General features: G+C 40.5%; 3 protein-coding genes across 5 annotated transcripts in view; 2 read left to right on the forward strand and 1 right to left on the reverse strand.

Annotated features, from left to right (window-relative positions):
* SOX30 (SRY-box transcription factor 30) overlaps positions 1–3368 on the reverse strand; it is a 24248-nt gene extending 20880 nt beyond the window's left edge. For both annotated transcript variants that reach the window (XM_058544856.1, XM_058544864.1), the window contains exons 1-2: positions 2366–3368; positions 465–704 (exon numbers count right to left, since the gene is read on the reverse strand). In XM_058544856.1, the coding sequence (XP_058400839.1) occupies positions 465–704; positions 2366–3368 (1243 nt within the window). The remainder of the gene's footprint in view (positions 1–464; positions 705–2365) is intronic.
* Positions 3369–31506: 28138 nt separating this feature from the next.
* Positions 31507–37695, forward strand: THG1L (tRNA-histidine guanylyltransferase 1 like). 2 transcript variants are annotated; one of them, XM_058544888.1, is made up of 6 exons: positions 31507–31697; positions 32595–32771; positions 33525–33694; positions 34468–34556; positions 35762–35869; positions 37239–37695. In XM_058544888.1, exons 1-6 carry the CDS (start codon positions 31507–31509, stop codon positions 37398–37400), a joined length of 897 nt encoding a protein of 298 aa, XP_058400871.1. In that variant the 3' UTR covers positions 37401–37695. The 2 variants fall into 2 exon arrangements, with proteins under 2 accessions (XP_058400871.1, XP_058400881.1); XM_058544898.1 differs by lacking the exon at positions 31507–31697 and having other exon boundaries at positions 32705–32771; positions 33620–33694.
* A 3052-nt stretch (positions 37696–40747) lies between these two features.
* Positions 40748–49797, forward strand: LSM11 (LSM11, U7 small nuclear RNA associated). The gene is made up of 4 exons (XM_058544913.1): positions 40748–41195; positions 46628–46767; positions 48663–48746; positions 49202–49797. Exons 1-4 carry the CDS (start codon positions 40748–40750, stop codon positions 49610–49612), a joined length of 1083 nt encoding a protein of 360 aa, XP_058400896.1. The 3' UTR covers positions 49613–49797.
* Positions 49798–72089: the final 22292 nt, after the last annotated feature.

Consider the following 72089-nt stretch of genomic DNA (forward strand, 5'->3'; position numbering starts at 1 on the left):
TGGTCTGATAACCATATAATATTAAAATGGAGCATGGTGTTAATCCCTGCATTCTCATTGTCCTTACGTGTGCACTGCGTATTTTTTTCTGTTGCTGTGATTTTAATACTTCATTTTCTAGTATATTTGAAAAATTATAGCCTAGAACTCTCGAGCTTTACCTTCATTAAGTTTATATCTATATATTTAATCAAAACCACAGTGAAACTGTATGTCCCCTGATTTGTATTAGCTGACAAATATGAGACCAGATATCTCTCTACTTGGTTCTGTTTAAGGAAACTTATGCCCAGTATCAATTCAATCATTACTATAATATTAGCCATTATTCTCTTTATTGTATATATCAGATTAGAAAAAAATTACGCATTTTTGTCTTTCAATCTCAACCTAACCTAATCTTTACCTAAATAAATTAATTTAAAAGAAATTAGAAAGAGGCTTTGTTCATTTCATTTGATTACCAGGAAATTCCTCTCTGTGCTTTTCTTTAATCTTTTGTGCTTCATCATAATAGGGTTTCTTTTGTTCTTCACTAAGCTTGTTCCACTCTAACCCGAGCTGGACACTGATTTCTGCATTGTTGGCTGCTGGGTTAGCTTTGGCTAGCGCTGGCCGGTGGATCCTTGCCCAAACCATAAATGCATTCATGGGTCGCTTCACATGACCATTTCTGTCCTTACTGAAGGGAGTGTCTGGTATTCCTAGATGACAAAAATTAAGAGACTAAATTAACGTGCCACACACAAACAATTTTAAAGTGAAGTGTACCTCCATATATATTTATTTTTTAAACATCTGGAGAAAATATACACTTCAATATAGCCAAAGAACTGCCAGTATTCCAGAATTCCTCATAACCTCTCAACTCAGCATTCTAAACTGTAGCTTAGAATGACTCTTCTTTTCCTCAAAATGAATAATATCATTGAAGATATTGTGGAAATAATAATGCGGAAGACACAGTAAACTGCTGGCTTATTACTTCTTTGAGCTTTATTAATACCTCGAACAATAATTAACATTTAGCTTATTTCCCATTAAAAATATTCTATTACCGGGAGACAGGAACTATCATTTATTCATGACTATAATCCTAGCCCTAGGCAGCTTTTCCCTAAATGTTTAAAGGAACTCATTTAGATGCCACTGTAGTGGCCATTCAAGCAAAAATATTTATAATATTATAATAGTATATTAGTTGTTTTTCATTATGAAGGTGAAGTTCCTGCTGAGATGGGTCATCAACATTAGTCCCACGTCCAAGGAGAAAAATAATAAAAGTGACTTTTTGTGAGTCACAGAGCCAGCTGAAATTACAATAAAGGAAGGTGGCTAAATTCACATCTCTTACATAATTCATCAGAAACAACTGTCTGTAAACTTATATTGTTCTCTTTATTTTTCTGGTTACTTGATACGTAAAATTCTAAAAAAAGCACAAAGGGTGAAATAAGTATTATAAAGAAAGCTTTTCCTTTCTCTCCTTTAGAAATGAAAACAAAGTTTAAAAACTACTGAAGATAAAAGCAAGATGGTGGGGTGGGGAAGAAGAATCAGTAAAAAAAACCGATAAAAACAATAAATATAAAGTTAATAAAATCATGAAGATTAATATGACTTTCCATGACATTCATTGGCATAGTATTCTGTCTGAATTAAATCTTAAAATAAGAATTTTCTAACTATATATTTGGACATAATGGATAGAAATAAAATATCTACTTCTACTTGTTACTGCTGTAACTATAGTCCTTTCTTTTAAAACAATCTTTTTAGCTTATTCTACCACCGTATTTTCATTTTCTATATTTCTATAAGTCCTTAGCTTCTAGAATACTAAAGTGTTACATTTAATCATGTACTGTTTTCTCCCAGAAAAATGTTTACTGTTCATTTTTAAAGATAAATCACCTCTAACTTCAGTACAAACTTTCCTGTGTAATTATAACCATTTTTTCATTAAACATCATTTTTTTTTGTTTCTTGACACACATAAAAATATTGACCTACTATATACAATATTTTAAAATGTTGATTATCTGTAGCATATAAACTGAGGGCTTTATGTTACCTAACAAGAATATTTCTATTTTTGTGTATAAACATTAATCACATCTAAATCTCGTCGTTCACTGGGCCTTAAAATAGATTTTTTTTTAATGTTTAGGAATCTTGACCGTGTTAGTGTATTTTACTGGTCTATGTACAAGTCAATCAGAAGTGATACCTCTGCAGACTTTGCCCTGAAAAGAATCGGTTCCATGATGTTACTTTTCTAGCTTAGGCTTCTGAACCACTGATATGTCAGCTACGGGGCAACAAAGACGAAGTGTGAAAACCAGATTCCCCTGCCGTCTAATACCTGCATCTGAGGGAAGCACGGTGAGCGGGACATCTTTGGTTTCAATTTTTACAGAAGGCTCCAGTAAGGACTGCATTTTAATAGGCACTGGTGTCAAGGGGACCTTGGTCAATCGAATCAGCTCTGAAGGAGGAGGTCCCTGAAATTGAATCCGGGCCCCAGGGGCCACAGCGTGGAGAGTCAAAGGGATCCTGAGGTCTTGCTGGTGCGGACCAAAGGCGCTGGACGGCTGGGCCAGGATGACCTCCTCGCTGCCATGCACCAGCCCATTGGACGTGGGCTCTGCGCCGAGCCTGCAGTCCTCGCGGAGCCTCTCAGGCTGCTCCGTTTTGATGATTCCTTCTCTGATGGCCGCCAGGCTTTTGCCTTCCTCGCCTTTCGCCGCGTCCCTCATGATCTCCTCCACCTCCAACTTCCCCTTCTTCTTGTCCCCTCGGCGGCTGTCGAGGGCCAGCCCGGGGCCTTCCACCTTGGCCGCCCTGGAGGCCCTGGGGCCCGCCTCGACGGCCTTCCGAGGCCCCATCGACAGATCCAAGCTGGGACCCAGCTCCTGCTTCTCGGCCTTGACGTGCAGCTCCCGGGGCTGCACCGGGTGCAAATCAGGCCTGCAGGGGGCGCCCTCGGACGCGGGCAGCGGCGGCGGCGGCAGCAGCAGCTCGGGCCTCAGCTGCAGCAGCCGCGCCTGCGCGGCCGAGGCGGCGGCGGCTTCGTCCCGGGCCTGAGGCAGTGATGGCCCTGGCGGCAGCAGCAGCACTTGCTCCGGCTTCACCTGCAGCAGCCGCCGTGCCGCGGGCTGTACGCCCGACGCCGGGGCCTCCCTGCACGACGAGGCCATGGCGGCCGCGGACTGGGCGGGCGGCAACGGAAGGGGCTCGGCGGCCGCTGCCCGAAAGGAGGTGCCCTCGACTGGCAGCGGGGGCGGAGCGGGGCGCAGCGGGCGCGGCGGGGTCGCCCGCGGCAGTTGGCGCGGCTGAGGCGGCGGCTCCGGCCTGTCTCTCTTCATGGGGGGAGGGGGACGCCCCGGCCTGCTCCTGGCCGGGATTGTGAGCTCAGCCGTTTGTTGGCACCTTCCCCCTCCCCCTTTCGGTTAAGCCCCTTCCAAGGCCTTTACTACCCAGAACCCTACGCGGTTCAAAAAGCCGCTCTCCCTCTTGGCGGCCAATCACAAGCGTCCCCGTCCCCCCGGCCCGCCTTCCGCTCGCGCCTCGTGCGGAGCCCTCGAATCACCCGCGACGGCAGGGGCCGCGGCACGTGCTGCCCATTTTCCCCCTCTGACTTTCCCTCTCTCCCGGAGTTCTCTTCCAGCCGTTGTCCTTAGTTACCCCGCCCCCGGGAGCAGGACAATGGTGTTGCCCAGGAAACGGTGCAGTTCCACGCCACTGCCCTCCTGGGGATAAAATCTCCTAAGTGCCTTGCACTTACTGGGGAACCGGGTTTTGTACGCGCGGTTTGCGCCGCCAGAATACACGATCAGCCCTGAGCATCACGGGGGCCTTTGGATCTGTATCAAGGGGAAAAGGGGGACATTGTGCGTCTTCTGAATAACTCTATTAGCTCATCTTGCTGGGAAGAGTGTTCGACTTCGTGCGGTTAATGCCCTAGGTAAACTTTCAATTAATCACCAGTCCTGATAAACGCCAAATTCATCCACTTCTTTAGGTTTCCTCCGCCATTACTCTGTTCCAAGCTTCAATCGTCTTTCACCTGGGTACTGCCCTGTAAATAGTCTCGTTGCTTTTCACTCTTGTCCCACTACACTCCAGCTGCCAGGGATCTTTCAAAAGTACAGATCTAACCCTGTCACATCTCACTCTCCTAAATCTTGCAATGGCTCCCCACTGGCCACATGATAAAGGTCTGATATTCTTGGCAACGCTTATAAAACCCCAAATGGCCTGGGCCCTAAGTACTGCTCCCACTTCACCGTTCTAGCCCTGGTTCTGTGGGCTTCAGCCACACTGGCTTCTGGTCATTCTCTCTGCTACCTCAAGGGCCTTTGAATAGGCCCGCAATGCTATTCCTCCCTTGTGTCTCCTTAACTCTTCCTGCTCGTTTTTCAAATTGCAGCTCAACTGGCACTTCTTCAGAGCAGTCTTCTCCGACTCTGAAAATCAAGCCAAATCTGCTTTATGTACTCATACCTCTATCGGTTCGTTTAAAGCTCTTACCACAATTCGCAGTTATATATTTCTTTATGTCATTATTCTACTGCCTCCTCCATTTGGCTGTAAACTCCTTGAGGCCCACTGTTTGTATTTTGCTCATCGTTGCATCACCAATGCCAACCACAGAGCCTGGCATATAGTAGGCATTCAGTAAATACTTGTTGAATGAATAAGGTCTGCCATTGTCTAATAATAAAATAGTAATAATCACTACCATACTAAGGGCTTAGTGTTACACTTTGCACTGCTCCAAGTCCTTTCCATGCTTATGCCTCTTCTTTTAAGATTGTGTTTATTTCCATTAAATATCACCAAGAAAAAGAAAAAGAAGTCTTGTATTAACATTTGATATATTTCTGAATGATACCCTAACTAAAAGCTATAGATTTACCTTGAAGCAGATGGTTTTTGCAACCAAGACAAATTATCCCTCAAAGAAGGCCTGCCCCATTTCTGGTTCTAATCCCCTTTTGTCAAATGTGGCAAAAACGAGTTCTTGGACCAGGCAAGGAGAGAACAGCAGTGGTTCCCCAACTTTTTTTAAATCTCAGGAACCCTTTACGCCCACAAAAATGACTGAAGATTCCCAAGAGCTTTATTTATGTGGTTTTATCTATTAATACATTCCATATAAATAAAAACTGAGGACTTTTTAAAAAGTATTTAGTTATCAATTCATTGAAAATATCGATAATAAATCCGTTACATGTTAACATAACACATTTTCATGATAAAAGTATGTTTTTCCCAAAATTAGAAGAGTGGCATTGTGAATCTAATGTCTGGCTTAATAAAAAAAAAAAACAGTTGGATTCTCATGTCTGCTTCTGCATTCAATCTGTTGTGATTCCCACATCATGCAGGATCTGGAAAGCTTCACTCATGAGAGAATGAAATGGAAAAGGCAAATACTGCCTTAGAATTATTATGAAAATAGTTATTAACCTAGCAGACTCGCTGAAAGAGTCAGTCCCTGAACCACACTTTGAGAACCACTGGACTAGGGTTTAAATGAAAGAGCCAAATATGTGTGCAAAGGCTGATAAAAGAAGCAGACATATCAAGTTAGTATTGATTTGTTCAAGACTAGTTCATATTCCAACCTGATTTAGTAATTCAAAAAAAGTGATGTGACAGTCCTCTGTAACAGCAATGCAAATAGTATGTGGGGAGTATATTTTAAGCAGAAAGCAATCTTTTTTTTTTTTTTGCTACAAAAAACAGCTTTATTGAGGTTTGATTTATATATCATGTTTACAATCAAATGTACAATTCGATGAGTTTTAATAAATTTATAAAGTATTGTAACCACCACTACAATCCAGTTTCAGAACAATTCCATCCATCCCAAAAAATTGGGAAAGGGAACCCAAAAACTTCCTTTGTTCCCATTTGCAGTCAATCTCCACCCCCACCTCTAACCCCAGGTGATCACTTATATGCTTTGTGTCTCTATAATTTCGGCTTTTCTAGAAATTTCATATAAATAGAATCGTATAATATATAGGTTATATATCCGGCTTCTTTGACTTAGCATAAGGTTTTGAGGTTCATCCAAGTTGAATGCATTAGTAGCTCATTCTTTTTTATTGCAGAGTAATATTCCATTGTGTGGAAATACCAAATTGTACATGGATATTTTATTGTAAGGTGTTTCCCACTCATGTTGTTATCCATTCACTAGATGAGCATTTGGATTATTTCTAGGTTTTGGCTACTATGAATATGACATCCATTCAAATACAAATATTTTTGGGAATAGGTTTGTATCTCTCTTGGGTAGACACCTACAAGCAAAATTGCTAGGTTATATGGTTGTGTATGTATAACATTTTACAGAACTGTCAAACTGCTTTGCAAACTGCCTGTACCATTTTATGTTTCCACCTGCAACATATGAAAGCCACAGTTTCTCTACCTCTTCTCCAACATTAGTTATCATAAGTCTTAAATTTTAGCCATTCTAGCCGTATAGTAGTAAATAATTGTGGTTTAAAACTGCATTTTCAGAATGACTAATGACGTTGAGCATCTTTTTATGAGCTTAGTTGCTATTCATATAGCTTCATTGCATAGTGTCTATTAAAGTCTTTTTGCCCGTTTTTGAGATTGGGTTGTTGGTTTCTTATTGTTGATTTTTAAGAATTCTTAATATATTCTGGATACAATTCCTTTATTAGATGTATGTTTTTCAAATATTTTCTTCCAGTTTGTGTCTTGTCTTTTCATTCTTTTTTTGTTTTTCATTCTTAATGGTATCTTTTGAAGAGCAAAATTTTTAACTTTAATGAAGTCTAATTTGTCAATGTGCCTTTGATCATATCTAAGAAATCTTTGCCTAACCTAAGGTTACAAAGGTTTTTCTCTCATGTTTTTCTCTAGCAGTGTTATAGTTTTAGCTCTTGTGGTTAGCACTGTGATCCATTTCAAGTTAATTTTTATACAAAGAAAGAACGTAGACCCTTACCTCAACCATACTGTTGTTCCAATGCCATTTGTTGAAAAGACTATCCTTTGCCCATTGAATTACATTAGCACTTTTGTCAAAAATTAATTGACAATATATGTATGGGTTTATTTCTGAACTCTATTCTGTTTTCATCTCTATTCTTTGATCTATATGTCTATCTTGATGCCGTACCACACTGTCTTGATTAGTATGGCTTTATGGTAAATTTTGGAATTAGGTCATATAGGTCCTCAAACTTGGTTCTTTTTCAAAAGCATATTGGCTATTCTTGGTCCTTTGGATTTCCATATAAATTTTAGCATCAGCTTATCAATTTTCACCAAAAAAAAAAAAGCCTGCTGGTATTTAGATAAGAATTTCATTGAATCTATGGATCAATTTTGGAAAAATTGATGTTTTAACAATATTGAGTCTTCCAATTTGCAGACATAGGACATATCTCCATTAATTTCAGTCTTTAATTTCTCTTGACAATGTGTGTAATTTGCAGTACCCAGTTCTGCATTTCTTTTGTTAAATTTATTCCTGAATATTTTATTTTTTGATGCTGTTGTGAATGTAATTGTTTTCTTAATTTCATTTCTAGTTAGTTGTGTATTGATTTTATATTTGTATTTTCTTGCCTTATTGCACTGGATAGAAGCTCCAATCCAAAGTTGAATAGAAGTGGTGAGAGTGGACGTCATTGCTTTGTACCCAATGGCAGGGGGAAAGCATTGCCTTTGATCTTTAAGTGTGATATCAGTTGTAGGTTTTATGAAGCTGCCTTTTATCAAATTAAAGAAATTTCCTTCCATTCCTAGTTTGTTGAGAGCTTTATCATGAATGTTGAATTTTATCAAATGCTTTTTCTACACCTATTGAGATGATCATATGACTTTATCTTTATTCCAGGGGTCAGCAACATTTTCCAGAAAGGATCATATACTAAGTATTTTTGGTTTTGTGAGCCATATGATCTCTGTTGCAACCAATCAACTCTGCTGTTGTAGCATGAAAGCAATTATAGACAACGTGTAAATGAATGGACATGGTTGTGTTCCAATAAAACTTTATTTACAAAAACAAAAGGCATGCCAGATTTGGCCTAAGGGCTGTAGTTTGCTGACCCCTGTTTTACTCTATTAATAAATGCATCACATTAATTGATATTCAGATGTTAAGCTAACCTGCATTCCTGGATAAACCCCACTTGGTCATAATGTATAATCCTTTTTATGCATTACTGGATTCAGTTGCTGATCTTTTAAGAATTTGAGCATTGATATTCATGAAGGATATTGGTCTGTAGTTTTCTTGTGATAGCTTTGTCTGCAGCTGTGGTATCAGGGTAAAATGATCTGAAAAGTGTTCCCTTCACTTCTATTTTTGAAAAGGTTTGTGTTGGATCGGAATTATTAATTCAATAAATGTCTGTAGAATTCATTGACATCTATAGACTGGACTTTTCTTTGTAGGAAGATAGATTTTTTTGATAACTCAAATACTTTAATGTCTTTACTTGATATAGGTCTATTCAGATTTTATATTTCTTCTTAAGTCAACTTTCATCATTTCTGTCTACAGGTTTGCCCATTTCAACTAAGTTGTCAAATTGTTGGCATAAGGTTGTTCATAATATTCCTTTATCATCCTTTTAATTTCTGTGGGGTTCAGAATGTTTCCTCTATCATTCCTAATTTTGGTAATTCGTATCTTTTCTCTTTTTCTCTTGGTCATTTTACCAAACTTTTATCAACTTCATAGATCTTTTCAAAGAACCAACCATCAGTTTCACTAATATTCTCTACTGTTTTGCTGGCTTTTAAAAAATGTTTTCTGCTGTGGTCTTTATTATTTTTTTCCTTATTCCACTTACTTTGAGCTTGATTTGCTCTTCTATTTCTAATATCTTAAGGTAGAAGCTTAGTTAATTGATTTTTATATGTTATTGATTTTAAATCTTGTTTCCTTTCTAATATAAACATTTAAAGCTATAAATTTCCCTCTATGCCCTGCTTGACCTTTGTTCCATTAATTTTGATATGTCATGATTTTATGTTCATTCAGTATAAGATATATTCTAATTTCCTTGGTGATTTCTTCTTTGACCCATGAGTTATTTAGAAGCATGTTGTTTAATTTCCAACCATATGGAGGTTTTCCAGAATTCCTTCTGCCATTGATTTCTAATTTAATTCCACCATGGTTAGAAAACCTACTTTGAATGATTTCAATTCTTTTAAATGTTTTGTGACTTGTTCTGTTACCTTGCATATGGTCTATTCTGGAGAATATTTTGTGTATACTTGAAAAGAATATGTATTCTACTGTCATTGGGTGGAGTGTTCTAGCTGTTTAGTAGTATTGCTCAAGTATTCTATGTTCTTTCTGATTTGCTGACTAGCTGTAGTATCAATAGTGAGAGAGAAATATTGAAATATCCAACTATAATTACTGAATAGTCTATTTCTCCTTTCAATTTTGTCAATTTCTGCTTCACATATTTTGGGGCTCTCTTGTTAGGTGCAAGTATATTTGTAATTGCTGTCTCTTTTTGGTGTATTGACTCTTTTATCATTATGAAATATTCCTCTCTGTCTCTAGTGATATTTCTTGTATTAAAGTCTATTTTAATATACCCTCTCCAGCTTTCTTATGGTTACTGTTTGCTTGGTATATCTTTTCCCATCCTATTACTTTCAGTCTACGTATTTTAAATATAAAGTGTTTCTCCTGTAGACAGAATATGCTTTTTAATCCTGACTGTTCTAACTACTGATTGGAGTTTTTAGTCCAGTAAAATTTAATGCAATTATTGATATGCCTAGAATTGTGCCTATCATTTTAGAATTTGTTTTCTATCTGCTTTTTGTTCCTCTGTTTCTCCTGTGCTGCTTTCCTTTGGTTATACAAATATCTTTTAGTGTACCATTTCAATTCCTCTCTTGATTTTTTAAGGGGAGTTTATGAGTTGTAGTGTGTGCAAGTATGAGTATGTGTGTGTGTGCATGTTCTTTGGTTTACAACATTCATCTTTAACTTATCACAGTCTTTTTCAGGTTAATACTGACTGAATTCTGGTAAAATATAGCAGCATTTCACCAATAGAATTCCATTTCCTCTTCCTTCCTTTATGCTATTATTGTCATATATTTTATGCCTATGTATGTTACAAACCGAATAATATAGTAACATATTTATTGCTTTAAACAATCTTGTGTTTTTTAAAGAAATTAAGAAAAGAAAGAAAAATTATAGTCTTTTATATTTCCCCACATATTTACGATTTCTCATACTCTTCTTTCCTTCTTGTAGATCCAAGTGATTGTCTATTGTCATATCCTTTAGTATTTCTTGGAAGGCAGATCCACTAGCAACAATTCTCTCAATTTTTACCTGCAAATATCTTTATTTCACCTTCATCTTTGAAGGCTAGTTTTACTGGATATAGAATTCATGGTTGACTTACTTTTCTTTTTTTCTCTCAGCACCTTGAATATGTCATTCCTCTACCCTCTTTTGTTTCTGAGGAGAAGTCAACCAGTATTTATACCTTTATTTCCCCCATATGTAATGAGTCATTTTGCTTTTGCAGCTTTCAAAGTTTCCGCTTTGTTTTTGGCTTTCATGCCCTGCTTAGACAATTGTGAGTCTAAGTGTGCTTCTGTTTATGTTTATCCTCCTTGGGATTTGTTGAGATTCTCAGATCTGTAAGTTTTGTTTTGAATCAAATTTGAGAAGATTTCAGCCATTATTTCTTCAAATACTTTTTCTACCCATTCTTTCTCTTCTCATTTAAGGACTCCCATTAACATGTGTTGGGATCCTTACCATTATCCTGCAAATCTCAGATGTTCAGTTCATTTTTCTTCAATCCTTTTTATCTCTATTCTTTGGATTGTATAATTTCTATTGATCTGTCTTCAAGCTTGCTGATTCTTTCTTCTACCTTCTTAATTCTACTGTTGAGCCTATCTAGTGAAATTTTCATTTCCATTGTTGTATGTTTTAACTCTAGAATTTCCATTTTTAATAATTTCTATTTGTTAAGATTTCCTATTTGTTATTATCATACTTTTCTTTAATTCTTTGAACATATTTATAAAAGCTTCATGGAAGTTTTGTTTGCTAAATCTAACATCTGCACCCCACTCACAGTAAGCTTCCTTTTATAGCACAAGCAGTGTTGTCATGGACATTGCCCCCCAAACCTGTATGACATTTTCTCTGCAGATATACCTGGAGGGGGATTGCTGGGTCATAGGTATGCACATTCACCGCTTCACTAACAGATTGCTCTCCAAGGTGGCTATTCCACTTCAAACTCCACTACATGACAGTTTCCTTTTTCCCACTTCCTTACCAACACTTGGTTTTATTCAATAAATTTTGCCAATCTTATAGATGTACAGAAGTATCCGAAGTATTGTTGTTTTAATTTGCACTTCTCTAGCCTTTAGATAGGTTGAGCATTTCTTCATACACTTAGTAGTCTTTCTCCATCAATGATATGCATATTCAGATCACTTGCCATTTTATTATTGTTTCCTGTTTTTTTGGTGTTGATCTGCAGAAGCCCCTTGTTTATACAGATATTCAGACATTGCAAGTATCTTCTTCTTGTCTGTAACCTGTCTGTTCATTTGTCTCTGATATCCTCTGTTGAACAGAAATCCTGAATTTAATGCAGTTGCATCCATCATTTTTAAATCTTACATTTTGTACTTTTAGGGTCTTGTTTAAGAAATATTTTCCTATTCCAAGTTCCTCAAAGAAATTCTCTTATATTTTCTTCCATTAGTTCTGTAATTTTACCTTTTATATTTATGTCTTTAGTCTATATGGGATTTTCCTTCATATGTGATGTAAAATAGAGATCTACGTTCATTTCATATAGGAATTTAGTTATCCTAACACCATCTAATGATCCATGTGTTTTCTGCTACTTTAGCCTGCCTCTATGTATCAAGTCTTTGTATCTATGTATGTATGAAGAGGTCACATGGAGAGGACTGCAGCTGCCTGCCAACAGCTGTGTAAGTGAATCATGTTGGCAGCAGATCCTCTAGCCCCATTCAAGCCTTCAGATGGTTACAGACCCAGCTGACATCTTAATTACAACCCTGTGGAAGTCTCTGAGCCAAAACCACCCAGCTAAGCTACTCCTGAATTCCCAACTTAAAGAAACTATGTGAGACAATATATGTTTATTGTTGTTTTAAGCCACTAAGTTTTGGAATAATTTGTTACACGGCCAAGGATAATTAATACAGTTTTTTTTAATTGAAGTATAATTGACATACAATATACTAGTGTCGGGTATACATCATAGTGATTCGATGTTTATATACATTACTAAATGACCACCATGATAAGACTAGTTACCATCTGTCACCATACAAAGTTATTACAATAATATTGACTCTGTTCCCTATGCTGTACATTACATCCCCATGGCTTATTTATTTTATAACTGGAAGTTTGTACCTCTTAATCCGCTTCACCTATTTTGCCCACTCCCCAACCCCTTCCCACTCTGGTAACCATCAGTTTGTTTCCCATATGTATGAGTCTGTTTCTGTTTTGTTTTGTTCATTTGTTTTGTTTTTCAGATTTCACATATAAGTGAAATCATATGGTACTTGTCTTTCTCTATCTGACTTATTTCATTTGGCATAATACCCTCTAGGTCCATTCATGTTATCGCAAATGGCAAGATTTCATTCTTTTTTATGGCTGAGTAATATTCCGTTGTATATATACCACATCTTCCTTATCCATTCATCTGTTGATGGGCACTTAGATTGCCTCCATATCTTAGATATTGTAAACAGTGCTGCAATGAACATAAGGGTGCATATATCTCTTCAAATTAGTGCTTTTGTTTTCTTCGAATACATACCCAGAAGTGGAATTGCTGAATCATATGGTAGTTCTATTTTTAATTTTTTGAGGAACCTCCATACTGGCTATTCCATAGTGGCTGCACCAACTTACATTCCCACTAACAGTGCACAAGGGTTCCCTTTTCTCCACATCCTTGCCAACACTTGTTATTTTGTCTTTTTGATAATAGTCATTCTGACAGGTGTGAGGGGATATCTCATTGTGGTTTTGATTTGCATTTCCCTGATGATTAGAGATGTTGAGCATCTTTTCATGTGCCTGTTGGCCATCTGTATGTCTTCTTTGGAAAAATGTCTATTTGAGTCCTCTGCACATTTTTTAATCAGGTTTTTTTTTGATATCAAGTTCTGTAAGTTCTTTATATATTTGGATATAAACCCTTATCAGATGTATGATTTGCAAATATATTCACCCATTCAGTAGGTTGCCTTTTCATTTTGTTGATAGTGTCCTTTGCTCTGCAAAAGCTATTTAGTTTGATGTAATCCCATTTGTCTATTTTTGGTTTTGTTTCTTTCCTGAGGAAACTGGTCCAAAAAAATATTGCCAAGACCAATGTCAAAGAGCTGACTGCCTATGTTTTATTCTAGGAGTTTTACGGTTTCAGGTGATGCATTCAAGTCTTTAATCCATTTTGAATTTATTTTCTTGTGGTGTAAGATAGTAGTCCAGTTTCATTCTTTTGCATGTGGCTGTCCAGTATTCCTAACACCATTTATTGAAGAGACTGTCTTTTCACCATTGTATATTCTTGCCTCCTTTGTCATAGATTAATTGACCATAATGCATGGGTTAATTTCTGGGCTCTCTATTCTATTCCATTGGTCTTTGTGTCTGTTTTCGTGCTGGTACAATACTGTTTTGATTGCTATATCTTTGCAGTATAGCTTGAAATCAGGGAGTGTGTTACCTCCAACTTTGTTCTTCTTTCTCAAGATTGCTTTGGCTATTCGGGGTCTTTTGTGGTTCCATACAAATTTTGGGATCCTCTGCCTTAGTTCTGTGAAAAATATCATTGGTATTTTGATGGAGATTGCATTGAATCTGTAGATTGACTTGGGTAGTATGGACATTTTAACAATATAAATTCTTCCAATCCATGAGCATGGTATATCTTACCATTTATTTATGTTGTCCTCAATTTCTTTCATCAATGTCTTATAGTTTTCAGAGTACAGGTCTTTCACCTCTTTGGTTAAATTTATTCCTAGGTATTTTATTTCTTTTGATGCAACTGTAAATGGGATCATTTTCTTAATTTCTCTTTCTGATAGCTCATTATTAGTGTATAGAAACACAACTGATTTTTGTATTTTCATTTTGTATCCTCCAACTTTACTGAACTCATTTATTAGTTGGACTAGTTTTTTGGTGGAGTCTTTAGGGTTTTCTATATGTAGTGGCATGTCATCTGCAAATAGTGACAGTTTTACTTCTTTCTTTCCAATTTGGATGTCTTTTATTTCTTTCTCTTGCCTAATTGCTGTGGCTTGGACTTTGAATACTGTGTTGAATACAAGTGGCAAGAATGGGCTTCCCTGTCTTGTTCCTAATCTTAAAGGAAAAGCTTTCAGCTTTTCACCATTGAGTATGATGTTAGCTGTGGGTTTGTCATATATGGCCTTTATTATGTTGAGGTACATTCCTTCTATACCCACTTCATTGAGAGTTTTTATCACAAATGGATGTTGAATTTTGTCAAATGCTTTTTCTCTGACTATTGAGATGATCGTATGATTTTTATCCTTTGTTTTGTTAATCTGGTGTATCAAGTTGATTGACTTGTACATGTTTAACCATCCTTGCATCCCTGGAATAAATCCCACTTGATCGTGGTGTATGATCCTTTTAATGTATTGTTGAATTCAGTTTGCTAATATTTTGTTGAGGAATTTTGCATCTATGTTCATCAAGGATTAGCCTGTAATTTTCTTTTTTTGTGGTGTCTTTTTCTGATTTTGGTATCAAAGATAATCCTGGCCTCATAAAAATGAGTTTGGAAGCATTCTTTCCTCTTGAATTTTTTGGAATAAATTGAGAAGGATAGGTATTAACTCTTCCTTAAATGTTTGGTAGAATTCACTTGTGAAGCAATCTGGTCCTGGATTTTTGTTTTTTGGGAGTTTTTTAATTACTGCTTCAATTTCATTGTAATTGGTCTATTCAGATTTTCTATTTCTTCATGATTCAGTCTTGGAAAGTTGTGTGTTTCTAGGAATTTATTCATTTCTTCTAGGTTTTCCAATTTGTTGGTGTATAATTGTTTGCAGTAGTCTCCTATGATCCTTTGTATTTCTGTGATGTCAGTTGTGACTTCTCCTCTTTCATGTCTCATTTTATTTATTTGGGCCCTCTCTCTTTCTTTCTTTTTGATGAGTCTGGCTAAGGTTTATCTATTTCATTTATCTTTTCAAAGAACCAGCTTTGATTGATCTTAGTTTCATTGATCTTTTCTATTGTTTTTTTTAGTCTCTAATTCATTTATTTCCACTCTGATCTTTATTATTTCCTTCCTTCTACTAACTTTGGGCTTTCTTTGTTCTTCTTTTTCTAGTTCCTTTAGGTGTAAAGTTAGATGGTTTATTTGGGATTTTTCTTGTTTCTTAAAGAAGGCCTGTATTGCTATGAATTTCCCTCTTAGAATTGCTTTTGCCACATCCCATGGATTTTAGAATGTTGTGTTTCCATTTTTATTTGTCTCAAGGTATTTTTTTATTTCTTCTTTGATTTGTTTATTGACCTATTGGTTGTTAAGTAGCGTGTTGTTTAGTCTCCAGATGTTTTTGTTTTTTCCAGGTTTATTTTTGTAATTGATTTCTAGTTTCATACCATCATGTTTGGAAAAGATGCTTGATATGATTTCAGTCTTCTTAAAGTTATTGAGACTTGTTTTGTGGCCTAACACGTGATATATCCTGGAGAATGTTCCATGTGCACTTGAAAAGAACGTGTATTCTGCACTTTTTAGATGGGATGTTCTATATACATCTATTAAGTCTATCTGGTCTAGTGTGTCATTTAAAGCCAATGTTTCCTTATTGATTTTCCACCTGGATGATCTATCCATTGATGTAAGTGGGGTATTAAAGTCCCCTTCTATTATTGTATTACTGTCAATTTATCCCTTTATGTTTGTTAATATTTTCTTTATACACTTAGCTCCTACTACATTGGGTGCGTATATTATTTGTGAATGGTATATACTCTTCTTGGATTGACCCTTTTAACATTATGTAATGCCCTCCTTTGTCTTTTGTTACAGTCTTTGGTTTTTTTGTGTGTGTGTGAGGAAGATCAGCCCTGATCTAACATCCATGCCAATCCTCCTCTCTTTTTGCTGAGGAAGACTGGCCTTGGGCTAACATCTGTGCCTATCTTCCTCCACTTTATGTGGGACGCCACCACAGCATGGCCTGACAAGCGGTGCCTTGGTACACGCCTGGGATCCAAACTCGGGCTGCCAGCCATGGAGCACGCACACTTAACCACTAATCCACCGGGCTGGCCCCTACAGTCTTTGTTTTGAAGTCTATTTTGTCTGATATGAGTATTACTATCACAGCTTTCTTTTTATTTCCATTTACATGGAATATCTTTTTTTGCAGTCTATTTTAAGGTGATAGTTACTTAAGTTTGAATACATTCTAAAAGCACTACGTTTTTACTACCCCCCTGCCATGTTTTATGTTTTTGATGTCATATTTTACATCTTTTTATTTTGTGTATCTCTTAATTACTTGTTGTAGTTATAGTTGATTTTACCACTTTTGTCTTTTAACCTTTATACTAGCTTTTTAAGTGGTGTATCCACAGCCTTTACTAAATATTTGCCTTTCTTTTCAGCACTTTATATACATTGTGCAACTCCCTTCTGGCCTGCAAAGTTTCTGCTGAAAAATCAGCTAATAGTCTTATGGGGGTTCCCTTGCATGTGATGTTGTTTTTCTCTTGCTTCCTTTAAAATTCTCTCTTTATCTTTAACTTTTGCCATTTTAATTATAATGTGTCTTGGTGTAGGCCTCTCTGGGTTCATCTTGTTTGGGACTTTCTGTGCTTCCTGGACCTGGAGGTCTGTTCCCTTCCCCAGGTTTGGGAATTTTCAGCCATTATTTCTTCAAATAAGTTTTCTGCCCCTTTCTCTCTCTCTCCTCCTTCTGGGACCCCTATAATTGAATGTTAATATGCTTTATGTTGTCCCAAAGGTCCCTTAAACTATCCTCATTTTTTAAAATTCTTTTTTCTTTTTGCTGTTCTGATTGGGTGATTTCCACTGTTTTGTCTTCCAGATTGCTGATCTTTTCTTCTATGTCATCTAATCTGCTGTTGATTCCTTCTAGTGTATCTTTCATTTCAGTTATTGTATTCTTCATCTCTGATTGGTTCTTTCTTATATTTTTCTAACTCTTTGTTGAACTTCTTACTGTGTTCCTCCATTCTTTTCCTGAGTTCAGTAAGCAGCTTTATGACCATAACTTTGAACTCTTTATTAGGTAAATTACTTATCTAAACTACTTATCTCATTAGAGTTTTTTTCTGGGGTTTTAGCTTGTTCTTTTGTTTGGAATATATTCCTCTATATCCTCATTTTGTTTGACTCTCTGTGTTTGTTTCTACAAATTAGGTGAAACAGCTACCTTCCTAGTCTGGAAGAAGTGGCTGTGTGTAGGATCATCCCCTGTGTAGACTGTGTGTATTGGGCAGCTTTGCCAGGCTAGCTTGAGCTGGAGCAGGCACAGGCCTGGGGAGTCCTGAGGCTCACTGTGTCTAGGCTGCCTTGGTGGGCCAGCTGGGGCTGGAGCAGGCATGGGCCAGGAGTCCCAGGGTGTACCACACCAGGGCCATCCTGGCTAGATGACTGGAGCTGGTGTGGGCCAGGGGCCCAGAGTACACTGGGGCTGCTTTAGCAGGCTGGCTAGAGTGTCTGGACCAGTGCTGCCACCCATGCTATCAAGGTGGAGGGGGAATGCAAAAACTGGCACCTACCAGCTCTTCTGACCCCAGAAAGAGTTCCAGCAGTTCCCTGCTTGTTTGGCAGATGCTCTAGGGTTAGTAAATGAGTTTCCTTCCCTTGTAGTCTAGGTCCCCTTTAAACTGCTGTTTTTTCACTGGCCCCAGGGCAGGCAAGCCTGCGCACAGGCCCCTCAGTAATATCCCTGCCTGCTGCAGGTTGTCAGGTCAGAGGTGGGGTTCCCGTGAATACCATGTCTCCGTCTCTCCCACCCGTCTCTATGTGATCTCTCAATTGTTTGTTGTGCAGGAGCTGTTCATTCAGCCCTCACTTCTTCTTCAGGAGAAATTGCTCTATATGTAGGTGCAGATTCCACGTGTGGTGTGTCTGTGGGAGGAGGTGAATTCAGGGTCTTATTATGTTGCCATCTTGGGCCATTAGTATAATTTTAATACTGAATCAAGAGCAAGTGAAACACTTTGGTCTCTATCACACAGTGTTCTGCAGTTTCTATTTCATTGTTATCAGAAGAATCAAGGTAAGTTCTACATTTTCAATTTTGGCATTCCCTAAAACAAGAGTTTAAGATAGTTAATAAAGGAGAAAGATGGGAAGAGAGAAAGGGAGCTTGGAAAGGAACAAATATTTGAGGCCCCTTACAGTGTGCCGACTATGTCCTTTATTATTTTGTTTTGATTGAAAGATCATTTGGTCAGCTGGCAAAAATGTGGTTCTTGAATTTATGTTATCTTGGACCTCCTACCATATATAATTACTGTTGGCCAAAGCAAGGAGGCCTAAGCACTGTTGGCTTTGACTTGGCTAGAGGCATAGGTCATAGAAAAGAATGAAGCATATTTGGAAAATACTGTGAAGGAGATGCACATGTTTAATGGAGTTTGCACTAAATATTTTTTTACGTCCATTATCCCTGATGTTCTGAGGTGTTTGTCTTTTGCCTGGTAAATTCCTATCTACCCTTCAAGACTCAGCTTAAATGTACCATTCTTTAAAAAGCCATCTCAGTTCTCCTAGGCAAAGTGAAACATTTCTTTACCTATGCTTTCAGAGAACTTTCTATATACCTCTATTTTGGCACTCATATTGGAAGAGAGGTATGGCAAACACTATTGGTTGCCTACCCTCTAGCCATCCCCCCTTTTTCCTTGCTAACAGAACTTTGCTTTTATTTAGAAGGCACTGTGCCAAGTACTGTTCCCTTTAGTCAGAGTTTGGTGTAGAGGTGGGCATGTGACCCAAGTTCTGTCCACTGAGACATAAGGAGAAGCTGTTGGATGCTTCTGGGGGAAAAAAATTTCCCCGATAAAAGAGAGCAGATGTACAAAGAAAGCTCTTTTCTGTACTTCTCCTTCCTTTCTGCTTTAGATGCTATCGTGTGAGGACATGATGTCTGATACCATGGCAGCCATTTTGTGAACATGAGGAGAGATCTTTCTGATCAGCTGTGGACAGTGAAGCAAAAGAATTAAAAGTGTTCCAATCCTTGATGGCATCATTTAGCCACTGAAAGGGCCCTGGAACTGCCAACCTTCAAACTGCTCTATGTTATATAAGTAAATTTCCATACTGTTTAAGCGTCTGTTAGTCAGATTCCCAGTTATTTGTAGCCAAAAGCATCCAAATTGATAGACAGAGAAAAGAAAATAACATTTGTTAAACACTTGTAATATGCTTTAATTTTTTGTTAACATGTTTCTCTCCCTAAATTGTTAGAGTAGAGACCTTGTCTTAATCAATTCCCAGCACCTTCTACAATCTCTGATTTAGAATGGTTGCTTAAGAAGTGCTTGTGCAATGAATAAATAAATGAATGAATGAATGAATGAATCCATATATCGACATGATGTGATTGGCAGGCAGTGTAGAAAAACTGGCTAAGAGCATAAGCTCTGGCCTTAACTTTCTGGCTTCCTATCCTGGCTACACCACTTACTAGCTATGTGACCTTGGGCAAGTCACTTAATCTCTACAAGGCTGTTTCCTCAGCTATAAAAAGGGTATACTTAAGAGAACTGTTGTGAGGATGTTAAATGCTCCATGCAAGGGGCTCTATACAGATTTTGGCACCTAATAAACACTGAACATGTTAGCCATTATTACTGAAGAAGAATAGAGGAGAGCCAACAGTGGTTCCAAGTTTTCAAGCCTGGTTGACTGGAAAAATGAAGATAACTCTGGCCAAAATTCAGTGTGGGAATGGAAAAAATGATGTTCTTATTCAGACATGTGTAAAACAAAGCCTAAATATAGTTCAAGGGTGATAATACTTTGGTTATATTTATATAGAGGGAGTTACTCAAATTCTGATTTATATTGCAGTTACCCATCCTGAAATTCTACAATTACATAATTTTACTTTTAAATATAGTAATTTAAGGAGGAGGGTAACTTTGAGATTGTATCTATGAGGAGTCAAATCCAAGGGTAGTAGTTTCTGAGATTCTGCCTAAGAATGTGTTCCCAAGTAGTGATCATCAAAAACAAAGTATCATGGAGAGAAAATATTGGCTTAAATGGTGTAAATGCATGCAGTATCAGTGATGTGATGTGGCTCAGTCTCTGAAATCCTCTGAATTCTCTTTGAAATTTGATGTTTCTTCACAGAAACTGAGGAAAACTATATGTTGGAAATATTTAGATAAATAAAAATTCTGTGTATTACTGTTCCCCAACTAGCCAGAACCAGTGATAAAAATCAAGCATGGGTATCTGTTAGGTTGGGCATGTAGTATTTGTTATGCAGGGTTTTGTTGTTGTTGTTGTTGTTGTTGTTGTTTCATTTTTAAAATGAAAAGGAAGACCTCACTAAACTCGGATTAGAAAATAATTCTTCCCAAGGGGGGAGGGAGGAGGGCGAAAGGGATAATTCGGCACATGTGTGTGGTGATGGGTTGTAATTAGTATTTGGGTGGTGAACATGATGTAATCTATGCAGAAATAGAAGTATAATGATGTACACCTGAAATTTGTGCAATGTTATAAACCAATGTTACTGCAAAAAACAAAAAATAAATAAATAAATAAATAAATAAAATTCATGGAGAACAGGGGAAAAAAAAAAAGAAAAGAATTCTTCCCAAGCAAATTACTCAAAAATCACTTAGTGGATTTTCTTTTACCCTTAATTTCCATTGCTTAGGAATGAGTAACAGTATAAGCCAAGTAGAAAGTCAATTCACATTCCAGATTCCACTTTTATATAGGCATGCAGATTTCAATTTCTTTTATTCAATAAATCAGCCCAGCCACTGGAAAAAAAATTAAATTTACATATATCTGTGTGTATTAATCTCACTACCAACTGATGGCCCATTTAGGGCCAATATTATGGGACACTCAATATGCAGCCCTATAAATAACTCCTAGTTATGTGGTAGAATTTATACTTCATTGAACATGACTCTGCTTCTGTATCAATAGTATCTATATTATTTCAAGATATCTTAATGCCTTGCCTTTTCTAAAAAGGATTAAAGCTCTTTGTAATTTAGGATCTCAAAACATTTTGTGGGCACCAAATTCTTTGTTTTTTTGTTTTTTTTTTTAAATTTTATTTATTTATTTATTTTTCCCCAAAGCCCCAGTACATAGCTGCATGGCACAGCTGCACATCCCTCCAGCCGCTGTACGTGGGACACGGCCTCAGCATGGCCGGAGAAGCGGCGCGTCAGTGCGCGCTCGGGATCCGAACCCAGGCCGCCAGCAGTGGAGCGCGTGCACCTAACCGCTAAGCCACAGGGCTGGCCCTGTTTTTTGTTTTTTTAATCCATCTTTTCCTTTTAATCAGCACTGCATATCTGAAATATTGAAATAGATTCTCAGTTGGCCTAGCTTCCTCCAGGTTTTCTTCACTCTCATTTACTCTTCACACTATAGCCAGATTAATTTTCCTAAAACACCATTAAATAGATCAAGGCCAAAGTCCTTAGCTTGTACTTAATGGTCTCAAGTCTGATTTTGTCTCTTACAGCCTTTCTCCTACTCCCTGCGTTCCACCTCTTTGTGGGTCTCCACACGTCCCTCAATCTACCTTGCATATATTACTCACCCTCCTGAATTTATCCAAAATGTCATCCTATTCTCTCTCAATCTATATAAATTTCTTTTGATTCCACTCAAACCTGATAAACAGAATGCTGAGTGGAATTTTTCCTGTTGCTTGGAAATTATACCAAAGGCCCAAAGCTGAGAACATAAGATGTACAGTAGCCCACTTCTAAGTTCACAGAGCCCCTACTAAGCCACTAGCAGTTTGGAGCCAGCTATCACCCTGAAGGGATTGCTGAAAGAAGCCAGAACCAGATCTGCCATATCAACCACCTCCCCACCCTGAGCTGATAGAGGAATAAGAATGAGAGGGAGAAAGTTGCCTGCATTGAGGGAGCACAGAGCTCTTGATCAATCTTGAACACCAACACTAGTACATTTTACTAACTGGAAAGTTATGGGATCTGGCCATGCTTCTTTAAGGGAATTGCTAACCAGCTAGAAAGGAGAACATGAGAGACCAGTCATTGGGAAAGCAATGAAGTTATTATTTATTTATACTCCAATGAATTAAGACTTCTAAAAACCCAATTTATATACAGAAAAGAACTTATTGGCTTAATCTGTCAAAATATTGATTGATTCCTTCCCATGTGCTGGGCACTGTTCTAGGCATGGGGGATAGAGCTTTGAACAATATTAAGCAAGGTCCCTACCCTCTTGGAACTTGTAAGAGTCTAGGAGTAGTGCTGATTCTGGGCATGATGCTCCAACAATGTCGTCAGAAATTTTTTTCTCTATCTCTTAGGCTTTTTTTCCCCTTTGTATAGGCCTAATTCATGGGCAAGCTCTTCCCTCTTGAAGGCAACATGGCCACCAGTGTAGCAGTTCTAATGGGAAGAGAGTCTGTTTTTCCCAGTCCTTCTAGCAGAGTGTCAGTCTGTCTCATTGACATGGCTTGGGTCAGGTGCACATCTCTGAACCTGAATGGCCAGGGCTCGGTCGTTGGTAATGCCACCACAAATATTTGTGCAGGTTGTTCACTGCAACAAGGATGAGCAGGGGCTGAAATCCAGTGCAGGGCATACTTACCATACCTTTGACTGGTGCACGATTATGTCTGCCCAGAGAGGGGGCCCTTTTTATAATTCGCACTGAGACACTACAGTGGTCTTGGTTGCATGCTCACCCTGGAACAAAGGTGAGATGGGATTATCCTCACCTGAACCACACATTCTGAAGGTGGAGAAAGGACAGTTAGAGTGCAGTTGCCGGATGACATACAAATGAAAGTTGGAGAGGCAAAAACAACAGATATCCATTTCATTCCTTAAAAGCAGGGAAAGGTAAGGTGGTAGAGTGGAGAGGACTCTGGACTTGGCATCAAAAGGACTGGAAGTTCTGGAAGCCGTGGAATACTGGGCAAATCGCTTGGTTAAGTTTGGCTCCTACGAGTTTGTTTTCTTTCTTATAAAATGGAGAGAATTATTGTTCTACCTCCCCCACATTCTCACTGAAAGGAAAAAAATAATGTATGATAATAACGTATGAAACTATGGTTTGGAAACTCTAATTTTCTTTCACTGATAAGATATTATTATTGTTATTATTATTAATATCCTCCCAGTCAGTACCTTGCCCAGTGCCCTAACAAATTGAAGGTGCTCAATAGATGTTTCTTAATTGGCTGATCCATGATATGGAAACTCACATTACTCTGGATACTTTTCCAAAATCTTTTGTAAGCAAAATGTTTTGGCAAAATGTTCACTCAACATTAAAATTCAATGATTCCGGGAATATATGAAACAAGCTGTCTTTTGACCTCATCATTCAGGTCTCAATTAAATCCTGCTTCCTAGAGAAAACTTCATGGACCATCCCCGGCCCCTCAATCAGGGCAGGGCCTCCAACCTGTTTCACAAGACTTAACACAATTCTAGTCCAACAGTGACTTATGAAACTCTGTTTAATGTCTGTCTTCCCCAACTGCCATGAACTCCGTTGTGCAGGCAACATGGCTGTCTTGTTTGCTATTCCATCCCATCGTGCGTGGCACATAGTAAGAAATTAAGAAGTATTTGTTCAGTAAATGAGTAAATTCATGGGATTAAGTGGAACAAGGTCAAGTGGAATAGGAAACATACATCTAATTTCCCCTTTCTGTTCTCCTAACATCTTTTTCCAAGCCTTCCAGTGACAACATCCTCACAACTTCTGGAACTTCTGCTAAGTAGAGAAAGAATGGGTAGTTGACTAAATGTGTCCCTTTAAGGACACACAATCAATGACTATTTAGAAGTAAAATTCATTCACTCTAACCTATGCAAACTACATCTCAAAAATGCAGAACAAATATATTATAGCAATTTCAAGGCCTTGTAATCATTAATTTATTCTGGAATAATAGTTCTAAATTTTATACCCCTGTATATCCTGGTATGTCCTAATGCTCCTATCTGCCTCAAAACCATGACAGAACTAGGCAGTCCATTCCCGGAATCATTTACATTACTCCCAGCCAGAAACTTGATTAGACTGATTCAGAGGGGGACTCCTACCCTGCTCCACCCTGAATTTCATTTACATAATGCAGCTCTAAGTACAAATGAAATGAGTCAGCACTGGAGAAGACAAACTGAAATATGACTTTCATACCAAAGGCAATTATTTTTTTTTTCTGTCAGCCTCAGTGAGTAAGTGATCTTCTAAGTAATAGAATTTTTTAAAAAATAAAAGTCAGTGTCCAGTTAGGTCATAAATATCTGTTATGCAGAATTTTTTTATTTTTAATTATGGTAAAATACACATAACATATAATTTACCATCTTAACCAGTTTTAAGTGTACAGTTTAGTAGTGTTAAGTACATTCACATTGTTATGCAACTAATTTCCAGAACTCTTTTCATCTTGCAAAACTGAAATTCTATACCCATTAAATAAAAACTCCCCTTTTCCCCCTCCCCTTATTCCCTAGCAACCATCATTCTACTTTCTGTCTATAAATTTGACAACTGGAAGCACCTCATTGAGTTTCTGGAATCATACAGTATTTGTCTTTTTGTGACAAGTGCCCCCTGCCTCCTCGCCCTAGCACAGGCCAGGCCCGTCACTGAAGGGGTGGGAGTGGGAGGCCCTGGGTCTGCTCTGTCACTCTGCTCCCACTCCAACACTCTGGAATGGTGGTGGGAGGCATGGTCTGGTGCTGAGATCCTTTGCACCACTCCCTTCTTTTCAAGGCTTAATTCCCATGGAGGGCTGGGCTGGGGTATGGGCAAGGCAGAGGCCTCCTATGTAATTGGCGTTTGACCTGGTGGTAAGAAGTCTTCTCTCTTCCTGCTTTGGCATGGTGCATGGTTGTCCTGGGGCCATTTTTGGCATCAGCCTGATCCTCCAGGGATCCCTTGGAGAAGAGCAGCCATAGTTCCCCTTGGCCCTTTCAGCTCTCTCTGTCTCCAGATCCTCTCCAGGAGGGGTGCCTTCACTTGCCCAGTGACCTCAGAGGACACTTCCAGCTCCTGTCTCCACCTCTAACCTCCGAGCTCCTTCTTATGGGACGGATGATGGATGATGATCTTTTCCAGGCTCCAAAGGCTGAGGAAGACTGCAGTGAGGTATCCGCATACTTTCCTCAGGCACAGCACAGGGTTGCTCCTTCTTAGCTACAGGCCCAGACTGCTCCAGAAACCTCTAAGTGTGATGCAGTCACTGGTCTCTACATTCACCTACACGCCCAAACTTGGTGGTAGCAAAAGAAATGACACGTATCAGGATCTCCCAGTGACTTTTCCAGTGCCCTCCTACAGTGGCAGCACCAGGAAAACTCTGCAGGTCCCCAGCTGGGAAGTGAAGAAGCAGTCTTCCCTTCTTGCCTGCCCTTGAAGCCTCCCCCTACCTACCACTATTGTCTTTGCTCTGGAGGGAGGGGCAAGGCAGGTGATGGAGGAGGCAAGCATGGGGAGGGAAAGAAGTAACATCTCACCTGGAATTCCCAACTAATCCTTCTGTCCCTTCTTTTCCTTCTTTGAGTTCTGCTTTTACAGACTAACTGGGAGGGTGATGGGGGGAAGAAAGAGAGCAGCCTAGGGGAGTTGGGGTGGTGCTTCAGGGTAACAGAGCCTGTTAGGCTGCCCCTTTATAATCCCTGTTGGCTTCTGTGGCAGAAACTTCCAGATGTCCGTGCGATGTCATTCTCCCTTCTTTCTTTCTAAAAAATTCTATATTGTTGGTGATGGCCAAGTGCCTAGCTAAGAGCACTACATTTCCCAGGCTCCCTTGCAGATAAAGAAGGCCCAAAATTTGTTAGCAGAAGCTGTGCAGCTTTAGTAAAAGTCCTATAAAGAGAAATGATTCAACTGGGAGATGTGACCTTTTGCTCTCTCCTCTTTTCTCCTTCCTCCCTCCTGGAACACAGATGCAATGGCTGGAGCTCCAGCTATCAAGGGTGGAAGCCACATACCAAAATTGGAGGACCCAACCTCAATGGGCAGTTGTGCCGAATAAATGTGATAGCCTATGTAATGTGACTAGTATAGAGCCTGGCACAGAGTAGATGCTTAAAGAATGGTCCCTGGTATTCACTGCTAAACCTAGGGGAGATCTCAGGAGAGTTCTGTTTTGGCTTTTGCCTTGCCCCTTCTCACCCACATTTTCATAGGTCATTGAAGGGAAAGGGCACTCTGAGCTGGATCTAGTTCTGCTGCTGACTTCCTGCATGACTCTGAGCATGTCTAGTGATGTTCAGTGCTTCCTTTTCCTTGTTGGCAAAATGAAAAAGAAAACAAAAAATATCCTACCACAAAGCATGCGCATTATACTGGAATTGCATTTATCCTAATAGTTACCCTCTGTTTTTGGTGTGTGATACTGATTTTCCATTACTGGTAATGACATAGTTTGCCTTTTCAAATAAATTCACTGAAATATTAAACAGTGAGTAAAAAAAAATGGGCAAGTGATTTGAACACATATTTCACAATAAAGGATCTCCAAGTGGCCAATAAGTATAAGAAAAGATGTTCAATATTGTTAATCATCATGGAAATGTATTCCACAAAACGTCTACTACATATAACCAGAATGATGCAGCATAGTTTTTTAAAAAATTAACAGTATCAAGTGTTGGTTGAAGGATGTGGAGCAACTCACACTGTTTTGGGGAATGTAAATTAGTACAAACATTTTGGAAAAAGTATGACATTATCTACTAAAAGTGAACAAATGCATTCTCCATAACAAAGAATTTCCAGTCTTAGGTATATCTCAACATAAACTCAGGTGCATGTACACTAAAAGACATGTACAAGAATGTTCATAGTAGCATTTTTCATAGTCACCTCCAAACTGGAAACAGCCAAATGTCTATTCAACAATATAATGGATAGGGCCGGCCCTGTGGCTTAGCGGTTAAGTGCGCGCGCTCAGCTGCTGGTGGCCCAGGTTCGGATCCCGGGCGCGCACTGATGCACCGCTTCTCCGACCATGCTGAGGCCGCGTCCCACATACAGCAACTAGAAGGATGTGCAGCTATGACATACAACTATCTACTGGGGCTTTGGGGGAAAAATAAATAAATAAAATTATAAAAAAAAAAGAATACTCCCACCTCATTTAAAAAAAAAAAAAACAATATAATGGATAAACTGGTCCAGTCATACAATGAGATTAGAAGAATGAAGACTAATGAACTACAGTTACACTCTACAACTTGGTTGACTCTCCCAAACATGACATTGATCTAAAGAGACCAAATGTCAAAGAATACATACTGTAAGATTCCATTTATATAAAGTTCAAAAATAAACATAAGTTACTGATGTGAAGGTGATTACCTTTGGAGAGGAGCGGGGGCTAATAATTGAGATGGACTCCTGGGGACTGGCAATGTTCTCTTCCTTGACTGAGGGCTGGTTACATCATGTTTTGTGTACTTTTCTGTAAGTATGTTCATTTTCAATAAAAAAGATTTTACAAGAATAGAGCTGACATAAAGAAAAAAAATAAGGTAGTACATGGACATGACAAAATTCACAATGACTATATATGAATAAATTATGTTTGGGAATTAAGGGATTGGATGACCCATGTACTTTTATAATTTAAGGATTCATTGCGCTGCTAAATGGTTGGCATAGGCAGAAACTACTATACAGCTGGTGAATAAAAACAGAGAGAGAAGAGGGCTGGCCCAGTCGCATAGTGGTTAAGTTCCGCTTCAGTGAACCCGGGGTTTGTGGGTTCAGTTCTCAGGCGCAGACCTACACCACTCATCAGCAGCCATGCTGTGGCGGTGTCCCACATACAAAATAGAGGAAGATTGGCACAGATGTTAGCTCAGGGTGAATCTTTCTCAAGCAAAAAGAGGAGGATTGGCAAGAGCTGTTAGCTCAAGACCAATCTTCCTCACTAAAAAAACAAAAAAACAAACCAAAAACAGAGAGAGAAAAGGGGAGGTGGTACTGAGGAGTGGCTAAGAGCTTGAGCTCTGCAGTTAAAGTGTCTAAATTGGAATCCTTGGTCCACCATCAGCTGACTCTGTAACCTTACGCAAGTTACTTAACCTCTCTCCACTCTCTCTCCTACATCTGTAAAATAGGAATAATAATAGCCCTATTGCCATGCCTCTCTCCGAGTTTCTGGTGACAGCTGGCAATCCTTGGCCTTAATTGGCTTGTAGAGCCATCACTCCACTCTCTGCATCCTTCTCCACATGGCATTCTCCCTCTGTGTCTCTGTTTTCTCTTCTTATATGGACACCAGTTATATTGGATTAAGGGCCCAACCTAATGACATCATCTGAATTGATTATATCCACAAAGACCCTATTTCCAAATGAAGTTACACTCACAGGTACCTCAGGTTAGGACTTCAACATATCTTTTAGGAGGACACAATAAACCCATAATGTATAAAAGTTGAAAAAATAATATAATAAATACACATATAACCACCACTAGATTCAATAATTGTTAACATTTTGCCACTTTTTCTTCATGAATCTCCTAAGATTAAAGTTACTGTCTGACATAAAACCACATTGTCCTTATCATGCTGGTAAAATTAACAAAAGTTCCCTAATATCAGCTAATAAACAGTTGCAGTAGATTGCATTATTGTTCAAAATTATTCAATTCCCTCTTCCTTGTAGGAGGGTAACACATGCCTGCTCTATAACCTTTGTACTTGACTATATTGTTACATCGCTTCAGCAGACATAATGTGAGCAGCAAGACGTATTCTACGGTGCAGAAGCTTTTTGAACCATTGCCTGAGTTTTGGAACGAGAAGACACATGGATCAGAACAGCTGCCTAGAGGATTGCGGCAGCCAACCAGGAGCCTTCGAGTGACTTAAGAAAGAAATCATTCTTTGTTCTGTAAGCCACTAAAACTTAGTGGCCGTTTATAGTTGCCAGTTTCCCCAGTAAATTGAGAGCTACAGGCATACCTCATTTTATTGTGCTTTGCACATATTGCGCTTTTTACAAGACCTTCCACCAGCAAAAAGATTACAACTCGCTGAAGGCTCAGATGATGGGTAGCATTTTTTTAGCAATAAAGTATTTTTTAATTAAGGTATGTACATTGCTTTTTTAGACATAATGTTATTGCACACTTAATATACTACAGTATAGTGTAAATGTAACTTTTATGTGCACCAGGAAACCAAAAAATTCGTGTGACTTGCTTTGTTGCAATATTTATTGCAGTGGTCTGGCACCAAACCCGCAATATCTCTGAGGTATGCCTGTATTTTTAATATTTTTCATGCTAGTATGCAGTCCAGATTTTCACATTGCATTTGGTTTTTATATCTCTTAAATCTCTTTTATTCTGGAGCAGTCCCCCACCTTTTCCTCGTTTCTTTCTTCCTTTTGTTTAAAATATCAATATGAACTCATGGATTTTTACAAACGTGATGCATTTCAATCCATTGCCATTGTTAGTCTTGTGTGTGTGTGTGTGTGTGTGCGCGTGCGTGTGTGTGTGAGAAAGATTAGCCCTGAGCTAACATCTGTTGCCAATCTTCCTCTTTTTCTCTTTTTTTCTCCCCAAAGCCCCAGTACATAGTTGTATATCCCAGTTGTAGGTCCTTCTAGTTCTTCTATATGGGATACTACCTCAGCATGGCTTGAAAAGTGGCGAGTATGTCCACGCGCAGGATCCAAACCAATGAACCCCCTGGCACCAAAGCAGAACACGAGAACTTAACCGCTAAGCCACGGGGCCAGCCCCCGCTCCTTTCTTTCTTTATTTCCTTCCTTCCTTCTTTTCTTTTTTTCCTTTTCCTTTTTCTTCTTCATGAAATTTATTTTTTGAAGTCGGGTCAGTAATCTTACATAATATCCCCAATTGTGAATTTGTCTGATTATTTTCTCTTGGTGTGTTTTCTCTTTTTACTCTAAGTTCTTGATTTTGCTTGCACATTGACATCACCTTAGGATATTGCACCAGTATATGTGTATATTCCCATCACATTACCACAAATGGTAGCCCTCATCTCCTTTGATGCTCACAATAACTTGAGAGGGAAGCAAGGGAGGAATTGGTGTCTCCAGTTGACAAAGGGGAAATCTGAAGCTCAAAGACAAAAGCAACTTATGTGAGGTGACATAGCCAAAAAGTAGTGGAGCCAGGACATAAATCCATGACATCTCCATCCTTATATATACATATATATATATGTATATATAAGAGCACATTATTTCAGTTTTTCATCTAATTGCCCAGCTATTTTGTTAGATATCTTTGAGAGCAATATATATATATATATATATATATATTCTATCTCTCTCTCTCCTTGGATGGACATACAAGAAACTGGTAACAGTAATTGCTTAAAGTAGGGAGTTAGAAGTCATTGAAAGATTTACTTTTCACTGTATATCCCTTTACATTGTTTGAATAATTTTCTTGAGGTTAAACAAAAATAATGTAAGTAGGTAATGAATTCAAAAGATCTTTATAAATTATAAAGCATCATATAAATATTAGAGTTTTATTGTTATTATTATCTACCAGCAAAAAGAAATCAAACATTGGGTCTTCGATTATTTAGTGGTGAAAAAGTTGAACAAGTTAATTTAGTACGTCCATACGTTAGAATAAGAGTTCATTTTTCTTTTTAAAATCATGCTTTGGAATATTTAATAACATTGGAAAATACTCAACCTGAGTGGGAAAAATATAAATATTCTATAGCTGTCTGATTCCAATTTTGTGCGTTCTCTGTGAAAACACACGTATACAAAAAGAAAAGAGACTGGAATGAACCATCCACAATACTCTGACGGGGAGAGGAGAGATAATGATGAGTTCATTTTCTTAATTATATTTTTCAGTATAGTCCACATTTTCCTCAACAAATTAATAAATACTACTTAGAAAGGAAAAGATCACAACTAAACTTTCAAATTTGGTCAGAAAGGAATTTTTAAAAGCTTTGTGAGAATGACGTTTTGCAGGAGGAAAGGAGAAAGGCGAGGAAGCGGAAGCAGTAGGAAGGGAGGAGGGGTAACCTCCTTCCTGATCCTGGGGTGGGTTAAGGACTACAAGGAGAGGCGAGAGAGATGCCGACCTCCACTACGGCTAGAGCGGCCACGAAGAGAAATAGGAACTTCCGGGGCGGGGCTTCCTAGTCCTTCAGTTTCCGCGGGGGGAAATGTGGGGCGCTTGCAACGTAAAGGTTCGCGATTGCTTAGCCGCCACTTCCGTCACTCTGAGACGGTACCTGAAATTGGGAGCGACCATGGCAAAGAGCAAGTTCGAGTACGTGCGGGACTTCGAGGCTGACGACACGTGCCTGGCCCACTGCTGGGTGGTGGTGCGGCTGGACGGCAGGAACTTTCATCGGTGAGCGGGTTCAGCTTGGGACCGAGTAGTGCGCCAGCGATTCCGTGTCTCAGTTCCTCAGTTCCGTGCCAACGCCTCGTGTCTCAGTCCTCGCTCATGGTTACCGGGGCAATGCGGAGCCAATGAGCGCACGGCCTTGAGCGTCACCCTACGCGCTGGCTACGACGTGCTTGAACGCCAGCTGGTCTTGGTAGTTTAAATGGGGCAGGATGCTCCCCTGATGAGGAGGTGGCCTGGGATGACTGTGCTAAGTGAGCAGAGACCTGCTAGCAAGGAACTGGTGGAAAAAGTCACTCTTCAGCGCATTACTTCAGCTCTTAAGCCAATTGCCCAGCTGTTTTGTTAGATATCTTTGAGGGCAGACTGTTCAGAGGCCTGTTTAGGCCTTGCTGTGGGCAGCACTTTAAAGTATAATCTTGTTTCGTTGTCAGTAACAGGCCACATGGACTGGATTCAGGATTCAAAAAGGGTCAGAAAAAAGGGAGAAAGAAGTGTAACAGAAAGATGGGAATTTATTTTTTTAGAGGTGCTACTTTAACAATCATGATCATTGTAACTAACATTTATTTATTGAACACTTCCAAGGAGCCAGGCATAATTACATTTGTTATCTTCTTCTAATCTTCAGGACAATCCTGGGAAATAAAAACACTATTTCTCCATTTCACAGAAAAGGGAATCTAGGCTTAGCAGTTTGCCCCTTTTTCTCAGTTGGTCATGCCAAGAAAAAAACTAGAGTTCCTAGAGAAATGGATTCGGTTGTCGCTAGTGAAATGTTTGGACTCACAGCACTATTACAGTTATCTTCCTCTTTGAATAGTCTCTTTGATCTGTGTTGTTAATGACAAACTGTCTTCCATCCCGGACCTTTTCCTCTCTTTTCTTTCCCCTATGAAGGTTTGCTGAGAAGCACAACTTTGCAAAACCTAATGACGGCCGTGCTCTCCACCTAATGACCAAATGTGCCCAGACTGTAATGAAAGAACTCGAGGATATTGTGATTGCATATGGACAGAGTGATGAGTATAGCTTTGTGTTCAAGCGAAAAAGCAATTGGTTTAAAAGAAGAGCCAGGTAATTCCATGGCCCAGCTCCTTCAGAATATTTCCTGCCAGCATCTGGTTTCTGCTTGTCTTAATCTCAGACTTACAGACTATAGATGGTGTTTTCAGTATTTACAACTGCAGAATGTATGTATATTTCCTGTTTAGACTATTGTACTTCCATCTGATATCTGAGCATTCCATATGTCTCTTCATCTGATTCTTTCCCCTCCATTCCCCATCAACTTAGCTTCTAAACTGATCTGGCATTGAACATTGAGACTAGAAACAGAGACCATAGAATATAATATTAATGATTCATAGGTTGGTTTTAGCCAGTGACAGTCTATACATGCATTGCAGTATTGCTAAAACTTTTAGTTAAGGATGACCTCAGTACAAAATAGACAAATCCGATATTTGATTTGGCAGTATTTGGAAACTCGCGCAGGAAAAAAATCATATAATGAATTTTTAAAACAATGGTTCCCCTGCTTCTAAGACTTAAAAAAAAAAAAAACCTCTTGAACCATAAATTCACATCATGTCCTACAGAGAAAAATTTGGTATTAGTAAATTACTTATAGGACTGGAAGGAGAGGCAAACTGCATTTCAGATATATAATTGAAATATTGAAATAGTTTTTCTTGGCCCAACGCACTTTATCTCTTGGCTGCTGGGCAGTTTGTGTTATCTGTTGCACCCACAGGCCCTACCATGGTGTGGCATTAACGTCATATATTTTCTTTTCTTGCTCCACCCAATGTGCCTTACATTTGCAAGTAAGTTCATGACTCACGTGGCCTCCCAGTTCGCCTCCAGCTACGTGTTTTACTGGCGGAATTACTTTGAGGACCAGCCCCTTCTGTATCCTCCAGGCTTTGATGGCAGAGTCGTGCTGTATCCTAGCAACCAGACCCTAAAGGACTACCTCAGCTGGCGGCAAGCAGATTGTAAGTGAAACCAAGTAAACAGATGGCGTTCAACCACCAATTCCATACATTGGAGGTGGTACAGATTTGGCTTGTGTGTATTTTGTTTGAAATGAAATATTTCAAATTTTTTAAATTAGTTGAAAATAATTGAAAAATTGGGAGATTTTATGTAAATATTCCCTATTTCCAGCTTTTTTTTGGAAAAATCAGATCTGGCAATACTCGGTCTACATTCCCACTTAGTATTGGATACAACCTGTGCAGTGACTGCTGCCTTTGTACACCCCACAGCCCCACACAGTAGCCACTGTGCCCCAGGCTCTACCATTCCCTGTTCCCCTGGGGTCACCTACTCTGCTTTACACAGTTATGTTCGTGCTGGCCTCGGTGGGTATTTGAGTTGTGACCTCTGCCTTACATTACTATAATGAAATGTTAGTGAGACTTTTACTCATTTGGTGTATTTTGATTTTGCCAGAAGAGCTGGAAAAGAGGTAGGAGTAATGTAAATCAGATAACTTTGAAAGTATTCCTAAGCTTAATGCACAAGTTAACAGATTTGTGTGTAAAGCATAACTGAAATGACAGAATAATACTGTTAGGAAATAAGTTTTTTCTGCTCGATCACTTCCCCCCATGTTCCCTTTGTATGGCTTTGGGCAGGTCTCTAAATGTTTCTGAGATCTCTTTACTTTACAGAGGAGAGAGGCGGGGCTCTGGTATTCTTGGGTGCTTGAATATTGAATAAAGATTCTGTATGTATAAACAGTGCTACTTTCTTCTCCTCACAGGTCACATCAATAATCTTTATAATACAGTTTTCTGGGCACTTGTACAACAGTCTGGACTAACACCAGCACAAGCCCAAAAGAGATTACAGGTATAAAGATCTTCCTGTATTAATACTCGGCTGGGACAATTTTCTGTACACTCTCCCATAACAGTTTGCATTCCTTTTTAGCTCTCTTTACAGCTTTGTTTTGAAAGGATATAAAAATCATACTAGTAGCAGCTCTGCTGCTTGCTTGCTCTGTGACCCTGGATGAGTTACTACTCCTCCCTAAGCCTCAATGGTCCTCAGCTGGAAAATGGAATCAGTGCCACTGGCTCTGCATTCTCACATGGTAACACTTGGCCGGAGCTGTGGATTGGCTCCCCTCTGTCGACAGGGCATGTGCTCTTCTTTGTCAGTCCCACCTGGCCTCTTCCCTTGTTGCCATTCCCTGCTAGGTGCCTGGAGTTTCTTGGGTGTATGACCCCTGTGTATCATTAAGAATCTAGGCTCCGGGGGTCAAATAATCATACAGATCACGCTTCTGTTTAATTTTATCCTCTTTGCCTTAGTTCTTTATAGATAAAATGTGGAAAATAATAGTCCCTACCTCATAGGTTTATGGGGAGAATTAATTGGCATGATGCATGTAAAACACATAGGATAGTACAAAGCACGCTGTGAGTACTTAATAAATCCTGGCTTTTATTATTAGATGACAGTGCTACTTGTAGGATGACTAACTCTAAAATGAGATGCTGTATTGTAACAGCTCCTAATACAATGCCTGGTACATTATAATTACTCAGTAAGTGGTTGTCATTATTAACAATAATGATGAAGATTTATATATAGCAATAATAGATCTATACAGAGTTTGGAAGAGCCAAGTTTACATTTTGATTCTTCTTAGAAGAATAAGAGCAACCTTCAGCCTAGGGAATTTACATAATCTTTCTAAACTTCAGTGGTCTCATCTCTAAAATGGAGACGGCCATGAGGGTTGAATAAGAAAATAGAGAGTATCTCGTACAGAAAAGGTACGCAATTACTGTTAGTTCCGCTCACCCCATCACAGTCATGACTTGTGAAGCCAGTTGTTTGCTACAGAAGAGAATCTTAGGAATTTAATATTGAAATGAGATTTGAACTACTTTTAAAGTGAAAATTCATTAGTATCTATAAGAAGTTTGATAAAACCCTTCCACTTCTTGATTTGTTTGTGGAAGTTTAGATAGAGGGTGGAATGGATAGCTAGGGTTAGGGAAGAGAGAAGACATACAAAGCTTTTTATATCTGTTTTATTTCCTCAGGGAACTCTTGCAGCTGACAAAAATGAAATTTTGTTTTCTGAATTCAACATCAACTACAACGATGAGCCACTGATGTATAGGAAAGGGACTGTGTTGGTATGGCAGAAGGTAATGCTGTTATGTCCAAATATAAATGGAGGTCAGGGAAGAAGAGAGCTGGTGCCCCTCCCAAGCTTTGTCTTGCCTGCTGCCTATATGCTGATGTGACTCCAGTCACTAACATGAATTAGATCCTTTCCAAAACAAAATGCTATAGATGATTATTTTGGATGCTTATTTTGTTAGTCAGTGCTCATCTTGTCAGTTTCTTTGTCAGTGAACTTTGTGATCTGGAATCTTCCCTTCCATAAGTAGAATCACGGAATTTTAGAACTAGTACACTGATTTTTCTGTGTCATAAGGTCTCCCCAAATCAAATAAATCTCTTTTAAAGGGTACAGGGCAGATGTGAGGATTTTTTAAAAATACTTTTTCCCACACTGGATAATGCCATTGAATGGTCCATCCTTCCCATGACAACTATGATAGGGGGCACTAAGGGATGTTGTATATGAGGGTTTTCTCTCTTGCAGAATGTTCATGAGATCCCCCAGAATATTACTTACCTTAATATTCTGTAATAAGTCTTTATATTTACCTAAATTCTTAATTCTACCAATATTTACTCTCTGTACCAGCTCCTGGGCGTAGTGATTTCTCTAAATTTATTTCCTTCCATGTAAAGTAGTTTTCTTCTGAAATGAATGTTTTCAAGTATTAAGGGGTACCTTGAGAGCTAGTCATTCCACTGGCAACTTCAGCTCTTTTATTAGTATTTTTAAAATACATTTGTTCTTTGGCACAGACTTAGATACTTCTTAATGCAGGTGGGAGAGCAAAAATACCTTTAGTTTTATAGTTATTGCTAACAAGGAACATGGAATCCCTCCTTTGTTCCTAAGGTCTCCTTTCAGAATATAGCAACATAACTTTTTCTTTTTTGTGAGGAAGATCAGCCCTGCGCTAACATCCATGCCAATCCTCCTCTTTTTTTGTTTTTTTGCTGAGGGAGACCGGCCCTGAGCTAACATCTATTGCCAATCCTCCTCCTTTTTTTTTTCCCCTTTTTCTCCCCACAGCCCCAGTAGATAGTTGTATGTTGTAGTTGCACATCCTTCTAGTTGCTGTATGTGGGACCCCACCTCAGCATGGCTGGACAAGCGGTGCATCGGTGCGCACCCGGGATCCGAACCTGGGCTGCCAGTAGCGGAGCGTGGACACTTAACTGCTAAGCCACGGGGCTGGCCCAGCAACATAACTTTTTAAAAAATATTTTTAATTGTAAAGAAATTCATGTTGAGATGTGTGTGTGTGTATCTACCTGATAAATATGTATCAATCAGAAGTATGTAAGGTAAAAAAGTGAACTTCTCCCCCCCCTTCTCTCCCAAACGCACTCTCCAGTTAACAGTGTCAGTATTTTAACTTTTACTTGTAGGTGGGTGAAGTCACAACAAAAGAAGTTAAGCTGCCAGCAGAAATGGAAGGAAAACAGATGGCAGTGACCCGGACCAGGACTAAGCCAGTACCCTTATACTGCGATATCATCGGGGATGCTTTCTGGAAGGAACATCCAGAGGTCCTAGATGAAGACAGCTGACCCTTTCCTTTTCAGTCGTGGCATGCTTAACTCTGCAAGGCCCCAAAGTCTCCTGGCCTTAGGTGGCTCGAGCATCCCTGCCACCCAGAACACTGTGCCAGGAGTGACATGACTCTGGTTGGGAGGGGAACAGGAAAGGAAAGAATGGATGGGGTAATGTACCTTGTTCTGCTTTTTAAGTAGAACACCTCTTTTGCAGTGTTGGAACATGGTTCCTTTGGTAGAAGTGCATCTTTTTTTAAATCGTGGTACTATTTTTATAAAGCAAGAACTGTTTTATGCCTTCTAGAATGAATCATTTTTAGATTGTGGCATCAGTCTTTTAAAAACCTGTCAAGCTGTTTTCACCTATGATAGGAGATGAACCCAAACTTTATTCTCACCCACCTGTTCTTAACTAGAGAATCCAGTGACCTTGAAAATCTCACCTTTCCCACACATCTACTTGCATTCGTCTTTGGCAGACTTGGGATCAGTATGGGTTGATGGCTTCACGATGCTTCTGAATTTGGGAATTCCTAGGAAAACTCAGGGCTTTGTGCCAGTCTCCAAGTTGGCAACTTTGGCTGAACAACTGAGTAGTAGTTTGGATGTCCTTGTGGACACATTCCATAGAGTGATTTTGTGGAGTTGTCAGCATGATCATCATCATCATCTTGCCAGGAGCATCGTTTCCAAGGCCACTTGAGCTCTTTCTAAGAAGAAAGAGAATTATGTATATATATGAGAGAAAGAAAACATGAGTGAGAATGAATGAACAAGGAGGGAGAAACATTTACCCCGTGCCCTCTAAATACTTCAGTTTTAAAAGTCATCTTCCTGTTGGACTTCCTGAAAAAGATTCTCAGGTAGCCTCTGTATAATCAGAACTGTGACATTTGAATTGGAGAGCAGAGGGGTCAACAGTCCCCTTGAGGGTCACAGGTGGCAGGTGGCAAAGGAGTCCTGATAGTTCCACCTGCCCATGGGCCAGCGGGGGCGAGTGAGGAGCAGCAGAGAGCAGCAGCAGGAATTGCGTGTGGCCAAGCTGTTGGCCTCTTAAGGGGGAGGTCATGGGGATAGGTGGTGAGAGAACTCACACTGCCTCTTGTCCCCATTTCATATTTTAGAGGAAAAAGATGATTTGGCTCTATTAAGAATTAATTAAGAGACAGCCCACATCCCACTGCCTGGTCTTGCATTGCAGGATTTACAGCCAGGAGGATGTATTTTTGAAAGTGCGATGGCTGGGCTCATCCCTCACTAATAAACACCCCATCTGTCAATGCCATTTTTCTCCTTCCTGTTCTCCTCACTCCCTGGGAATAGGAGATATGGCTCATGTTTGGTAATTGATAAAATTTCTTTGAAAAAAAATAAAGGTTGCAACTCCCTTGGCCTGATTTTTCATTTTTTTCATACAAATGCAGTATACATAAGCCAGAATACACATACCTTCATCACAGGGGTGGTTCAGACTTCTGGATACAAAAATTTACTTGGCATGCTTGTTTTAAATGCTGAGTCCCGGTCCCCCTCCCATGAAGATTTGGGGTTCATATTTTTAACCCCAAAGGCTTCTGATGCTTATCTTAGGTTGTCCATATACTGCACTTTGGGCAGCAAGGACCTTGTGGTAAGGCCAAGTGAGGCAATAAGATAATGTAGCTCTTGACTGGTGAATGTAACAGTGGTAAGTTTATAGCATTTTATATCAAAATTAATAGAGATACATAGGTATTAAAGTACAGATTTCCGAGACAAAACCATTTAAAGAAATGTGCTTTCTGTTGATGCTACGTGATACTACAAAGGCTGTCAATCAATTTTGTTGTAAGATCTGGGGACAAGGACTTATTTGTTGAATTTCCAGCAGTTTGCAGCTTTGAGTTTTCTTGTTGGCCAGGGGGTTTTGAGCAAAGGAATATCCTGGGCTTAATACTCATGCTGTAACTAAACCTGTAGTGCAATTAGAAGCTCATTGCTTGATGGTTTTCATGTTATCTTTGTTGCAGTATGTTTGTTGCAGTATGTATTCATTCCAATGTATGTTGCAGTTGTCTATTTTCATCTTGCTCTCTAAGGTAAAGAATAGTATTCTCTCGGGCTTCCTTTCCAAATCTAAGGAAACTTTATACACAAAAGCAGCTAGTATAGAATTAATACTAGTTAATAGTTTGGGGGAGTGGTGGCAGTTAAGAAGGTGATTTGTGTGTCCTGTAGGTGACTGGAAACACCTTTGCTTCGTTAGGTGCAGGGGCAATACCTGAGCCTTCAGTGTAGATGTTTTAATATCAAAAAACAAATGTTTTGGGGCCAGCCTGGTGGCGCAGTGGTTAAGTGTGTGCCCTCCGCTTCAGCGCCCGGTGTTCGCAGATTCAGATCCCGGGCACGCACCGATGCACCGCTTGTCAAGCCATGTTGTGGTGGCGTCCCATATAAAGCAGAGGAAGATGGGCATGGATGTTAGCCCAGGGCCGGACTTCCTTGGCAAAAAGATGATTGGCATCAGATGTTAGCTTAGGGCTGATCTTCCTCACAAAAAAAAAACAAATGTTTTGCTGAACAGAGGCTATCAAGTACAACCAGGTCCGGTAAATCCTCCATTATCCTGTCTTCCAAGAGCTGGATCTTCATTTCCTCCAATTGCTTAGCAATGCTTAGGAAATCAATGATATAATGAATTTTCTTTAATATTAAGGTCTGTGGTGTTAGTGCAAATTAGTTTTTGCATAGGGCGTAGGAAATGGAGGACTGGGATCCACCCATCCTTCATAGTTTCACTGTCCTCTTAACCAAAAATTACCTTTCATTCATTTATTATGCACTCTATATGCACTCTCTCTTCATTCTTAGGACATATGAGGTAGGTACTATTTCTATCATATTTCAGATGAGAATGTAAAGACTCAGAGAAGCTAAGTAATTTGGGTCTAGGCAGGTTAACTCCCAGTGGAACTCACCATGAAAGCAAATTGGGACATCAGTTGCCCCCTTCCCACCAGCTCAAGCTAGGGGCAGACTGCGGTTCCAGAGAGCAGGGAAAGGCCTGGGCAGCTTGTTAAAACGCAGGTCTCGGGCTCCACCCCCGGGGAATCTGGATCATTAACAACCAACCAAAATGACAATGATATAGATGGAGAAATACTGCATTAAAGCAGATGAACCTGTCACCAGGGCGCCGAGGCGTTGGGGGCCTGGCGGGTCGCAGCCGCACGCCACGCCCCTGGCGGGGCAGAGCGCGGACAGATGCTGCCCCCCGGCGGCCGCTCCCGCGCAGTGCGACCCCGCGCCGCGGCTGCGCAGTGCCGCCCTCTGGCGGCCCCGCTCCTTCTTCCCATCGGCCTCGGCTTGCGGGCCTTTCAAACATGGAGGAGCGGGAGCGGGGGGCGAGGTCGGCTCGCGCCGGGAGCCCCGCGCGCCCGCCCAGCCCGCGGCTGGATGTCAGCTCTGACAGCTTCGACCCGCTGCTGGCCCTGTACGCGCCCCGCCTGCCTCCCATCCCCTACCCCAACGCGCCCTGCTTCAACAACGTGGCCGAGTACGAGAGCTTCCTCAGGACCGGGTGCCGGGGCGGCGGGCGCGGGCGGGCGCGGGGCGCGGCGGCGGGCGCGGGGGGCCCCGCCGCCGCCGCCGCCAGGCCCTCGGGCAGGACCCGCCGCCGCCCGGACGCGCCCGCCCCGGACCCCGAGCGCATCCAGCGCCTCCGCCGCCTCATGGTGGCCAAGGAGGAAGGGGACGGGGCCGCCGGGGCGCGCCGCCGGGGCCCGGGTCGGAGCAGGAAGGCGCCGCGCAACGTGCTCACGCGGATGCCCTGTGAGTCCGGCCGGCCGGGCGGGCGGGGAGCGGCCGGGTCCAGAAGGGGGCGGCCGAGGGGGCTATTGCGGGGTGACAGGGACTGGGCGCGGGGCTGCACGGATTAGGGCGAGGGTCTGGGTGAAGGCTTGCAGAGACAGCGACCGTGGGGAGGTTCTGCTTGCGTACTGTGGGCAGTGGGGGCGTGAGGAGGGACATCTTGAGTGATGAAGGGTCTGCATGAGCAGTGGGGGAAGAGTGGAGGCTCTAGTGGTAATAAGGAGCCATGGGGAGGGTCTGCGTGGGCAACAGGTGTAGAAGGTCTGCAAAGGTGATGGGGTCCATAGTGACTCCAGGGGTGATGAGGAGCCTGCGGAGAGGATCTGCAGCAGTGATGGGGTCTGGAAACAGGGCATCATAGGGAGCGTCTGCAGAGGTGATAAGAGGTCTTGGGGACCACACAAAGAGGAGGTGCTGCACAGCCAGTATCAGGGGAAGGAGAGTGTTTGGTCAGTGGGATTCGAGGGTGATGGGATGGAGTGTGGGAGGTCTGTTCAGGTAGCAAAGAGGACATAATCTCATAACCCCTGCACATTAAGTGACGGCTCATTCTCGGTTGCTCTAAGCAGGAGAAGGGCTGCAGGGTCTTGATACACATATATGCACATTACCAAATCACAAGTGTTGGAAGGCAGCAGCCACAAAGTGCCACTAAAACACAGAGACTGTTTTACAGCTACTCTGCCAGGCTGGGTGCAGGACTGTGTCTGTCAGGCTCATATTACCATATGCGCGGGTTATTTTAAGTTCTGAAGGTGTAAATGGCACAAGGGAATTTCTTGGAGCCTCCTAATAGATCCTTAGAGTAAAGCTGTAAACAGCCAAGGTTGCTAATGTGTGAGTGTGGTCCTGTATAAATGGAATAAAAACAGGCCAGGGTTATATCTTTTGTCATCTGGCAAGCAGTTCTGACATCTGCCCAGTGAACACAATGACCTACTTAGCCATTGAAAGCATCTGTATCCTTATAGCTAAATTGTGACATTATTAAATCACTGCCTTTGGAATAGAGGGTTATGCTAAGCAAGGGAATATTTTGTTTCATTCCTAGAAATGTATTTATTAAGAGAGAAACATCCTGAAAAGCTGTGTGCTGTGAAGGGTGCCTTTGTCGGATGACTTCTCCTGCCTGACCATCCCTGCCCAAGCCAGGGTTTACCCCAGCCTGCTTGCCCAGCAGTAACGCAAAGATAGAGTATGCGTGTTCCTAACATGAGAGCAGTCTGGGGGGCTTATTCTGCCTGTGCTCTGTGCCACTATCAGATTCTTGAAATGCACTTCAAGTCTCAGATAGTAACATTTATTTCCATTTTTCCAGTTATTACTTTGCCACTGAGATAGCCAGGGAAAAGAAATATTTCTATGTGGTTTGCTATATTGGTGTGACAAAGCTTCATGAAGGCCAGCTTTGTCGACTTTCCACTACTAAATATATGTCTGGGGCCGGCCCCATGGCTTAGCGGTTAAGTGCGCGCGCTCCGCTGCTGGCGGCCTGGGTTCGGACCCCGGGCGCGCACCGAGGCACCGCTTCTCCTGCCATGCTGAGGACTCCTACCATGCTGAGGACACCTGCCATGCTGAGGACGCGTCCCACATACAGCAGCTAGAAGGATGTGCAGCTGTGACATGCAACTATCTACTGGGGCTTTGGGGGGAAAAATAAATAAATAAAATCTTTAAATATATGCCTGGAATCAAGGTCTCAGAGAATGTGTCCCAGGCATTGGAAATTTTAGTTACACCACTGGAAACAGTTGAGTGTACATGATAGAGGTGGGTAGACATCACAGAGTCAATGACCTTCAGAAAGAAACGAACAAGTACAGAATAATGTTGTAAACCAGTGTTACTGCAATAAAAATATTTTTTTTAGTTAAAAAAAACAAGGACAGGAGCATGGGTGAGGATTAGATTTATTCAAGAAAGTTCCTATAAGAGGTCAGCTTTAGGTCTTGAAGTTGAGGAAGGACATGGTCAAGGATAACAGTAATTATTTAAAAATCAGGCTATTGAAGTGTAATTTATATGTTGAAAATTCACCCTTTTAAAGTGAATTTTGACAAATGTATAGTCATGAAAGCAACCACCACAATCAAGACACGAACATTTCTATCACCTCAAAAAGTTTCCTCCTGCCTGTTTGTAAGTCAGATGATCATTTTATTGTTGCTAATTATAGCTACTGTTATTGAGCACATATGTGCTTTACCCTTTAGATACATTCTATCTCATTTTACCCTTGGATACTACTGTATAGATGAGGAAACTGAGGCTTATTGAGCTTAACTACTTGCCCAGGGTCACATAGCTAGTTATTTTGCAGCTGAGACTTAATCCTGGGTTTGCCCAACTCTGGGGCCTGTGTGCTTAACCATGCTCATCTCTGGAGAGGGAAGAGGAGAGTGCATCCTAATGTTTCCTTGTTTGCTTGTTGTGGTGAATGGAGGGTGCCGCAGGTGTGAGGCAGAGGGTTCGTGTTCAGAGCAATGAGAACTGAATTTGGGTCCAGAGAGGGATTTGTTGCTAGAATGCTTTGAAGACCCGAACCAAAGAGTTTCTGTTTGACTTTGTTGTGATAGAGAGTGGGAACCATGCTGTATATTCTTATGCAAAAGCACTTTTAGGGCAGATGTTTCTAGGAGCTGAGTTTCCAGTAGTAAAGTGATTTGGGAGGGCGAGGGGCATGTAGAGCACAGCACAGGCTCAGAGGATTGACTGCCTGGGTCTGAACACTGGCTCCTCCACTTTCCAGCTGTTTTACTTTAGGCAAGTTACTTAAACTCTTTGGGGCCTCAGTTTCCTCACCTATAAAATGAGGACAATATTAGTATCTACCTCTAGTTGTAAGGTTTAGATTCCTTAACACATTTAAAGCATTTACAACAGTGATGTTCCCTAGCACATAGGGAAGTTCTCAATGAATGTTAAATGTCACTGTTATTGTTGTAGGTGGTGGTTGTAGTTATTATTATTTTTAGACTGTCATGGTTAAAATCCCCAGGTCAGGATCCACATAATCTGCCTATATTGAGTGTTGGCTCAGCTGTTTACTAGGTAAGTAACATTGAGCAAATTTAAACCTTTCTGAGCCTCAGTTTCTTCATCTATAAAATGGGGTGAAATAATAGTACCCATGTGTTAGAATTGTGAGGATTAAATAAAATAATGTATATAAAGTTAAACTTACCCCAGGGCCTGGCTCATACTGAGGGCTCAGTAGTTGGGGATCGTGATGGTGACAGTGATGATGATGATGTTGTTGATGTGAGTGAGGGGAGCTAGGAGACTGTTGCAGTAAACCAATCATATATAATATAAATATATAAATATATATATATAATATAAATATATGTAATATCTATAAAATATATTATATATTTTTTGTCATGTTAAGTTTTAGAAGCCTGGTATGAGCTCCATTTGGAGTTCGTCACAGAGAGTACTGGAAAGAAATTCAGAGTGTGTGTTCTGATTCAGAACGTGGAGCTCATTTTTGCCTTGGCAGTTTGCTCTGATAGGTGATGCTAGTGTTGTATTTTTGATCACACAAGAACAAAAATGCTCCCTGGAATTACACCTTATTAAATCTTTGGAAGAAAAAAAAAATCAAGAGAAAGGTACAGATGTGAGAGTTGAAAGACTTGAGTTTGCCATTTGTTTAATTACAATAAGAAATTGTTGTTACGATACATGCTTGTCCCTTCTCTCTGACTTAGGAGTTTGTGGGGGAGAAGTTGTACCCCTATTTTTCTCCAAGTTACAAGAAGAATGGTCTTTTCACTCTTTGTGGAAACACATATGTGTATAGTGGTGGTGGTTGGTGGAGGGAGGAGGGGGCAGCGAGTGTGTGTAGGCAGTGGAATTAATCCAGGCATTGTGATCAGTTTCTAAGAATTTCAATTATAGAGACTTATTCCTAAAATGAATCTAGAAGTTAACTAGTCTAACCTCATTTTATGAATGAGGAAATTTGGACTTGTAGAGAAAGTTACTCACAAAGGTCACACAACTGGTTATAATGACTGAAAAGTTGTTTACAATGCTTGATTTAACATGGTCTGTAACACATACAGATATATGTACACACAGACACACACACCCCTTATATATCAAAGGCTCAAAGAATTTTAAGATATTGTTAGAGGAAGGGTAGATGATAAAAGTCAGACCAAGGTTATCATGTTCCTTTCCAAGGCCACTGTTCCTGCCACTCTGCCTCCAACTGTGCCTTCTTGCTGAATCTTCAATCTGACATATAAGCCCCTACTTGTCATCTGCTAAGTCACTGTCTTCCAAGAGTGTCTTCTTTTATTAATGCATCACTGCCGTCATTTATAAGCCAGTCCATGAGTGAGGGATAAGGAGGTCAAGAGTAACCAATTTGGTTATCCACACTAAGTGCAGGACTCTTATTCTCTTTTATGCCACTAGAAACAAAACAAAGAGAGCTTTTTTATTTGTTTACTATCAATGGCAATAATCGCCAAAGAATTTTCCTTGCAAACTTGGGAGGGGAAATCTGAGACTGTATGTGTGAGCGTGAGAATGTCTGTGTGTGTGTGTGTGGTTTTCTTTTGGGAGGTTTTATATAGTATAGCCAGCATATTGTGAAGGCTAAGTTAACATGAAATAATAAAAATAAAATTCATCCCTGCTCCCAAGCTCTGAAAAAAGAATCCATCATAGTAAAAGCTGCAATTGATAGTCCCAGCATTCTTTCCGTGAATTGTCATTCTGTTCTTTTTACATGATGCTTATCAGCAGTCTCATAGGAGCCAGATGCTCAGCAGGTGCCTTTATACCATCAAGGCTTGGAATACAACCAGGTGTCTTCCTCCTAGTGTGAAGACGATGTGCATTGAAACACTAGTGGCCCCAGAGAACTCATGCATGGAGTAGCTCAGACTGGGGGGAGCAAAAAACCATTCTCGCTTAGATTTCACATGCTTATGAACATGGTTTTTGGTTCTTTGGAAGGCTCAAGCTGGATATACGATTCATGAGAATTATCCTGAAAAAAGTTGTCTTAACAAAGCACAGAACTGAAAGAATCTAGCTGCTGATGTGTACATTTAATGTGTTATTTCTTTTTTGCCCAAAAAAGTTTTTAAATGATAGTGCAACTTAGAATTAATGACATCAGAGAAGTAGGCTATACAGGTAGTTAAACATTTGGATGACAGCCAAACTTATGGTTTATCCACATTCTGGTGGAGTCTTGTCTTATTTCAGTGTGTGTTGTCTGTACTAGCCTTGTTGCCCATTGGGCCTTCCAGTTCCCACAGTGAGGTTGCCTCTGCACCGTGTTGCTGGAGATGGTTGGGTGGTCTTAGTTGTTAGTTTTGGGAATGAGAGCAGATGTTCATGCTGTGCTAACTGTTCTCTTGTTTCAGTGCACGAAGGCAGCCCTCTGGGTGAGCTTCATCGTTGTATCCGGGAGGGGGTGAAGGTGAACGTTCACATCCGCACTTTCAAGGGACTGCGGGGCGTCTGTACGGGCTTCCTCGTTGCATTTGACAAGTTCTGGAATATGGTAATTAAGCCTTTTTCAAGGGGCTGGAGAACCTCCTAGGGATTAAATCTTTTATATGTCTAAAGGACCTGAGTAACCTTGTTCCACCAAACCCTACAGAATAGCTTTCCAGAGGAACTAGAATCTTTGCACTCTCTTGGCCAACAACGACAAAGTTCTTTTTATTGCTTCATTTTCCTTCAGGCAGTGGCTTTCAGCTGGGGCAGTTTTGCCCTTCCCTCCCTCCTGGGGACATTTGGCAATGTCTGGGGACATTTTTTGGATTGTCACAACTGTGGGATGGAGTGCTACTGGCATCTAGTGGGTAGAGGCCAGGGATGCTGTTGCACGTCCTATAATACACAAGACAGCCCCCAACAACTAAGAATTATCCAGGCCAAAGTGTCATTAGTGTCAAGGTTGAGAAACCCAGACTTAAGGAGTAATTACTTATTTCATCTGTTTAGTAATTTTATATTGATTTCCTAACAACCATTGTTTCATTCATTTAAAAGTATACATTGACCTCCCACTTGGGCTGGGCACAGTGCTAGGTACAGAAATTTCAGAAAGGAGCTTTCACTCTGTAGTTTTGGGGACGATAGGTAAGAATAGATGGGAAGCTGACATATTAGTAAGCAAACTACTTTTCATGGTGTTTCCTTATGGAGGAGTGTACCACGCACTCCCAGGCATCTAGGGGTGTTTACTGGACATTTGTAGGAGGAAGAGATGTGTCACAGCACAACAATAATATGAGGCAGTTAAAATAGGAGCCACCAGGGCTTTCATGTGCTTCTTTTCCATATAGTCTTCCATCTCTGACTTTTCTTTTCACTGTGCTTTATCTCCATCCATACATTCTCTTGGACAATAATAATAGTTGCTGATATTTATTAACACTGGCTATGTGCCAGATACTATGTTAAGGACTTTATATATATTATCTCAATGAGTGAGTTGAAGGTCTATTACTGTTCCATTTCACAAATGAAGAAGTTGAGGCTAGAGATAGTGGAAGATTGGTCCCAGATCGCACTGTCAGTAAGTAGAAGTACCAGGACTTGATCCCAGGTCTTTCTGACTCCTAAGACCATGTTTTCAACCATATGGAATCAGAAAACCTGGGTTTGAAGCCAAGCTTTACCACCTGGTAGCTGTGTGACTCTGGGCAAGGTAATTTCCCTCAGCCTCAGTTTTTTCATCTCTAAAATGTACAAGAGATATTTTATTATAATGTTACCTTTAAGGAGGAAGCTTTAAGAGAATATACTTGATGACAGGGTTGGTAATAATTATACTGCCAGCTTATATTTGTAAGATGATTTATACTTTTCAAAGTAATTTCTCATACACAATCTCATTTGATTCTAACACCTGTCCTGTGAGGTTGATCTCTCAGCAACAAGAATTCACCAGCAATTCTGTGTGCAGCCCTGGTTCATCTCTGTTAATTGCTGTCATATGACATAGAAACTGAAGAGGGAAAGAAGCAGTAGGTTTTCTCAGAGTATCGTCTAAGACATCAGAATCATGGGGTTTCTGTTCAGAATAAAAAGTTTCTGGGCTTCATCCCAGACCTACTGAGTCAGAATCTCAAGAAGAGTAGCCTTGGATTTATAATTTAATAAGCTTCCTAGATGTTTATGCTCACTGAAATTTAAGAACCTCTACCACACAGTTGTAAATGCCTCTTAGCATAGAAGAAACCCATCTTATATTGTGGTAGTGGCTTGGAAATCCTACTCGGAGACTGCCAGGTATTCCCATTTTTTCCTGACCCAGAGGTGAGTCACCTGTTAAGTTTAGTTTGCTACAATTAGATGTTATTCTGCCTTTTAAAAATTTTCCTGAGAGCTGTAAAAGTAATATCTTTAATTCTGCCTCATTTTTTCCCCTTTGGGCTGTTTCTCTAGGCACTTACTGATGTGGATGAGACCTACCGAAAACCTGTTCTAGGCAAGGCGTATGAACGGGATTCTTCACTGACTCTCACTAGGGTAGGCAGTTTCTCCTGACTTCCTGAGCACCCAGCATGCTTTCAAGCTTAGGAATTAAGATCACCAGGGTTTCCTAGCGGGAAAGCCCTGTTGCTGTCAACCAGGTATGCCTGGACCAAGGTCTTCATTAGTCTCTCTTCTGTGCATCCAGCTAATCTCAAATGAGTCTGTGCTTCTGACTGGTATATTGTTTGAGCAACAAGTTCCATCTTATAAGGCTTAAAAGTCTTTCAGTTTTATACCATAGAAATAAGCAGGTGCCTTTTCTCTTGACATACTTATTGATGTATCTGAGTTGTGACTAGAAGTTCAAAATTCATTATGAAATTTTTAAAAATTGCAAAGCAAAAATTCCACAGAGCACAATTAAAGAATCTGGTCTTTTTTTTATGTGTTAAAAGAGAGATGTTGAAGGCCAAAGAGAAGGCTAATATTTGTCATTGCTTTCCTTATAGCTATTTGATCGACTAAAGCTTCAAGATTCCTCCAAGAAGGAAGCAGATTCTAAGTCTGCAGTTGAAGACTCCACTCTCTCCAGATACTCCCAGACATCCACTTGGAAGGTGGCTTCAGTGTGGGGAAGAGGAGACACCGACCGGGGCTCACGCAAACGTTCCCGCTCCGTCCCTTCTTCCCTGCAGGCCTCTACAAGGGAGGAGTCCAGGTCAGAGCTGTCAGGGAGGACTACACGGACAGAAGGGTCAAGTGTGGGAGGTACCTTTTCCAGGGCTACCACCCTTTCCAGGGGCCAGCCCCGTAAGAAAAAGCGAAAGCCCAAAGTGGATTACCAGCAGGTATTCACTCGACACATAAATCAGATTTTCATTCGAGGTGAGAATGTTCTGCTGGTTCATCTTGCACAGTGACCAGCTCAGCCTCCCTTGAGCTTTGGTTTTTAGAAATAAAATGCATGAATTGCTGCTATGCCATATCCTAGTATCCCAGTGAAACTCTGAGTTGGAATGATTCCCTCTGGTCCTGCACATGCAGAGTATAGAGCTGGGCTCGGGCCCTCTGGGAGGTGAACTCCCTGAAGGAGAGACAGGCCTTGGGAGGGTGGGTGGGTGTTTGCATTAATATCAAGGCAAAAGCTGTACAGAGGTACATGCAGCTGATTTGGTATCATGGTCTACTTCAGATACTCAAACCAAATATAGGATCTTCCGTTTGAATTAGGGGTCATGGTATGACTTGAATTCACTCTACAGACACTGTAGCATTGGGGAGAAAAAACCACCTCAAGAAAGAATTATCTCATTTCTAAAAGCTGGTACCCTGAGTACTTGGGGATTTGATTCTAAGAGCAGCAGTATGAACTGCCCTGGAGCCCTGCACCCACATCTTGTAACTGACATTTGAATTTTGCTCTACACCATTCTCTGTTGATCAAGAAATGTAATTTATTATCTTTTAATATCTATAATATCTCAGAAAGCTACGAACTTATGTAAGAGTGAAATTTGGATAGATAGTATGCTCAAAGCAGCCAGCAGTGAATGCTGTTTTATCCCTCTCCTTGTTATTGGTCTTCTCCTTACCAGAGGTAGCTTCTGCGAATGGCATACCAGATGGGACTGTAAGATGCTCGTGTGGTGGCTTCTTGTCTTTCTCTCTCACTTCTGTGGCATGGTGCTAGTGCATGTACCCTGAGTATTGCCCCTCTGTGTGTGACCTGTCCTGTGAGCTTTATGGCAGGAGACTGTGACCTTCATGTCTGGCTTTAAAGAGTTCTGCATGAACTCAATGATACCCATGCATCACACGACTGAGAGTCCCCTTTCCAGGCAGGGCTGGCCCTGTGTAGAAATCTTCCCAAATGGTTTTCCATGAAACAGTGGTGGTGGTTTTATTCCCTTGTGTCGGGCCAAAGAGGTTCTCACAAAGTGCGATGGGTGGTGTCTGTAAGGGACACTTGACTCACAGCCTGGCTCAAGTAACAGGAACCTCGTGGCACCCCCTAGTACTTCTACTTGAATCTTATTATATGCTTTCTCAATCACCAGTGCAGAATAGGCTATATCTTGACATAGACTGTTAGGCAATATTGATTTTTTGTTTTGTTAGTTTATATTTGGTTTTATTTTAGATAACTTATGTTCAAAGTGAGAATGAGAAATAGCTAACTAGTTAAAATGTTTGAAAAGAGAAATTTCCCCTGCTGTATTTTTTGTGTAACTTAGATAAGCCTTCTGAGCAGCAGGGTGAATAAAGTTTGTGGAGCTAGGATGCCCGGTCCTTCTGGCTGGGCCGCTGGCTCGTGGGTCAATGGAAGGAGAGCAGACGTCAGCCCTCTGTGCCTCAGCTTTTCCCCATCAGACACCTACCTCACAGGAGCACTGAAACAAAGAATTTTAGGAAGACGTTTTAAAGTCTCCAAATATCTTTAAGTGCCATGAGTAATTTTTACTAACTCTGTTGCATTGCTTGGTAAGAATTCTATGTCTTGTGAGCAAGGCAGGTGCTACATAAGAGGGTAATCTCTGTAGGTGTCATAATGATGATCTTGTTGTGACCAGAAGGCAGTGATATCTTCAGGAACTGTCTCCCATAGTCCATTCCTTTCTCCTAAAGGACAGTGGCAGATCTCAGAATATCTTCAGTGAGAGGAGAGTAACATTTCTTTGCTGCTCCCCCCACATCCCAGCTCCCACCCTTTTCTGATCATTATCAGAGAGAATTCCCCTGAACTTTTCAAGGGGTTCATGTGATAGTACCAAAGGGAGAATGTGCATCTAAAAATGACACATCCCCAAAGGGGAATTTGTGGAATTTTTTTTGTTTTGTTGTTTGTTTGTTTTTATTTTTAAATGCATTTTGAATATACCCTTTAGAGCCAGATCAGGTACACTAAACATTTAGAGAGGTTCCAAGTTACAAACTCAAGTGAACAATTATCTTTGGAATCTGCCAATCTAAATTCCCTTCTAAATAGTGTGTCTAAAATCTCAGTTCCCCAACTAATATGATCTTGTTCAGTTATCAGGCACCCCTCCCTGTCCCTCTTTACCAGTCTCCTCCTTTTGGCTGTGCCCATCTGTCTGCCCTCTTGTCACTCAGCTAGAAGCTATCATGGATACTAGATTTTCCCAATAAAGTAGAAATTTGGAATTAAAAGGAGTATAATCAGTTTCCATTTATTCTAGTGCCTGATTAAATCTAACCTGATTTATTTTAAACACATGCCAGTTTTTGTATTTGCATATAATTTTCATATATCCATATAAGGATTGATTTACTACTTTTCTGCCCAGCTTAATTCTGGCTCTAAAAATTATATTAAAACTGTGTGTGATCTGTCATATGTCCCCATTTGCCCCCATTTATTTATTTGATTTGGACAGTGATTCTGGAATGAATACTATCTAGTAATGTGCTATTTTATACAAAGCATGATAATTATTTTTTAGAGAAGTCAGTTTTTTTAAATTATTGTCTTTTCTTTATTATTGGAGAAATTTTTCAAAAGGAAGAAAAAATAGGTCCTAATCATGTATATGTTGTTCAAAAATATGATCATCTAGGACATTATAATAAGTTGCTATGGAAATAATTGAAGTCTTCCTCAGAAGAAGGAAAGTAACAGCCAGAGTGGTAGAGACCTGGAGGCCCCCCACCAGCTCACCTGAGGGGCTCTAAGCAGCTGAAATGCGGCAAAACTGGTTTCTAGTATTCTCCAGGGATTGGGGCTTGGGACACTTGGTAGGAATAGTACTTATTTTTGAAAATCCAACTTTGGTTCTTCAAAGTAATCTCTAGACATGGGAACATGTTTTCAAGACAATTCACCGGGCACACCTGTGCACTTGAGGTCTTCTCAGGAGTATCCAACTTCGTTAGGTAATAACAAGGGATTGAGAAACGGAAGGTTTGGTTTCATGCTCAGAACGATTTCATGTGCCATTGTTTGTACCTAGAGGTGATCCTGCTGCTCTACCACTAGGCGAACTTGCACTTCAGGTGGTTTGTTCTAGTATTTGGGAAGCATTTATGCTTCTTTTCAGAGACCATCTTATATGGAGGTGGGCCATTTGTGACATGATAGCAGAGTTAGCAGTGTCAAAGGCAGGTGGCTTTAGACCAGTTGGTACCTTGCTCTGTGCGTGACGCATGTCAAGTCAGAAAGCCTAGAAACCATTAACATGAAAGTTTAGGTGCCTAGAAATCCTTGCTGTGAGTTGTTAGTGGATTGAGAGGGGCTCCATCTATGCTCCTGGTGAAGTATTCCAGGAGCACCTTTAGAGAGAGTCAGATCATGAGCTGTGAGCTGCCCTTAATCCTCGGAAGCCTTACAGAAATCTAGGTGTACCACTTCTACCCCTTGAGAAAAAATAGAAACCTAGCTTGATGCAGAGTGGATATTTGTATTTCTATTTGCACTATTCCCATCGCAGCTGACATGGGCAAAATCATGAAATAGAATTGGTTCTGTAAATTACTTCCTCAAATTTTCTCTAAATTTTGCCTTTAGGAAAAAATTAAAATTATTCAAAGACAGCTAGCTGTCACTGGTGCTGCCCCAAAGCTTTCCAGTCTTTTGTGTATTTTTTATGAATGAAATGGTTGCTGTGGGAAAGTCAAGGTTCATGTAAAAGTATCATGGTATAAACGTAATGCTTTTGTAACTTTTCAGTTTTCTTTTCCTGTGCCAGATATGGAATGCAGTTGACCCCTTTTCAGTAGCTTCTGTTTGTCAGCCTGTGTTTTCCTGGGCAGAAGGCTTTTCTTAGTGATTGTAAAGCAAGAAAATCTTATCTAGGCCGGTGTTGCAAAGGTGGGTGGTCGGTCATTACTTTCTAGGAAATTGAGTGATGGATTTAAGATAAGCCTTGGGTTCCTGTCACAGTTTCCTGGGCTCTGAGGAAGGGTTGCACCTCCTTTACTCTCAGTGTTTTGAGTATTTTTTAGATGTTTGTAAGTTCTCTTGCACTCCTCTAATAAAAATGAAAGCTCTCTGTCGAGAAATGGCTTTGGATGGTTCGGAGATCTAGGGGAAAAGAAATAAGTACACCTGAGACCTTCAGTTGGTCTTTTATTTATTTAGAATAAAAAGTAGTTTGATAAGCTACCAGAGTTAGTGCTTCTTTAAAAACACTCTCTGAAAAGATGGGAACTGTCCCTCAGGAAAGCTATAAAAGCTATTCCCAATACATTGCAATTGCTTTTGATTTTTAGTCCTTTGGAGCAAATGTCTGATGTTATGTCTGATGTTATGTTTTTAGAGCTGTGGGGAAAACAAGGTCTAAAAAATGTTAAGGGGTATTATTTAAGCAACTACATGTGCGCCAGGTTCTAGGGCAGCTGTCCAGTTCTTTTCCTGTAGTCCTGACAGTAAAGCAGATAATAAGTGATGTCTTGAAAAGTGATTTGCTTATTTCATACTGACAGCTAAAGACATTAACCTTCTGTTTGGCAACCCTGGGGATACCCCTCTGCACCGTGACGTATTAATGTTTTTTTAGACAAAGCTGAACCTGGACGACTCTGTGTATTTATAGTTTCACTATTCATGTACCAGCTGCTAAAAGAAAAACCATGACTTGTAATCTTGTCTTGAAATTACTCCTAATTGTTAAGTTCACCTAAACCCTTCCTGTTTAGGGAGGATTGCTGCTAGTTATGTGTTCTGCTTTAGGTGTGTGTCATATGGGAGTCTGGGAACTGTAATAAATATGATTGTATTCATGTGCTGCCTGCTTTGTCTCTGCTGATCTTGGGGGGGTGGAGGGGAAAAGGCAGGGGAGCCTGTTACCAAGTGAAGACGCCGACCTAGAAAGTGAAAACATCTCAAGCCCTCTGCAGTCTCCTTGTTGTAACCTTGTGCCTTTTCTTTACCAAAGCCCACACATCTAGATCACTATCCTTGAGGTAGCTTTGTTCTTCCAAGTTTATTTGAAGTTCATGCTTAGAAAAGGAGGTTGGCTTTTGCCAGTTTTACTATCACATGCCTTGTATGGTGACGGACAAAAATTAGACTACTGGTGGTGAGCACGATGAAGTCTATTCAGAAATTGATAAATAATAATGTGCCCCTCAAATTACACAATGTTATAAACTATTATGATATCAATAAAATTACTGGGGAAAAAAAAAGAAAAGGAGGTTGGCCCGCATTGTGAATTATCTCTTCTAAGCCCCAAGCAATGGTAATTGCCCTGTGAGTTTATTCTACCTAATAGCTCACTGGCATTAATGCACTCTCTTCACGATCTGCTGAGATCACCATTGACTCTGCTCCCCTTTGAGAATTTTACCACATTTGACTAATTGATCCTCACATGGTTCCAGAGTTATCTGCTTTTGCCACCAGCTTTCCTCTGTGCGTGTACAGGAAGTTGAACTGCCCAAAGATTTGCCACATCGATTACTTGATTCCCTCTGTGAGCCTCCAGAACTGAGTCACCTGGGCAAAGTGGACAAACAAAAATCACATTGATCCTTAGAGAGGAAACCTCAAGTTAACCGTCAAGACCCAGTTCCCCACTTTCAGAGAACACATTAAGTCGGGCTTGGCTGATGTATGGGAAATTCTCACCACCGCAGTGAGGAGAGGGAGGCAAGACCCACAAGCTCTAGTTCAGGCTCTTGCTTGTTTTGTATCTCAAAGACTCCTGATTAAATGAGAATGTCCTCATTCATCAAAATAAAGGCAAAAGAGTCAGCTAGCTTGATATTTAAAATGTACAGTGACAGTTAAATATTGGCAGGGGAGTGGAGGCCAGTGGAATGAGATGTATCTATTTCCCAATGCTTCCTGGAGAGGAGTGGCACAGGAAAAAAAGTTCCTCCCCCAACCACCCTCCCTCCTTGGATATAAGTGAAGCGTTTTTCAGTCTGCTCAGTTACCACTAGGTGGCAGTGGGCTAAAGAGAACTGCTTACCTAGAGGTCCCAGAAGGACCAGAGTCTCCAGCTCTCTAGTCACTGCTGCAATCCATTGTTCAATGCTCTCCTGTCTGGACTGAAACAATCAAGGAAAAACAAGCTATAACCAACCCAAGTGGCGATTTAAATGTTTCTTACCAATATTGAATTTACCTAATTTGAAGCTTAGGAAGGCTGACTGATGACAATCAGTCAGTGAATGTGCTTGGAGAAGAGTCGTGAAGAGAGAGAGGGCCCAGTGTCCACTGTTTTAGAGAGTCTGTCACAATTCTCACATTGTGGGATTCCTCATTTCTTCTCAGAATACTGTCAGCTCTACCCAGCCTCTTCCCACCTGTTAGTTGAGGATTACCCCAGGAAGACTGTCTTGATGCCCCTGTTTCTCAGCAGGTATCTCACTTTTGGAAGCAATTTAGTTCCCCCCAGTGTTGATGCCTGAGAGGCCATTTGTGAGAAAGGTTGCAGAGTTGAGCCTCTGCTCCAGGACGAATCAGATGTGCTCTTGAGTCAGAGGAAAATTTATGTAGACACAGAAAAGTCCATTGTTTTAGGCGGGGGACCAGGGGCAGAGGGGGTGGGTGGGCAGTGCTAGTAGATTCCTAGCACATAATGTCAAGGCCTTCAAATGACCTCTCTGCCTCAAGAAATAATTTCCAGCAGCTATGGTGAAGAGAAGTACACTATGAAATAATAAATATATACTGGTCTTCAAATGAATAACTAAAAATAAGATTTTAATAAAGAGCTTTATCTCCTGCCTTTTTGGACCTTGGCAACTTGTAGCACATTTCCCTCAGTCACGCTACAGGAAGGGGCAGAGGACAGATTAGGCAATAAGAAATACTGTCATTTTTGAGCATTTAGCCCTGTGCCAAGCATTTTACATGCATTACCTTGTTCAGATACAACCATCATGGGAGGAAGATTTTATTCCCATTATATATGTGAGGGAACTAAAACAGAAAGGTTAAGTAACTTTCCAACATCTCTCTGCTAATAAATGGCAAATCTGAGATTCTACCTAGATCTGACTCTTCAAGTTTACTGTGAGCCAGTTGCACCTTAAAAATATAAAATTTCTCAGACATTAACCATGAAACTTGAGGGCAAGCTGAGTCATTAGCCCCCTGACTAATCAGAAACCAGAGGATTATTAAAATACGGCTTGGTGGTTTGCTTCGAGTGTCTCTGTCCCTTCTGATTCTCACTGTTCTTTGACTGGAAGTGGACACGCACACAGGCTTCATGGCTTCCAGAGAGGACCAGGCGGTGGACACCCCCAGGGCAGTGGGCCAGATGTGGCTCTGGGAAGAGTGGCTGCCAAGTGAGCACCAGGAGGTATTTCATCCACCAATGAGTTTGGCGCTGGAAGGGGTATCGATCCAATAGTCTTGTTGAAAAGAAGATGGAGTGACTAGTGGTCTTTTCAGCTCTTCGGTACGCGTTTAGAAAGTCTGCCATCCCTTTCTTTCCAATGTTCTCCCACACGGGAAAAATGCTTTCTCTCGGCCTTGACTATAAATTCATCTTGTGAAAAAAACTCTTCTCAAGGCTAAACTATGGATATACTAAAGCTACAGAAAAGATAAAGGTTACTTGAAGGCCTGTGGTCTTTCTTCTGAATCCTAAAAAGGGCCACAAGCAGAAAGATTTGGCAAGTTGTCTGCCTCTCTTGTAAAATTCCCCTACAACTTGATGATGCGTTCATTTTCGGAGTGTGGCAGTCCTGGGAGGAGCCCACTATCCTAGGCTCCTTCACTAGTTACTTCTGAGCCTCAGTTTCCTGATCTCTAAAATAGGGATGATACCACCTGCCTCATAGAGTTGGTGACGGAAAGTGCTTGGCCCAGACGACAAGGACTTAATGTCATTTGTGCTCTGATAAGCTTGCAGTGTGATGCTCAGCAGCTTTCTTCACTTCCCTGTGCTGCTTGCATTCCATGTACCAAGACCAGGCCTGGCAAACAAATGGACACAGCAGAATGTTGTTGTCATCCTTTTATCCAGCACACAGGTGCTTGAAAGATTGTTCCCAGGCTTCCTGAGTTCTCCGCACTTCCTCAGTTGGCTCTCCCTGGGTTAAAACTTCAGACTATCATCAACTTCTCCACTGCTGGGAGAGCTGTGTGTTCCCCCTGGAATGACATTAGGCTTCATGGGACATTCATTAATTGGGGTTATGAGAGGACCACAGGGCAGTGGAATGGTAATTTCCTGCACAGGACCCCAGTGACCCAGAGCGAGTTAGCTCAGCTGGTCTGAGCATGTGGCTAATGAGGAAAGGGTCATGGTTTCACTCCTGTGTGGGCCAATTAGTGTCACATGGAAAAGTACGCTCCTGGGGCATCAGGCAGCAGCCTTACATGTGTGTGGCACTGGTCACCAGGATGGTTCAGTGTGGCCATCATCACTATCAGAAACCCAATCCAAAGCCTCCGTCTTCTTTCTTATTTTTACATAGCCCATTGTTTTCAAAACTCAGGTCATTTGCAGAGCACCCTCATGATTTTTGCATTATCCTAAGCAGACCACTGCATTTTTATTTATTCAATATCTTGCTCTAAATTGACTCACTTTTTAGCTTACACTTAAAAGGAAGCCGTGCATCACTACTGTCAATGGAAAATTGGGAAATTTACCCTAAATTGAAAGTACATATTAAAATATACTACTATTTAAATTAAAATATTTATCTTCATACTATCTGCAAACACTTCCTGAGCCACAAGTGATCAATGTACTATGTGTTAATAAATGTTGAATGTGTATAAGCTGCGTGTGTTATATAATACACTGTTCTGTAATAAAATGGTCACATCAGCAAAAACAATATTATAAAGCAATTGCTTTAGTGGGAAGAGTTGGGATCAGTGACTGGGGAGTTTCACACTTGAAGTGATGAAATTGTTCTTATAGGAATTTCAACAGCAAAGGTCTTTCTAACAGCCATAAATGTGTAGCTATAAAACCTAAACTCTGAACAACCCAGGGTTTAATTTACATCTAGCTTTTGCTCAAAAGTCATGGCTTTTGTTTGCACTCTCCACTGGCGCTGTCATTACCACTGTGCTTCTTACACATCCTTGTCATTACTGCCCATTTTATGATAAACAAAGCACAAACATGCAAAGCAGATGTGTTGGCTATACAACATCTTTGTTCCCTCCAGTCGTGAGCCAGTTCACACTAATCTCCCCGGTTGGCCAGTTCCTTATGGAGATCAAGATATAACCAATAGTGGTGTTGGTAATAAAAATGTATGCCCTAATTAATTGAGCATGTTACAGCCAATCCAGTTATGAAAATGTGCACTGGAGGCCAAATACACATAAAACGACACACACGCATGTGCGCGCACTCTCTTGAGCCTCTTCAGAGTTGAGAGAGAGCCACTGACCACTTTCATTCTTTGAGGTTTCCAATACGTTAAAAAATGAAATGTCAAAACAGAGTTGTAAAAGTTATGGTATATTTTAAAAATTCAAGTTCAACAATGGACAGCCTTCAATCCTCTCTGTACCTGCAGGTGTGTATAGCCTCATGAGGAGGTAGAGCCACAAGTCTGTATGTGAGGTCTTTGTGAGCTTGAGATCCTGAGGGCCCTCCCTCCCCACCCCGGGTCCAGAGATGAGACCCTCAGGAGCACTGACTTATATACGGGTCTAGGTTCAAATATTCCTAAAGCAGAGCATAGCATTTTAGCAATGTGGAAACACAAAGTGGTCTGGGGTGTGGAAGGGCGGGGAGGTGAATAGCTTCACTTTCCTTCTTGTGTGCCCCTCACCTTGTGGATTCTTGCTGCAACCACTCCTGTCATTTCAGTGCTGCTTGGGTTATCCCACTTTGCTGTCTCATCGTCCTTGGAAAGCCATTAATTGGTAGCAAGAGGGCCAGACCATTTTATAAGTACCAGAAGACGCACTTAGACCAGAAAATCAAAATATTAAGAAGCGGGGACGCAATTATAGCTTTCTTTCATTGCGCGTGGACCTGGTGATTAACCATAAGAACTATTTTGACTGTGCGCGTGTGCGCGCACAAACACACACACACACACACACACACACACACACACACACAGTAAAGAGCAGGAAAGGACTCCTTGCTGTTAACATCTACAAAATTCTCATTGCACAATACTTGTTGGAGCAGTAAGATTGTGCAATTGGGGAGTGTTGTGTATGTACTTACGTAAATAGTGTAAAAATAGTATTTACTTAAGGATAATCTATTAGGATTCTGTTTGTATGGCCTTGTTCTAAGACTGATGCATACTTGTGATCTTTGCCCCTGAGGGCACAAGGCGATTAGTTCAATTGATATTCTGTGTGAGGAATCTGAGGCCCACATACGGCCTCCTCCCTACTCTTGCCGGGTCCAATTATGCCTCAGCGAGTCCACTCATCCTCCCTCCTCCCCTGTCTCCAGAGTTCATCTGAGCACATCTGTTCCTCCACGAAAAATATTTTGGCGGAAGCTACCCTCCCCTGTGCTGGGAGTCATCTGTCCTGACTGGCTTATACTTTATTTAAATAAATAAATTTTATATATATATATATAGTCACATTTATATTCCTTTTATATATTATAATATATAATATATATATTTTTATATATTTTATATATAATAAAGGAATTTATATATTTTATGTGTTAATATATATGTGTCATTTTAATAGAGACACCAACATTATGACGTCAAACCAAGAGCGATATAGAGATTCTGACTCCAAAATGGTTGGGAGAAACTGTTTTAAAGTCTCATATGCCAGGGGAAGAACCTGGAAGGATTCTGAATGTTTCCTTCCAGCTCTGCCTTCCATTTCAGTCCTTCCCAGATCTAACCCTCAGGGAGCATATCTTGAATCTAGGCTCTCTTGCACTGAGTGGGTATTCAAAATTTAATACTAATTCTTCATTTTGAAAAAATATTAGCAAGGACCTAGTAGACCTATTTCAAGTCACAGAGATCTTACCAGAAAGTAATATATCTGGGGACTCATCCTGCAAAGGACTGCCCAAATAGTAAGCCATGGCATTTTGAGTTATGTAATTGATGCCTCAGTTCTTGGGGCAGCTGGAACCTCTGGGCCAGTCATCTCCAGCCATAAGCATCAATGGCTTCATCAGGGTCCCTCAGGGGTGGCTGAATGGAACAAGGTATGAAGGTGTGGCCCATGGTTATGTGAACATCGAACCTGACGAGCCTGATGACATCCAGATTGTTGTGTTCCATGTCGAGGGCTGAGTGCAGCAGCTAAGAAGTTGCTACGCATCTCAAAAGCCAGTGGTCAAGAATGCCACGGCCCATCATGGGCAAAGGCACAGAGTAGCTACTGATGGAGTTTGTGTTCCAGGTGCCCCAGATGCCAGCACCAGCTACATAATTTGCAAGGCCTGGTGAAAAATGAAAATGTGGGACCACTTATTCAAAAATCATTTCAAGATGGAGACAACAGAACATTAAACCAAGCATGGGGTTCTTCTAAGCGTGGGGCCCTGTGTGACTGCATAGGTGGCACACCCATGAAGCCAGCCCTGCAAGGAGCACGGCACCAGGACAAAGTGGAGCCAGTCGGAGTTCAACAGGGGCAGGGAGAGGGACAGGGAGGTCCTTGGCAGGCACAGCACTGAATCTGTCTCCACACATACTGGATTCTTTCTTCTGTTTGTGACTGATGTGCCCTTTCAGTGGTGTCCAAGCTGGCTGTGCTTAGTAACTAACCATGCGTGAGTGGTCTACAAATTAAAGCATTATCATTATTTTGAAATACTTTGTTTGAGAAAGTTCCCAAAGATTTGAAATCCATTCACACAATCTCAAGGAATTTCCACAGTGCAGTTGTCAATGCAAGAAAAGGAAGAACTGTTAGATTCTTTAAATATGACTTAAATGTTGGAAAATTTGGAATGGTTTCAAAAAATGTTTTACTTTTTTAATATCATTTGTGTGAACAAAGCTTATCGTTAGTGATGACTATCAAGAACTTGAAGAGACTGATTAAAAAGTCTTGATTGGATTAAAGAAGTCTTCATCAGGAATTGCTATTTCAAGCATAAAATCTGATATTAAAAAGCCATATTCATAAAAAGCAAATGCAAATTTGTCATTAAAAATTAAAGAGTTTTTTTTTGGAAATTTTGTACAAATTCAGTATTAATATCTTCCCTAAATTTTGGATTTTATTTTCTTATAATTATATAATGTAAAGAAAGAGTAACGAAGGCTTTTGCCTCGGCCCATATAGATGCCCCAAGTCTCCTCCAGTTTACCCCAGTGTAACCCTTTAAATATTATCATTTTCTATGTGTGCAATGAAGTGAAAAATGTTGGGAGCAGCAATCTAGCTAGCAGCTCTCTCAGAGAATCTGAAGCAACTCATCTGCTTTCACCCACTGGGGTGGCAGAGGCTATTGGGATCCGACTTGGGAAATCAAGGCATGACTGAAACAGGGTTCAACCATGGTGACAAAGAATAGGACTTCACAGAGCTGTTGAAATGATAACATGAGATATTGCATGTCAAGTGCTCAGAACAATGCCTGGAACATGGGAAATACTCAGTGAATGGCAGTTACTATTACCTGGCTGCTTGGATAACTAATACGTTGACAAATTCTGTTGATTCTCTGTCCACAATGCCTCAACTCTGTTCTTGTCCTTACTTTCTATTCCTCCTGCTCCACCCCAATATAATTTAGCATTTTATCACGGCTCATCTGACAGTTATATTAGCCTCTTGTCTTTCAGCTTCCAATGTCTTCATTTTTGAGCCATTTGGTTCAATTAAGACACTTTAGGTGGCAAGTAACAGAATATCAAACTTAAACTTATTCTTTCATACATTAAAACATGGAAAGTTTCCAGAGTTCATTCAGCAACTCAACAATATCAGAGCTCAGGTTTAGGGAGTGAGAGTGTGTGTGTGTGTGTGTGTGTGTGTGTGTGTGTGTGTGGTGTTTTGTTTGTTTTGCCTTCCCCCTCATGGTCTCAATATGGCTGCTATAGCTCCAAGTATCACCTCCACCATGATAACATCCAAATGCATGGAGGAAAGGCGTTTTCTCCTTTTGTTATAGTAGAAAATTATTCCAGAAAGCCTCTTAGAGTTCTTCAGGACACATCTACCTTAAACAAATCATAGGCGAAGGGCAATGGAATTACAATAATTGATTTAAATTTCTCATCATTTGTCCTTGGGCCTGGGCCTACATCCCCTAAACATAGTACTGGTTGTGTACCCAAACAAAATTGGGATTCAAAGCAAGGAAAGAGTGATGACTGTTGAGGAAACAACCAACAATTTCACCCAGACCTTCTTACACACCACTGGCAGATTCATCAAGCATTTCCTGCTTGAACAAGGGTTCACAGTCTGCTGAGTCCCCTCACCTGGAATTAAGTGTTTGGTCCCTAATCTAGAAGACAAGGTTAGATTTCACCATAAAATCTTCTTGGAGCATCCTATACTTTTTCTTCATAGTTCCCTATCACCTTTTGTAAATATACATGAATTTGGGGAAGCGCATGGCTAGTATCTCAGCCCAACCAACTCCGTGTAAACTCCACGTTTACATGTAAACTCCATGAAGACCGTGTCTGTTTTGCTCACCATTCTAACACAGTTCTTGGACACAGTAGTGTTCATAAATATTTGTTGAGTGAATGAACGTCTATACCTGTCAAAGGGAGCAAGCAGCAATTTCAGCAGTTAGATATTGAATCTGGCAAAAACAAGTTTCTATGTAGCTATCAAAAGAGGTTGAAAGAATTTGGTACCTCAACATCACCAACGTTTTGTTAAAGGACTAATTGCCAAGCCCCGTGTGCACGTGGGACCATTAGTAATTCTGTAGCTATGCAAATTAAAACAGTGATGTATGATTTATAGCTTTAATAACATTCTGAAGGCTCTTAAATTTTAATCACTTGCAACATCCTTTTTAATATTCAATTACTTTATTAACTAATTAGGTCACTTGCTGAAAAAGCACATAAGCTGGTGCTCTTTTAATATCAGCTGAGCCTCACAAAATACCTTTGAAATGGTGCAAATGGTTTATTTATTTTAAACAGATCATTAAGATGCTACAATTAATAAACCAATTACGAGAAAAAAGCACAGTAGTGATGGATGCACAAGTACAATAGCAGTGTCCAATGGATTAGTCATTTCTATACACATAGATCAAGGGGCAAAACTTAAATGAAAACCCACTGTAAAAAGTGCTTTCCTAAATAATTAATTTGTGCAATGACCGATAACCCTCTCACGGCAAACCTAACTTGAGGCCTGTTCATTACACAAACCTGTAATGTGTACTTTCATTTCATCTAATGACATTCAGGATGGAAAATCCACGGCACGCTAAACTTGGTGTTCCTTGATTACTTACAAGGGCCTTAATTTGCAGACGGAGGCAGGTACTTCACGACTTTTCAGTGCGTTGGAGTGAGCTGAGCCTCCCAGAGGAGAATCAGAGGGAGACACATACGGGGTCAGCAGCATCCCTGCTTATTGATTCCTCAGCACCGTGTTAAGGTCTTCAAAGCAAACAATGTGAACAAAGAAAGCTGAGGCCAGGCCTGCGGGGATTTTTCACCCAATATTCTCAAAAGGGGACTGTGGCTGGTAGCACGAAGCCTGCACCGCTGATACGCAGAGATGTTGGGACTATGGCTGAGGGTGCGTAGGGGCCGCTTTCAGGCTCGGAGCAGAATTTTGTTTCTAGGATCAGAGTGAGATGAGAGGAACCAAATCATTTTGCTGGGCTGAGAAAGAACATCGTCAACTCCTAGAGGCCAGGTAATGTTTCTGGCTAACAACAATATAATAATAAAAACATAATAAGCACTGCTTACAATTTGCTATCTACTTAGTAGACGCTGTGTTGACTGCTTGCGTTATCTTCTTGGATATTTCAGGGTATTCAGTCAACATTTATTTACTGAGCATCCTCGGGACCAGGCACTGTTCTAGGCACTGGAAGTACAGGGATGAACAGGACAGACAGGCTCCCTGCTCTCATGGTGTTTACAGTCTATTGGGGAAGAGAGACAAGAATTATACATCGCAAGGAAACAAAATTACAAACAACAGCTTCAGGCAATGCAAGGTGCCATGAAAAAAATCAAACTGGAGAATGGGAGAACGGGATGGAAGGCGACTAGGGCAGCTCTTTGTGATCCAATGTCAGGGAAGCCCTCTCAGAGGAAAGTAACACTGGCAAAGGGTCAGGAGGGTCTTGAACAACTTAGAGTTTGTTCTTCCCCCAGTGTGACCAGTTGTATTCTGCTTTGTGCCCTTGTCAAGTTTGTGGAGGTGAATGGGGAAGGCAACTAGGGAGAGAGATGGAAATGCGGGGTGGGGTGAGAGCGGCAGGTAAGAGAGAGGCTGAAGGAGAGTGGGAGATAGCATTACGACGTCGCCATCATCATCATCATCATCATCATCATTCTTTTGCCAGCGCTTTTCTGCAGTCAGACTCCAGGATGAACATGCGTGCTTTGTGTTGTGTGTATGCTGGTAGGTGAAAAACTGCCGAGAAAGCTGTTTCTCATCCCTTACTTCTTCCTGCCGCATGCTCTGCAAGTGGTTCCAGCTATGTTTTGTGCACAGTATTTCCCTCTGTTGTAGCACCTTCACGATGTGTTGATGAAACTTTAAAATAGTCATACATTTCCGCATTGTCCCATGGATGCCAAGTTCTTTGGGAAGAGCAACCCAGCCCAAACAATAAATCTGATGCGGTGCTGCTCAAATACGTGGACAAATCATCATTCTGCCTCACTCTCTGAGGGAAAACATCAGAAAGCACCCCCCATAATCTCTGTCAATTGCGAACTAAACAGCATTCCAGTCAAGTGGGCCTCTCCCTTCTTGGGCCCCTCATCTGGTGGCCACTAGAACATTTTTTTTACACTCATAGGGACCAATATATACCCAACTCGCAGCACAAGCTGAATTATCTCTGAGAAATGTGTTAAGAACATTCTTTTTGAGTGAGACAAGTAAAGGTTAAATATAAGCAGACCCCTGTATTAATGATTAACTACTTTGGTGGATGAAGTTCCGTCCGCCCAAGTCAAAAGAACAAAAAGTTGCTCTTTCTCTCTTCGCTGACCCAAAATGGATCCTAATCACGAAAGGAAGTGAGTGACTAGTATACTGTAGTATGAAGGAAGACAAGAGCTGTGAGTTTTGCAGTGAACTTAGATGAGAAAAATCTAGTTCTGTGCGTCTTTCATGTCCTCGAAGGAGACTAGAAGGCCTTTCCAAAGTCTTCACAAAATCCTGTATTTCTCGTTCTCATAGCTTTCTCTACCACATGGTTCAAAATAAACTATTCTTACTCAATTTTTTTTCTGTTTCATCACTAGCATTGTAACAGCATTATAATCTGTAAATTGTCTTTGCAAATGTCTATTTCTGCCATATTGAGTATGAAATAGATCTTTTCTAAGGAAATGAATTACTGTAAACCATTTTTATAGAAAAATTAATTCCAAGTTATAAATGAATACTAAGAAAATTTGAGAACTGAGTCCATTTGTGGCCTGGGCCTTGTTTCCTTTTTTAAATTTGGAATGGAGCAAGATGGTTGGGTTCTGAGCTCTCCAAAGGACTGTAAAAAACAGCCTATGATCCTCCATATGTGAGGAGGACCTCTTAGACACACTTCTTTCACTCAGGAGTGGATTCTTCAGGGTCCTCTGCCCTCTCTGACTTCACCCTCCCTCGGAGATACAGAGGGTGAGAAAGAGCAAGTGAGCCCAGAGCAAACAGTCTGCAAACACACTGATAGTGCACGTCCTGGGTCTTACGAACACCTTTCTCACAACTGGTAGTAACCAAACCCTTTTGGTTGAACATCCTATCCATAAAATGATATTTAATGTCCCACTCCCAAATGTGTATATTTATAACATAGATATCTGTTCTACTGTCCATCTGTATATTAATCATTAGTAAAATTTATTTTTCTATATTTTAGATAAAAGAAATACAAATAGATATTCCATCCTTATCGTGCCATGGCTGGTCCTCTGGCATTCTCCCAGGGCCTGTGATCACTGCTCTGAACAATAGAAGTAACCTGAGGTAAATGTGGTTTCTTGTAGAAACGTGCCCCACGTTGATGGGGAACAGATCTACTGCTAGGAGCACCTTAAGAGCATTTTGGGCATTTTTTGCATAAGAATCTGGATGGAAAATGCATTAAACAGAACGTTCTGGCCTTTGACCCTCCCTGGAACTTCTCTTGGGATCACTGGTGAAAGCTTTCAGAGATGTGCAGTCATTTCTTAAGCCTGTGTTTCCCCAAGTTCTGCTCCTGTCATATTACCCTCACGATTTTTGCCTTCTCAGAGTACCGTAGTATTGTTATTTTAGGAATTCTTTTCCTTAAATTTTCTCATTTTCACTTAAATTAGTATATTCAAAAGATCCTTTATATCACTTCCATAAATGGAACGCCAACCTCACCTGCCATAAATAGAAAGAAATAAAAACTGCCGTAAATAGCAAGAAATAAAAAAATTAAGTGTGTAATTATTAAATTTAAAAAAGCACAATTAGATATCACCTCACACCTGGTAGAACGTCATCAAAAAAACAAGAGATAACAAGTGCTGGTGAGGATGTAGAGAAAAGGGAATCCTTGTGCACTGTTGATAGGAATGTAAATTGGTATAACCATCATGGAAAACAGTATGGAATTCCTCAAAAAATTAAAAATAGATTTACCATAGGATGCAGCAATCCCACTTCTGGTATTTATCCAAAGCAAATGAAAACTAGATATTGAAGAGATATCTGCACTCGATGTTCATTGCAGCATTATTTACAGTAGCCAAGATATGGAAACAACCTAAGTGTCCATCAGTGGATGAATGGATAGAGAAGACGTAGTATATCTATACAATGGAATATTATTAGCCATGAGAAACAAGGAAATCCTGCCATATGTGACAATATGGATAGATCTTGAGGGCATTACACTGAGTGAAATAAGCCAGAGAGAGAAAGACAAATACTGCTTGGTATCTTATATGTGGAGTCAAAAAAAAAAAAAAAAGAAGAAGAAGAAGTCAGATTCATAGAAACAGAGAGTAGAAAAGTGGTTGCCAGAGGCTGGGGGTGGGGGAAATAGGGAGAGGTTGGTAAGAGTACAAACTTCCAGCTATTAGAGAATAAGGTTTGAGGAGCTAATGTAAAACATGATGACTATAGTTGATAACACTGTATTGTATAATTGAAAGTTGCTAAGAGAGTAGAACTTAAACGATCTCATCAAAAAAAAGAAAAGATAAAGATCTGAGGTGATGGATGTGCTCATGAACTAGATGGGAGAATCCTTTCATAATGTGTACACATATCAAATCACCACAATGTACACTTTAAATATCTTACAATTTTATTTGTCAATTAATACCTCAACAAAGATGGAAAAAAAGCCTCTAAAAATGTCCAAAAAGGGGCCGGCCCAGTGGCATAGTGGCTAAGTTCCTGCGCTCCACTTTGGTGGCCTAGGGTTCGCAGGTTTGGATCCTGGGCATGGACCTATGCACTGCTCGTCAAGCCATGCTGTGGCGGCGACCCATGTACAAAATAGAGGAAGATGGACACAGACGTTAGCTCAGGGCCAATCCTTCTCACCAAAAAAAAAAGAAAAAATGTCCAAAAAGAAAATGTCCTTCCATGTGCTACCCAAAATCACCAAACCAACCCAAAAAAGCAAAAACCCCAAAGCACCACACTTTGGGAAATATTGCCATAAGCTATTTAAAAATTAACACTGTAGTTACTAGATCTTCCCTTAGTGGGTTTTGCTGGCTTTCTTGACCCCTGTAATCAAGCGACAGATTATATCCTCAGCTCCATCACATGGTTTCCTTTTCCATTTGGAGGCCATAAAATTTGCAGGGCACAGAACTCTCTGCCAGGGTTCCCGGGCTCTAGCCTAGCTCTGCCGTTGACTGACGTGCTGTGAGATGCAGAGTCTCAGTTCCCCCACCTGTCCATTGATCTGAATCATTGAGAAGTCGATGTTATTCTCGGCTCTGTCAAATTTCAGTGGTTCTCTTCCCATATCATAGATTTCTGTTTTGTGTTAAAAAAAAAAAAATTGATCTCATTGGGTGTTAGTGATGCTAAATATTTGAGAATTTACTTTTATATTCTCTGGAAATATTTAGTCCCAGTTTTTCTCCTAGCTCTATAAGTAAAGTTATAGGACTGCAGTTTCTCCTTCTGGAAAAGGAAGCTGACACACTTACTATTTAGCCTAGTGTAACTGAAGCGTGGTGGGCAGAAAAGAGTCTTTTTTTTTGAAAGGAAAAATGTATGAGGCACGAAGAAAGAAGAAAGAATCTACATAGCACCCAGACAGGCGTGAATTCTGGCAGCCCAGTCATCACCTTCCCTCAGCAGAAATGTCCTGAGTACTGTGGTAGGCCGAGTCAACAGGATCTAGTACCCTCCACAAGTTTAGTGTCATGGAAGAAAGACGGGTGGATCAACCACAAGTCAAGGCAGCGTGTGGTAAGCACCACTCGAGCATAACTAGAGGGGCCACACTCCACACCTTTAGCAGGTTGGTTAACAGCGTGGGCTTTGGTGTTCGATGGACCTGGTGCAGCTGCTGGGGCTGCCAGAACTGTGGGCTGTTTTTTTCAACCCTGCTGAGCCCCAATTTGCTCATAATCTGTAAAATGAGGCCTACGCTGAGGATTCGCATGTAATTTCAGTGGCAGCTGAAATTGTACAGGCTCTTCTGTGACCCTTCTTCCTCATGCATGTTTGGCCTGGAGGAGATGATGGGAAACCTGAGTCTGCTGTTTCCTTGGGTGGGTTCAGCTTCCACCTACCTTTCATAATGTGAACTTTGAGTGTGTTGTAGTGTTTGAAGACTCAGTGCCATACCATTATACTCTACTTAGATATATTTTATTATATGCTGTTCATAACTCGACATGCTTATCCATATATATTGTTGTGCAGGTTTATGTACACAAGCCATGTATAATTTAAGCAATTTTCAAGGGCAATTCTGACCATACACAATATCTACCATATTCCTGCTTTTACAAACTCCCACAGAAGCTGTAACTTCACTGTAATACCAGCTCACAGGTCATCATGAGAATTCAAAGGGAGAATGTATGTAAACTTCTTAGCATAGTGCCTGGCACAGCGCTGATAATAAAGGTTAATATAACCATAATAATAATGTTATTATTCTTGTTTTCCTTCCAGAGAGGAGAACTATCAGGTATAAATGCCTACTCTATGGTTATTATTAATGTAATTATCCAAGGAAAGAGAGACAGAGAGATCACCTCCCCTGGGGTTACTCAGTCTTCACAAAGAACAATGGGTGTTTCAACTGGAGCCCCTGAATCCAGATGAAGGCCTCCAGGGTCCTGCTGCCAGGACTGGCCTGGGCAGTGTTCAGGGAGGAGTAACAGGCAGTGAGGGGCCAGGAGTGGGAAGCAGTTTCCTTTGGCTGACACTTGTGGGAAGAGCCAGGGGATAAAAGTCTGGAAAGATTAGATGGTTAGATGGCCTTGAATACCTGGACTTGATTTAGTTGGGAATGGGGACTCACTGATAGTTTATGAGCCAGGGAGAGATGCACAAGACATTTGAAGTGAAGGAGAAGCTAGAAACATGGAAACCGGTTATGAAACTGTTACAAGATGTTTGTGAGAAGTCATTCTGAGCACAAACGAGAGTGGTGGCAGAGGGAATAGAAAAGATGTTAGTTGATTCAGAGCATTGATAATCCTGTATATTTTCTGAGCAGATCTTGGATATTTTATTGTTCTTTTTTGCTACAAAGAGTTATATATTCCCATCTTTTCAAAAGTTTTGATGTGTTTCTTACCATTTAACAACGAATTTTTTAAAAAATCCTTTTTAGGTATAAAATATGGAATTATGAAGCTATAACTAACAGGAATTTAAATAATGACTTAATATTACTGATGAATTTTACGAACCACAGCACTGAAGGCTGAATCCTGAGATTGCAACTGTTATGGGAAGCCTACGGAAAAATCCCCAATGTGGGGCCCACACTTGTCATATAACAATAAAAATATAACACATAACCTCAACGGAGAAAAATGCTATCATCTTGGATTGCGCTCCCAACTGAAACCAACTGAACCTATCATCGGCCCTAAGGAATTTTGGAACATGGTGAGGTAAAGGGAAAAAAAAAGAATTGAATAATAAAAGGAAGTTGTCTTACAAATATATTATGAGGGGTGAATGAATACTATTATTTATGTCTCCTGAGTTTAAGTCCTTTATTTGCTAGGGTCTAAGACATGAAGGTGTACATACAAGATGCATCACAATTTTTTAAGAAATTTTTTTTCTTAAAAAACAAAAATTTATTTTTTCATCATACTTGCATTGAAAGTGAAAAAAGTATGATTTTATCTGCTTGATAGTGTCTGCCTGAGTATGACATTGGAATTCCTTCAAATAAATGTCTCCCCTCCCATTCAGGGTTAGAGAATATTGTTACATATCCAAATAAATGATTTCCTACTGGATTGTGGTATAGAATATTGTCATATTTACATGAACAATACAATCTGTCCTTCCCTACAAAACCACTTCCCTCTGTCACTGAGCCAATCCATCATTTGAAGTTTTTGGTGTTTGTCTTTCCATCTGTAATGTGAGCATATTAGACGAGGTGGTAGTTGTGTTGGTAATTTTTATATAGTTTGAGGGGGAAATAGATCTTACATTCCTACAAATATGGTAACAATCTGTATATAGAAATTCAAGGTGTTGTTTTATTTAACAAAGGACTCACACAACTGGGAGATTACATCTCTCAGTTTTTTTACATGCATTTACAAAAGCTAAATACACAGGCTTTTACAAGTGTATTTGATGCTATGGGTCCTTTCAAAGACAACCATAATTCTCAGCTTGTGATAGAACACTACATTCGTAATAAATTACTTTCTTGTTGTAGAGAGTGGGTGGGCCTTAATTCCCATTTTTTGCTTATTCTCATAGTGTGCATTTTCATTTATTTTCTAGCCATGAAATGAGAAAAAAATGAAAATAAAAAGAATAAAGTCTAAGGTTGTACTGGGCTTTCTCCTTGAAAAGGCGAAGGAGAGAAGGAATCTGATTAAGGGCCTTATGTCAAGGGAAGAAGAACAGATATCCAAAACCAGCCAAATGACACTTCTTCAAAATCTAAACATAGAATTACCACATGATCCAGCAATTCCACTTCTGGAGAGGTACTCAGAAGAATTGAAAGCAGGGACTCAAACAGATATCAGTGCACTCGTGTTCACGGCAGCATTATTCGCAATAACCCAAAGGTGGAAACAACATGTGTCCAACAGATAAATGAATAAACCAAATGTGGTATGTACATACAATGGAATATTATTCAGCCTTACAAGGAATGAAGTTCTGAC

The sequence above is a fragment of the Diceros bicornis genome, chromosome 1 (assembly GCF_020826845.1).
Source record: "Diceros bicornis minor isolate mBicDic1 chromosome 1, mDicBic1.mat.cur, whole genome shotgun sequence".
In the NCBI taxonomy this organism is placed as follows: Eukaryota; Metazoa; Chordata; class Mammalia; order Perissodactyla; family Rhinocerotidae; genus Diceros; species Diceros bicornis.

Coding starts and splice junctions, on each gene's coding strand:
- THG1L (XM_058544888.1), top strand. CDS start 31,507: ATGTGGGGCGCTTGCAACGTAAAGGTTCGCGATTGCTTAGCCGCCACT. Junction 34,557..35,761: donor AAGCCCAAAAGAGATTACAG/GTATAAAGATCT, acceptor TTATTTCCTCAG/GGAACTCTTGCAGCTGACAA. Junction 35,870..37,238: donor CTGTGTTGGTATGGCAGAAG/GTAATGCTGTTA, acceptor TTTTACTTGTAG/GTGGGTGAAGTCACAACAAA.
- LSM11 (XM_058544913.1), top strand. CDS start 40,748: ATGGAGGAGCGGGAGCGGGGGGCGAGGTCGGCTCGCGCCGGGAGCCCC. Junction 41,196..46,627: donor CGTGCTCACGCGGATGCCCT/GTGAGTCCGGCC, acceptor CTCTTGTTTCAG/TGCACGAAGGCAGCCCTCTG. Junction 46,768..48,662: donor TTGACAAGTTCTGGAATATG/GTAATTAAGCCT, acceptor CTGTTTCTCTAG/GCACTTACTGATGTGGATGA.